The 63,278-nt window shown below is 38.3% G+C and overlaps 2 protein-coding genes across 3 annotated transcripts in view; both read left to right on the forward strand.

Moving 5' to 3' along the window:
* The window catches only part of htr1d (5-hydroxytryptamine (serotonin) receptor 1D, G protein-coupled), a 19,057-nt gene extending 6,386 nt beyond the window's left edge, over positions 1-12,671 (forward strand). Inside the window, exon 2 of the mRNA XM_088432970.1 lies at positions 9,103-12,671. Within this exon, the coding sequence (XP_088289096.1) occupies positions 9,600-10,751 (1,152 nt within the window). The 5' untranslated portion in view covers positions 9,103-9,599 and the 3' untranslated portion in view covers positions 10,752-12,671. The remainder of the gene's footprint in view (positions 1-9,102) is intronic.
* Positions 12,672-30,786: 18,115 nt separating this feature from the next.
* ppp2r5ca (protein phosphatase 2, regulatory subunit B', gamma a) lies at positions 30,787-60,366 on the forward strand. 2 transcript variants are annotated; one of them, XM_088433175.1, is made up of 16 exons: positions 30,787-30,894; positions 30,977-31,039; positions 33,392-33,542; positions 47,965-48,164; positions 50,763-50,873; positions 51,017-51,109; positions 51,218-51,348; positions 52,233-52,292; positions 52,602-52,710; positions 52,839-52,892; positions 53,639-53,809; positions 53,891-54,018; positions 55,481-55,582; positions 55,675-55,747; positions 56,673-56,789; positions 58,451-60,366. In XM_088433175.1, the coding sequence occupies exons 1-16, from the start codon at positions 30,868-30,870 to the stop codon at positions 58,583-58,585; spliced, it is 1,725 nt and encodes a 574-aa protein (XP_088289301.1). In that variant the 5' UTR covers positions 30,787-30,867; the 3' UTR covers positions 58,586-60,366. The 2 variants fall into 2 exon arrangements, with proteins under 2 accessions (XP_088289301.1, XP_088289302.1); XM_088433176.1 differs by lacking the exons at positions 30,787-30,894; positions 30,977-31,039; positions 33,392-33,542 and adding an exon at positions 41,105-41,281.
* The last annotated feature ends 2,912 nt before the right edge of the window (positions 60,367-63,278 follow it).

Consider the following 63,278-nt stretch of genomic DNA (forward strand, 5'->3'; position numbering starts at 1 on the left):
CCACATTCAGAAAACAAGCTTAGGTTCATTGAAAACTCCAACATTTGCTGAGGTGTGGCTGCGAATGGGAATGGTTGTTTGTCGATATGTGCCTTGTGATTGGCTGGCGACCAGTCGTGGCCTCTTAGTCAAGTCAGACTCGAGAGAGAATAAGCGGTAAACCAGGGGCGGAGCTAAATTGGGGGGGTAAGTCCACCCCTTGTCACTTTCTGGCCACACCTACACAAGGGGACAGTTTTGATTGGTTGTCATTTTTCTGCCATGCAGTTTTCATGGACACCTTTATCTGTCTGTTTTTCTATGCAAAATTTCTATAATATAACAAAATGATCATTTTAGAATACCCAGACAATGCATGTGACCCCCTGGCCACGCCTTTCTACTGATTACTGGCCACGCCCTTGCCTGTAACATGGAAAACATCAAATACTATAAAATGGACCCTTAAAGCAAAAGAAAACCATAGATTCTATATTCAAATGCAAAAACGGTCAATCAAATGATATAATTTGGACTGGCAAACATCTGCTAGCCGAATGCTAACATGTAGTGCAAAACAGCATATCCATGCTAACAGAAATGAGCAAAGGGGACTTACAGTTGTTCCAAACCTTGAAACAATGCTACTTCTCTATAACTCAATAGTAATGCATTACTTAATACCGTCAAAGTAATCAGATTATATTTACTTTTCTATTGGCGCCATCAATTGTTTTTGTATGCGTGTTAGCTTTAAAATGTAAGTAACTTGACAATACAGGGAGTAGCACAAAGTATTACTTAGCACAGTGTTTTAATAAACAACAAACAGGAAGGAAGACAAGTGCCTTTTACTCAAGAGGAGAATGGACAGGAACCCGCACCTTCTCAGAGCTCCTTCCAGTTTGGTTATACTTTCTGTCCGCCCCTCTTTTATTTGTGATGGTTGACCCTACTTACAAAATCACTTGCTGTCATGAAAACATTATTGCAGCAAGGTAAAAATCACTTTCTGGTAGTGGGGGATGTAGGTGGGAGTCCATATACACTATCAGTCCATGCAATCACTGCTATCTTCTTTCCCAGGAACATGGCGAAAGACCCCATCCTGTTCCGTCCCGTGATTAGGTCCTTAGGTCATCATGCCTGTGATTCATTACAGCTACAGGAGACATGACAATCCCGACAGAGAATATCCATGTCTACCAATATTACATGTTGCAAAGGCCTATATTATAAATTGCATGAAGAGCGTGCTCATGAAAAAAAAAAAAAATCGGGAAGAAAAAAATCTTTCACTTGCATTTGCATGAGTGCGTAGGCGGATGGTTGGGGGGGTGGTGCAGATGGTGCATGTGCGTGTGCGCCTACGCCTCTGGGAAGAACACCTACTCTAAGTGCTCTAGGGCATCTGCAAACACCACGGATGTACCCCCACCGTTGCCCGTACAAAAATAAGAATATATCATTTTTCATCTCTTTCCTAAAAGGTTGTTGGCGAATAATTTTCTGGGGGCTTCGTGGAAAATTGACTTGAAGGGCTCGTCTGTTTATAATGCAAATACCGTAATTCCCCAAATATAGGACGCACCTGTGTATAGAACGCACCCTTAATTAAGGGTCAAATTCTGGTATTTTCTATGTTACCGTGTACAGGACGCCCCAAGAGTTTGGCAACAATGTAAAAACTATAGTAAAACAGAATAAATATAATCTTTTGTAAACTCGTTTAGCGTGTTCCAGATTTACGACGTTGTGAGCAGTCAGTGAACACCTCACCAGTGTAATATTGAGCAGTGGAGATCGTTTTGCCATATAAATACGTAAAGCATCCATGTTCCTGCGAGTTTGGGCTCCGTTATAGCTGCTAGCTAGCAAGTGTGTAGCTAAGCACAATTTTCTCACCAAAATTGATCAAAAACGGATTAACGTCGGGCATTCCTAAACAAATAGAAACTAGTTATTTGGTTTTTTGTGTTTATAATTGTTTTCACCACGAAAAAAATAAATAAATACATGATGAGAATTTCAAATTTTCTGTAGATTATCCAAATACCAAAAATAATCGATAATTGCAGCCCTGGTTCAAATGTATTTGGTAGCATTGGCTACCAACATAGATAAATATAACCTGTTAGAGTTGACTGCGCTTTAATCTTGAAGACTACACTTTACCATGCCAATAATCTTGAGGGCTCCAACACTTCTACTTATCTATATTTTATATGTCCATTCTGCTCCACACGCTATCAATTATTCATCTTTTGAATGTTTGCTGGAAAAACAAAACCCTACTACTGTTGTTTTATATTTTAGCCTCAAACAACACGGGAGTGGAAGGTAAGCATGTTTGTTAAGGGGACACTTGGCCCGGATAAAATGTTTAATAAAAGTGGACATCTGGCTCATAACGAGACGCTCTAATGCTCAGCTGGCATCTAAAAGTCTGACTTTGTGTAACCTTTGTTCCAGCGGTGACGTGACTCACATAGACGCTAAACCAAACCAACGAACCAAATTTGTATTACAATAGTTTTAAGGGATGTTTTTTAAAATGCATTGATTTTTTTTTTTTTGCCACTACCACTACTAAACCACGGGTGTAAAAACTATGGCCCGGGGGCCATTCGTGGACCCGTTGTCCATTTTAAATGTCCCGTGCCATTGAATACATTTTTAGGGGCGAGTCTAGTTGTGAAAAAGAGTAGATGCCACTACTGCTAATATACTCATTTACATACTGCAGAGCTTTTGCAAATACTGTACACAAGGGTATATTTATGAAATAATTGTTTCTACCACTTTTTCGCCCTGTGTCAAGGTCCGATTTACCACAATAATGCTTCTCGAGTAACGATATATATAATAGGGATGTTCCAATCACAACAATCACAATTTTTTGCACCTGGATCTGAGAAGCTGATTTTGAGGATCTGTCGATACTGAATCCTGATTCGATATTTTGGCAATACAGTAAAAAAAAAAATAAAAAAAAAAAAACGTTTCCAAATTGTCTTCTGGAATGATTTTTTTAAGTGTTATTTTTGTTTTATTAGGAAAAATATACAAAACCTTTGAAGAAGCAGTAAAAATCAAGTAGCCTAAAACATTTAAATGTTTAAATGTTGGCTGTATTTAATTTAACTGTTTACAGCTGTGTTTCTATGTTGTTTATAGTAGGGTAAATGTTTTTGTTTTCATTTGGAAATACTTTTAGACCTTTAAATGAAAAAAAAAGAGACAAATAAGTCCCCCCACCCAATTCCAATCATCTAAAAATGATGTGATCAGGCCCAATTTCAGATTAGCTGATCGGGATCTGTGCATAAATAATAAGTAATAAATAATAAATAATATAGAATTTCAAATAATTGAAAGATGGCCCCTGTGCATTTCTATTTTTATTTTGTGTGGCCCTCAAACAAAAACGTTCGCACACTCCTGCAGTGCTTCAAACCCATTTTTTGAATAATTGCTGAGTTAAATAAATCAAATTAGTGACTTAAGTATTTAGTCGGTGGAATAAAACCTAATCACCCCCTGGGGGGGGGTTGCCGTTTTTGTTGTCGTCTGAAATTGATGTCAAAGTGCCTCTCCGGCCTCGCGTTGTTAACATCGCAGCTCATCTGTTTTCCGTCTTGGGTTATCCAACATAGCGGTCCAATTTTGCTTAATTGTTAAAGAGTCTCCAGGCTCCCATGAAGTTATCACTCATTCTCCTCAGTCTAATCTTTTTTTCTCCTTCGTCATATTCTTCCACACACATGCAGACACACACTCCCGAGATTCTCGGCCGGCTCCTCTTTAGCGTACGCTCGAATCAACAGCAGACAGGAGCTGACAGACGAACGGCGATGGCTCTACCTCCGCTGAGTTAAATCAATTAGCCCCCCCCCCCCCCCCCCCTCCCCCTCCGGCGGGGAACATGCGGCATTAGCAAGTCCGCCGGGTTCACGGGGCGCTTCACCCGGTGCTGCCGACGAATTACTGCGCGGCATCTGGTGGGACTCGGGCCAAGTCTGCAAGCGCGAGTGAATTGGATTTTCTCATGAATGGGGCTATGATGTTTTGTACAGTACGGTGGATGCGTTCCGCTTAGAAGTTGTTAGAGCTTCCTGCTTTTGGCTCTGCCCTCGTGTCATTTCATTTCAAAACCAGATGGAGGAACTAATGCCTTTTCACGCAAGCCCAATTTCGCCGGGGCCTGTTCTTGATTGGAAATCTTTTCCTCTCATCCATTCATTACCCGTCTCATTATCTCATTGTCCCGTAAACCAGAGCGCAAGGAGATAAGCCTCGTGTTTGACTTGACTGATATGTAAACAGATAGGCCATTAAAGCATCTATCACACGTGATGAAAGTAACGCCGGAATACAATGGAAGCTCCGAGGTCCAACGCAATCTATTTTGGGAAACAACAGGTCGATCTACCGTTTGTTCGAGTTTAGGGATCGTTTTTGCCTCTATGGCAGAAAACTATTGGGCCCCCGTGTTACGAGATTAATTGGGCTCGCAAGGCGAATTCACCGATCCAAACCTATGTTAAATAGCTGATGCCTTTCGAACCCCGAGTAAAAACATCCAAACTGTACATATTAGAAATCGGTACTAGAATAGTATCGTAAGTGCTACGTCTATATAATATACATGTACAGAAAACATCATAAATAAAAAACTATAGAAAGGATTTATTTACCTTTGAGTGGCGCTAGTTATGCCCTAATAAGAGTTATCTCCAGCATGGTTTCCATAAAAATCATCTTCTTACTTCTCTCTTAAACATCACTAGCAATCTTGGGACCCATGGCTAACCCTTTCAACTTTGAACTAAGCAGTAAAATTCACTATAAATACGCTTCTGTAACCACTCACAACTTCACCGTTCCGCCATTTTGAAACAAGTGAGGCCGACCAATTGCGGACCAGCATCTCCCTGACGAGACGCCGACAAATAGCAGACCAGAATTGTAGTGACGCGTTGCAGGGACGACAACTGAAAATTTGTGTGATTACCTAAAAACGCTTGCGGATGGAGACGAAACAACACAAATACAGCCAAGCCCCTAGGGTCATGACAGTTGTTTTTGTCGCAAAACTGGGAAAATACCATAAAGAGGGGATGAAAAAACTCAGTATTCCACGTCGCAACATTAAAATAACGTAAGACGGACGCTGTAACACGGTAGTCTACTGTATTCTTAGGCTGCAGGTTTCATTACACACATGCGCTAATTAATAATGCAATAACACAGAGGCGAATAATACAAAGCCCCTCTGATGCCAGGTATGAGGAAAAAGATATATCTGCTCCCTCAATTTACTAATCTGTACTCTCAATCTACTAATCTGTACCCTCATTTTACTCATCGGCACCCTCCATTTAATAAATTTTAACTTCAGTTTACTAATCTGCTCCCTTAATTTGCTAATCTGTATCCTCGGTCATAAAAATCCAAGTCCAAGTCAAGTATGAGCCCAAAAAGTAAGAATTATAAATCCAGGTCCAGATTAGATCAAACGTAAACCCAAAAACAATATACCAAAATGTACAATTTTCACGACAACAAAATGAAACAAATTACATCATGCTAAACACTAAAAGAACGTTTTTTAACCCCGGTCGTGAAGTGCGAGCCGGTTAAGAATATTTTGGGAGTCAATTACAATCAGTTACAAGTTTTAGTCAAATGCCAAGGAGTCCAGGTCAAGTTTTAGACAAAAACAAAAAAATAACTGTTGAGTCTGAATTTGAGTCAGAGTCCACATCCAACTACTACAGCTTTGCTTCCTATACAACAAAAGCAAAGTATGTTTTATTTTTCATTTCAACTTTTTATAGCTGCACAAAGGCTGCAGGATTCAGATGAAAGAACGTTCACACAGAGAGCAGACAGCGAAAAGATGAAACAGATCAGCAAGAGTCTCGTAATCCAGGCTTTGCATTTGAGTCTCTGCAGATGTCCCGCGTCAGACTGACTACATGGAACACATTTGGCTCCATGAGGGTCTCCAACTATTCTTAAATTCACTTTTCAGGATTTTCCGTGTATGTACTTTTTTTGAATCTGTACCAAACACACCGGTTTTGTCTGCTAGCTGATGATGTGACCGTTAAGTCTTTAAAAATAAATAAATAAACAAACCGTTCAGCTCTGGCTCTGTTGTTGTCATGGGTTAAAGTTAATGTTAAAATTAATTGTGAAAAGTCTTCCTGCTATAATATTTAAGACAATTATTACTGCAGTACATACATATACTTGAATCTTAAATTACTAAACCTTATACAGTAACTGTACTGTTATCCCTTCCCATCCAGCAAAATCAATCTTAAGTGGCTGTAGTCTCACTGATGAGCTCATATTAGCGGCGCCCAGAAGTCTAATTAAAGCAAAGCCTGTAGCTGAACAAACATGATAACAATCACAGTTTACACTTGAAATCCCAACTTAGTACAAAAAACATCTAGCTAAGAGATTTACAACGCTCCGGTGAAGCCTCTATCCTCTACCTAACAGTGTGTGATTTTTATAATTGAGACTGGCACTGCTCTCTTGGTCTACCTAACAGCGGGAGTTGGTGCGGGCGAAGATTGCAACTCCTGCCTTCATTGGTAGATGATCACGCCTGGAGCAAACCACGTGTCTTGTAGGAGTACCCAAGCATGAAAAATAGTGGAGCATAAACAGTACGTTTGGACCGGGAATTTACGTCAACAACCCCGCCCCCCCGGCCCCAAACCACACACACCCCAATCCCCACTTGGACATTAGTTTCCGAGAGCGAGTATAGATCAGAACCGCCCCTGTCAACGATTGGCTGGCGGTCTGTGAAAAATCTGTACTCTCATGTCTGGTCCCGGGCGGACAAAAGGTTGGGGCCCACTGCTCTAAATCATCAGTAGATGTGAATGTGAGGATGAATAGTTTGTCTATATGTGCCCTGGACACAGCTTGTCCCCTCAGGCAAGAGGCTACAGTCTATTTGGACCACAATCTCACACTACGCCAGCAACTTCTTCCCCAAGGCGATCGGCTCGATTCATGAGTACACACGCAAAAAAAAAACAAACGGTGTCACCTCCACTTTACACCTACGCAAAAGTGAATTTTGCACGTTTCAGGTTGGCCCGTATTTTTTTCGGCTTCCTTTGCTGTCTTGTCCATTGTTTAATTTTTAGAATTTATGTTTCACGTTGCACGAAAATTCCCAAACATGAATGTTTATGGAATACTGTATATCATCATTTCTACAACAAAGGAGGGTCAAAACAAGCCCAAAAGATATAGTTAAAAAAAAAAATACTCAACTGAATTGGAGTTGATCAAAAATCCATCATCAAAAAGCCAACGCTGCTTGATGTGAAACTTGCGAAAATAAATACCAAATAATTCAAATTCAATAACATATTAAAGCCACGTTCTGACAAGCCAATCTTCTCTTTTTTTCTCTCCGTTTCATCCTTTCACGAGCGGGCCCAAATCATTTGTGGTTTACTGGTTAGCATGGAGATGGTTTTGGACGTCATCTAGCTTGTCTTGAAAATACATTGGCGCGCAATCCTACAGCCTACATTTCGCCACCTGTCGTCCTTATTGTGGATCCGAAATTAACAATAGATTTGGACAAGACTCTCATGCGATTGCGTTCCCTTGGGAATGAAAGATGATGTCGTCGAGATGGAATGCCGGAGAAACAAAGCAATGTTTGATAAATACGCTGGTTAATATTTAAAGGGGCGAAATATTATAGTGTTGTTTCAACACATTTGAGGAGATTTAAAAAAAAAAAAGATATACAAGGGACTAAAAAGTCACACACTAAAAATAGTTGGGTCAAAAATAACCCAAATATGGGTCACAAAAGGACTGACCCAATGTTTGGGTCAATTGGACCCAACTTTCCGGGTTGTTTTGTGCTCATTTGGGGAAATTTGTATCAAACTATCCAGAAGTTTGGGTCAAATTGACCCAAATAATTGTATATGATTATTTATTTATATTTATCTATTGTTGTGTCCATTTATGTCAATATTTTTGGACCCGTCATGTTTTTTTTTTATCCATAATGGGTTCTTTTTAATCCAACTGGTACTCCATTTGTATACAAGCAAAAAGACCTTCCTTTTTAAAAATGTCTATTTTATTTAACCTTTTAACAACCAGAATTTTTTTTTTTGATTATACATACAGTATAACACAAATCAATAATTTTTCAAAATGTGTACCTCTAGCAAATTGGTAATCCGTCATCAAAATAGGTAGGCAAGTTTGCATAGTTTTAATTGAATAATTAATTATTTATTTAAAATCTTAGTCAAATCAATGACCCGCAAAACCCCAAAATCTTGATTTTTTGTGATTTGTTCTTTGATTCAAATTCCTCCAGCATTTGTACTAACTAAATAACACACATTCTTGAAACCGTTCTTTTTTTTTTAAAACAACAATACCCAATTTAGGGTCAATTCAAATGAATTTTGTTTTTTCAAAACAGCAACATTTTAGACACTGTAGTTTCCCAGAATTACAATGTTAATTACAGTACAAAAAAATAAAATAAAAAATCTGTTTGCTGTTTATCCAAACTTCGGCTCGGGGGCCATTTTCGGCCCACCATCCACATATTTGCGGCCCAGGGCATATACTAAAAATATACTTTGAAATGGCCCGCAGTAGAATTTTTTTAGTCAATGCATGCTTGTTTAATTGATTTACACTGTGTTCAATAAATTAAAGTACATTTTTTCTCTATTCGGCCCTCAGAGGAAAAAACTGAACACCTCTGCTTTAATCTGATTATCAGGCTTTCATTATGTACTCTAATGATTGCTTGAGGCAAAGGGTAAAAACGTCAAGTCATAAACCGAAGATTGCTGCGATTAATTCAATTTTACACTAAAGTTAGCCAATCTTAACCTCGCAAGGAGATTCGATCGTCACGCTCGACTGGAGAGTAAATAAATAAAAGCCGGCTGCGGATGATCGTGCGTGAAATCCATTTATAAGTCGAGGTTGGTCATCATTCTTGTGGGTGTTTGTTTGTTTGTATATAAACGGAGGAAGAGATTATGGAAGAGGTACCGAACGCAAACTAACTTTTTCCCTTTTTTGCCTCGCACGCAGAGAACCGCCGAGGAACATGCTCGGCGCGAGTCTCGACTCGGATCACGTAACGGTCGATCTGCCCCACGAGGACTCCGCCGGCGATAACGACGAGCCCGCCCGCGTATCTGTCGTCATCATCGTAGCGCACGTCGCGCGCCGCCTCGCCTTATTGAAACGGAGGAGCCCATTAAAGCGGTTGATAGATACGAAGGTTGGGCGTTGAGGTGTTGTCGCCGGCCGGCCGCCTCTTGGAGATGTGATAAGAGGAGAGGGACAAAAGTGGCTACCTGACAGAAGCTGAATACAAATGAGGATCCGTCGCTCATGTAAGCGGGGCCCAATCGATGTTCCCAAACTGAAATGGACAAATAAGTCGGCTCGGGTTACAGGACCATTAGCTCGCAAAACGATGGGATCGGACGTCGGCTCCGGGTGGATATGAAAAACGAGGCGCGGGGGGATTTAAGCAGGCACTCGAGTTTGGCGATGAGGCTCTTCTGAAGCTCCTATACAAGATGGAGATGTTCAACGGCTCCTTGGACTACATCGCCGGGAACTTCACGGAGATTCCGGATCCGACGACGTCGGTTCCCCACTGGAGCGAGGCGGCGGTTTGGGGCTTCCAGATCTCCCTGTCGGTCCTCTTGGGCGTGGTGACGTTCGCCACGGTGCTGTCCAACGCCTTCGTCATCGCCACCATCTTCCTGACCAGGAAGCTGCACACGCCGGCTAACTTTCTGATCGGCTCCCTGGCCGTCACGGATCTCCTCGTGTCCATCCTGGTGATGCCCATCAGTATAGTGTACACGGTGAGCAAGACCTGGTCGCTGGGGCAGATCGTATGCGACATCTGGCTGTCGTCCGACATCACCTTCTGCACGGCGTCCATCCTCCACCTGTGCGTCATCGCCCTGGACCGCTACTGGGCCATCACGGATGCGCTGGAGTACTCCAAGCGCCGCACCATGCGCCGAGCCGGGATCATGGTCGGGGTGGTGTGGGTGATCTCCATATCGATCTCCATGCCTCCGCTCTTCTGGCGGCAGGCCAAAGCCCACGAGGAGCTGACGGAGTGCTTGGTGAACACGGATCAGATCTCGTACACCCTCTACTCCACCTTCGGGGCCTTCTACGTCCCCACCGTGCTCCTGGTCATCCTCTACGGACGGATTTATGTGGCGGCCCGCTCCCGCATCTTCAAGATGCCCACGTCGTCCGGGAAGCGCTTCACCACGGCGCAGCTCATCCAGACCTCGGCGGGCTCGTCCTTGTGCTCCCTCAATTCTTCATCCAACCAGGAAGGGCATCTCCAGGAAGGGCACGTCCACTCAGGAACGGGGAGCTCGCCTCTCTTTACGAACAGCGTGAAGGTGAAGTTGGCCGACAGCGTGCTGGAAAGGAAGCGGCTGTGCGCGGCCCGCGAGAGGAAAGCCACCAAGACGCTGGGCATCATCCTGGGAGCTTTCATCGTGTGCTGGCTGCCCTTCTTCGTGGGCACGCTGGTGACGGCCATTTGCAAGGAGTGCTGGTTCCACCCGCTGCTCTTTGACGTCTTCACCTGGCTGGGCTATCTCAACTCGCTCATCAACCCGGTCATCTACACCGTCTTCAACGACGAGTTCAAGCAGGCCTTCCAGAAACTCATTAAGTTCAGGCGCTTCTCCTGAAGACCAAACGGGACAAACGCTCTAAGATCAGATGGGTCGAAAATTGGGCCAAAAAACGGACCGACGCAACTTTTGGGGGTTTTCTTTAGACCATAAATTGTTGGGTCAAACGAATCATAAATGTAGTAGGGAATTTATTAGCAAAACAACAAAAATCTTTTACTTTTAAAGTTATTTATTTAACCCAGCTTCAATAAATCACTTCTCGAGTTTTTTATTCGACCCATTTTTTTGGGTCAAAATACAACAAGAAAATTAAGTAAAATGATTCATCACAATAACAAAATAAAAATCAAGCTGTTTTGCATGAAATCACCTAAAATTGTCTTACATAAGTAACTTTTTAGGTTATTTATTTTAGCCTTTTTGGGTTGAATAATTCAAAAAGTAGGGTCCAAAGAATAATCTACCAAACAACCAATAAATTGGGCTGTTTGTCGGCCAAAAATTATTATTATTTTTTTTTTTTAAGAAAACATTTAGGTCATTTATTTAACACAACTTTTTGGCATAAAAACATAGTTTAAAAAGTGATTTATTTGACCTTTTTTTCTTGTGAAATTAAAAACACGATAAATCGAGTCACAGAATAATCTACTTAATGGAAAACAATATTTGTTTTGAACAACACAACCAAAATTGTTTTGTTTTATATAAAACAGTTGGAATGGATATCACACCCAAATTTTGGCTTAAATAAATAATTTTTGAGTAATTTATTTAACCCATTTTGGGGGTTCAAAAACAAAGTTGGGTCAAATGAATAATCCCCCAAATTTTGCACAAATCCACCAAAAATTGAAATAAATTTGGTTTACTTATTTAACCCAATTTTGCTCTTGAATAAATAACCTTTTGTGTGTTTTTTTTTTGACCCATTATAGGATTAAATAAACAACAAATATGGTCAAATATGCCACAAAACGAGCCCAAAATTTAGTTGTTTTGCAAAAAAAACACCCAAATTTGGTTTTGCGGGTAATTAATATGACCCAACGAAACATTGTCAACATTTTTGGGGGTATTCAATCAGCTCAAAAAGTTGGGTCCTCCATTTTTGACCCATATGTTTTTAGAGTAAAAATAGAATCAATAAGTATAGTCCATCTGATGTAAATTTTCCATCTTGTGAAGATATGTGCATATAGTAGATGTATTTATTTTTTACAAGCAATTACTCAGTGCCATACCACGCCAGCTTTCAAGAAAAAGACTTGCATGCGGAAACGTACGGACTCTAGCGTTCATCTAGAAAACATGAGGAAGAATGATGAATCTTTTAGCAGGGATGTGCACTCACTGGCCACAAAATTAGGTACACCTGACCGATTGCAGCACATTTCAAAGTGCGAGGGATAGCGGCTTAAAAAAACGAAAAACCGCCAAGAATTACTCCAAATTTAGTTAATGTTTGAGATTATTTGTAAAGTTTCCAGTTATAGACCCTTTCAAGTTTGCTGGAGCATTTCCTTCACGTACCTGACATTTTTGCTCCCCGCTAACACCCATAATTCCAAAAAATAGATTAGAAAAACAATCACAACAATGGTCATAAATTATTTCTTTTACTGTTGACATAATAATTCTGCACCTAAATCTAAAACTTAATATATTGTAATTCCCCAAATATAAGACGCACCTATGTATAAGACACACCCTTAAATTTGTGGTCAAATTCTGACATTTCCTACGTTACCACGTCTAAGACGCACCAACACTTGTAACAATGTAAAAAACAATAGCAAACCAGAATAAATCTCATCTTTCTTCATATTTTTTTCTGTTTATATCAGTAAGTTATACATTTGTTGCTAGTTAAGTGTGTTTCAGATTTCCCACGTTATGAGTGGTCAGTGAACGCAGCAACAGTAAAAGCGCTAACGCAGCTACTATGCTAATATATATATATATATATATATATATATATATATATATATATATATATATATATATATATATATATATATATATATATATATATATATATATATATATGTGTGTGTGTGTTATGAGTGGTCAGTGAACGCAGCAACAGTAAAAGCGCTAACGCAGCTACTATGCTAATATATATATATATATATATATATATATATATATATATATATATATATATATATATATATATGCATCTTTTTTCATGTTCGTCCACTAATAAAGTATTAATTTACCAATATGTTGGTATGCAATCGAACAATGCTCATTTTTTTCTTTTTTCCGATCTTGTAGCCTCGCAGGTAGGTGTACCTAATAAAGTGGCCAGCGAGGACCGAGCCTGGATGCGATCCAGCTTTAGGAAGCACTTAAAGCCATCAAATGTATCCGTCTCCATGTTGTACTGTATGCTGCTGCTCCCGTATGTTTTGTGTGGTACAGTAAAGTACTTAACCTAAAAGGTTCAGCAAATTGCTCTCCATGTATGCTCTTGAAAGTATTTGTGTGTGTCTGAGTGTGTAAGAGGCCACGGCTTGATTGAAATGTATGCGTTGTCGGCGCGGGGAGCAGCGGTGAGTGTTTGACATTTGTTTAAGCGCTGGCTTGCCTGCTTATTACGCCAACTGGAAGGGAAAAGGCATTACTCAATAAAAAAAAAGAAAAAAAAAACAATACTGTGCTGGAAAGAAGGAATACATTAAAAACACGCTCGCCATACAAAGTAGAGTGCGAGGTATGGACAAAACAATATGTCAACATGAAGGGAAATGATTATGTTTTCAATCATACTGAGATAAAATGGTCATATTTTAACCGTATATAAGTGCCATGGCCCCATTTTTCTTCGGGTAAGATATTTATTTATTATTATTCTCCCGAAACTCAGCCTTTATAGTTGTGTCCATTTTGTCTCAGCAAGACAGCAAATTGAATGGCATCCTAGCCAAGCACATGAGGTATCATTGAAAAGGCCAGATGTCCTCTAGTGAGGACGCTGGGACTTAGTTGGGTTGTGTAAAGCAGTCAAAGGTTATAGACCAAAAATAAATATAAAATGCCCACCAAAGTGGACACAAATGAATACAGAGGGTGTCAGGGTTAGATTGCAGTATTTGTTTATTAGTAGTAGTATTTTTTATTACTATTAACACAACATTATATATTTTGTATATATGAATTCTATATATTATATTATTATAGTATTAGTATTTTTATTAGTATTTATTATGACTATTTTTTGTTTGTTTTAGTTTGCGTTATACTAATTATGATATTAAGAGTTATTTTCATTTTTTCCCTCGTAAAAAAGAGTTTTTCTTAATTTAACAGGGTATTATATATAAATATTGATATTATGCAATGATCTGCCACAACCTTATCCTCCTCTGTTTGTTCGGGTCCACTGTAGTGGACATTTGTCTTTGGTCTATATCTCGTCTCATCCAAGCTACCCTACTAAGTCCTAGTGTCCTCAGTAGAGGACATCTTGGCCTTTCAGAAGATGTACCGTGTGTCTCCGTGGAATATACTGTAATGAACATTGTTATCTTGCTGAGACAAAATGTCCACTACAGTGGACATAAATGAATATATATGAAAATGTGTTTATTTAAGCTGTTTTTTAGTGGCTTACTTCTAGTTTTTTTTTATTAAAAATTGTGGGATAAGGGAAAAAAAAGTAAAATCAAATCGACCCTATTAACTCATTCGCTGCCATTGACGACTATAGACGTCAAAGATGCATTTGTAACTGGCAGTCAGTCTTTCACTGCCATTGACAGCAGTGTTAAATTAAAAATCCAATTGGACAAAGCTGGCAGTGAATGTACGAACTTGTATTTTCCTGAAGCAATTACATAATTCAAGGATTTTTGCATGTTTGCTTGTTTTATTTAAAATCCGGAGTACCCCCTGGAGTTTCTTCAGGTACCCCCAGAGGTACCCGCACCTCCATTTGAGAACCGAAGTGCTAGGGTACAGTAAAGGTTTGAGTTGGGTTAGGCAAACATTTCCGAAGCTAGGAAATACGTTGTGTCAATAGATGTCCTCACAAGTATAGCAGTCCAAACGTGTGTGGAGAGTGTGAAAATATATGAAAATCCATGTCAAGAAGCAAAACATTTCTTGACACCTTCCTTCACTCTGTGAGGCTCAGACAAAAAGGCAGTGATGCATTGAGTAGATTTATGAGAGCATGACCCCTAAAAAAAAAAAAAACGACTTTATCTGAGCACATGACCCGGAACAGTGTGAATCCAAATGACGCAAGGAGAAACTATTTTAGGGTTATTCTAAGATAAAGCAACTTTGAAGCAACATAACCCCTGTGACCCCATGGCCCTTCCTACCATCATTTCTTCTCAGGCAGTTCACAAAGTGCCCAAAAGTGCTGCTTTAGTCCTTTCTCCGACACTTAACTCCCTAATCGCCTGCAAATATGTTTTATTCATAATAATGAAAGTCACCCATTCTCATTCATCTTAGTTGAACTTATTGGGTGCTTTTTGTCATCATATCTGGGCGTTAAAGACCTCAAAATGCTGTTGCTAACGCACAATTTTGTCATAAGAAGAATCGGGCTGCTTGCTGCCATGGCAACAAGGCATCACTGACTTCTGTGGTCAAGGATAACAATTGGACCAGCCAGGATACCGCTGCTATGTTTTATATATATATATATATATATATATATATATATATATATATATATATATATATATATATATATATAATTAGGATTGTAAGGTGAAATCGTCGTATGGCAGGCAATAGAAACTAATGCTAATTAGCTAATGTGTGTAAAACCCCAGGTAGAAACATCAAAATTGTGTATGCATATTAAAAATTGGTAACAAAATAGTTCAGTAAGTACTACTTATTCATAATATATATGTATACAATTCAATAAAACCATAAATAAAAAATATATCAAGAAAATTGAGGTTTTATTTACCTTTGAGTGACGTTGCAGCGCAGGCAGTTTGACGAGAACAGAAAATAAGAGCAATTACATAAAAACGCCTGAAGAGGGAGGTAAAAGAATATAAACGTAGAAACACAGCCAACACCATAGATCGACACATTTGTTTAAACACATTTCCTTGATGCTGATTGGTTAGAACCGGGGGAATAATGAATCACTTGTGAAAAGACTCGTTTGCTCAGGTTCAAAAGATTTATTGTTTTGAACGAATCAATTACCACACTAATATCCTCCTAAAAATGTCCTCCACTTATTCGTAGCACATTAATTCACTGGCATGTCACACTACAAGGATTCAAAGGGTTAAAAAAAAAAAAAATCAATGGCACTTCAACACTAGAGGGAGCAAGGGAGCAAAAAGCCAATTATTGCAACCTGCGGCTCTCGCGCACGTCGTTAATTCACATTATCCTCTTAGGCAACCCCTACTTGTATAAATAAATCATCAACTGTAATCCAGGCTAATGATGATCAACCTCCACAGCATCTGCGTACAAAATAACTTTGCATATTTTATCTCAGATGCGAGAAGTCACGTTATCACCTTGTAACGTACAATATATAATGAGGTATGATTAAACGCTGACGGACAAATAAAAAGGTAATTAACCGGGCGAGAGAATTTAACATGGTCCAAATGGTTTATCCCTATGGGAGCACTTAATGCAAACAAACGTTGCATCATCCACCGATAATGCTAATAAATAGCTTCATAAATCCTGAAGAAGGGAAATTAATTAAGCCAATGGTCATATTTTACGGCAAGCAAAAGTCACAAGAGTACTACCGATTTCATGATGAAGGTCTTGTTTTAATTTACTCATAAATGTGCTTCGTCTGTTTGTGAAATCTGATCCTGTTTAGTCAAAGGTGAAGCTTTTATTCATTTTAATTTATAATTAGAAACGTTTGTACAAAAGTTAATTGCACCTTCTGTAATAGCCTTGTGTAAAACCGTTTGTTCCGCTTGTCATTATATGTCACTGCCACAGATAGATAGATAGATAGATAGATAGATAGATAGATAGATAGATAGATAGATAGATAGATAGATAGATAGATAGATAGATAGATAGACCAAGCTAGCTAGCTAGATAGCTTTAGCTAGCTTGGCCCATCTATCTATCTATTTATTTATCTCCTGCTAGCTCACTAGCCGACTAGATCTAGCTAGCTTGTTTCTGTATACTATCTAGCCAGCTATCATCCAAGTAGCTAGAGTATCCAGCTAGCTAGATAGTGTCCCATTTTTGTTGGTTTGTTTTTTTTTTTTTGTTCCTTCAATTTTGAGCAAACTAAACAAAATAGATTGGATAAAGGTGGGTGCAATGGAGGGTTTAGTGCTGTTGAATTGTCATCCAAGGTAGCAATTAGCATTAACTAATGTAACAAGACAGCCCCCAGCTAGCTAGATAGATAGATAGATAGATAGATAGATAGATAGATAGATAGATAGATAGATAGATAGATAGATAGATATTACAACACGATTTTGCGATAAATTGCGTCATGTTCCAATCAATTTGCTCTTAACTTGAAAGGGAAAAAAAAACTCCTGTTCCTGTCACAGCATTAAAAGGGATTTAATTTTATTTCTTGATACCCACAGTTCAACCCTTTTATATGCCTTTTATAAGGCATTTTACATCAAAGGAAAATAAGTTGAAAGAAGACTCTAGGGAGCTGAAATTTCACCCAGACGGTGACAACATGGCAAAGTTCAATGTGGCACCACCACTTATTTATCACACTAGCAGGAGTGTGCTATTAACTGTCAAAAGTACTGTGAGAAGGATGTGGAAGAAAATGATCCAAAAATGGTCAAAACAACACATAAGGGTTCAATCTTAAATCCTCTACTTTAGGACAATGGTGGAAGGCATCAAACAATTCTCTGAAGAGGCAGATGAATGAGAGCGAGCAGGAAGTAGCTCCGTCCATCTACATTAGTGTGCGAAAGAAGTGGCCCGGCTAACGTTAGGCCGTCTTGAGCCGTGTAGCCGGAAAAGGTCGGCATGCACTTAACCTCGCGGGATGAGGACTGTCAGTCGCAGACGGCCGTGAAGGGCTGAAAGCGAGCCGCGGCGCACACCAAAACAGCTGGATGATGGGAATAGAAAGGCGATGTCGGGATTGCAAACAAGACAAATTAGCCTCCTGAGATTCAACCTTCCAGTCGGAACTTTGCAACGATTTTGTGTAGAGCTGATTGTTACAGCTCAGTTATCGCACTTGAATATATGTTGTTTTCTTTTTTGTTTTTTGTCGTCAGATGAAATATTCACGCTAGGCGTGTAAGTGATGTCGTGTTTGCGATTTACGACGCTCTCAACATACACACGTTTGACGCAATGATAGCATAATAATTTTAAAAGTTGTAAGAACGTGAGACATACGAAGGCTTATTGATCTCATGCAAATTCTGATTTTTCACGTCAGTCCATCAGTGAAAACTTCGGGAGGAAAAAAACATTACTGGCCAATCTGCTGACGTGGTCTTGGTTTATATTTTATAAGCTTGATCATTTTATACGCTCCAACAAATAATTAAACATATTAACGTATTTTTCAGCCTATAAACTATATAAAGTTTTTTCTTATGATTTGAGACCTGCGGCTTATAGTCCACTGCGGCTTATCTGCCGTTTTTTTACTAGCCACCAGGGGGCAATCCACTGGATGTGTGTATCTGCTCAAAGTGTCAATTTATGGAATAACTATGAAATAGAATTGAATTGAATTGTGATTCAATAGCTATGCGCAAAAAGAGTTTTAAAAATATAGTAATACAAGTATAAAAATTATGTAGAAATGTATTAAATTCTTGTGCAATCAATTGTGACGTCCAAATTTTATATATATATATATATATATATATATATATATATATATATATATATATATATATATATATATATATATATATATATATATATACTGTGCAAGGTGACAGTAAACATTAAAATAAATGATTTTAAATGAAAAATGAAAACCTTTCCATGGAATAACATTAGCTTGTTGGCCATGGTCAGTACACTAGGATTTTGCTTCCAAAAAGTGAATATTATGACTTGCACTTTAGACAACATATGGTGTGATAAAGTGCACCCCATTTATCATGATGTTCAAATTGTGTTTTTCATTTGTTGGAATATGAGGTGTTTTTGAGTAAAGTACTCCGATTTGAACGGACTGCCGATCTGGGACTGTAAAACGCTACGCCTTCAGGATCGTTGTTTTAATCATATGGCTTCAACCATAGCTTGAATACATCAACGTGCAATTTCCGTAGCATATCGAAAAGATATCAGCTTTTATTTCGCAAGACTAACGATCGCAGATCTGTATGAGTTTCATCGGCGGCATGAGAAAAATGTGTTGTTGTGTGTGTTTCTTAAAGGAAGATCTAAATTATGCAAATGATCCCGAGGGAAATGAGGGTCTGCGAGCAGCAGGCTCACGCTGTGATTAACAAGCATGTATAGCATCTGACGTGCTGCCTTACCAGCGCGGCCACTTGGACTGCTCTCTGTCCATGCCTATAGAAACGCATGCATATTTAGAGGTGTGGAGCGCGGCCCCGGGAGAGCTCAACTGTGCATTGTGGGTAGTAGCTTTCACTAAACTAAACCCATGGAGACTAGAAAGCTTCCCTGAACATTGTATACTTCATTGCGCGTCATATTTTCATTCAATATCGTATTTGATTTTCCTTCAAGTTTATCTATCTATCTTTCTATCTTTCTATCTATCTATCTATCTATCTATCTATCTATCTATCTATCTATCTATCTATCTATCTATCTATCCATCCATCCATCCATCCATCCATCCATCCATCCATCCATCCATCCATCCATCCATCCACCCACCCACCCACCATTGGTTTAATACAGTTGTTCTCAAATGAGGGTGTCAGCAAATCTAATTTAATGCTTTTGAATGCTCTGTTTTCAAATTAAGAGCAAATGAAATGGAACATAAAGCAAGATTGTCATTCCAAAGAAGCCTTTTAATTGTTAAGTTTTATACAGATGCGCATTGTCACTACTGAGGCAATTTGGTTGGGGGGGGGGGGGGTATTTCATATATATATATATATATATATATATATATATATATATAATTCTTTTTTTTTTTTTGACCCATGTTTTCACTATTCAAAATAAAGACATAGTTTGACCGCCCCTCAACGGAATGCTGCCAAAAAACGCAGGAAAATCAATGCCATCTGCCATCTCAAAATGTATAACTTTGATGGTTTTATATGGTCCAAAATTTGGACAAGGAATATTTATTGTACACAAAATCTCACACGTCAAGCTGCAATTATATAAAAAGGTCAGAATCGTTCCATTTGAAAATTTTACGTTTTAATCATCTGCTGGAAATTTCAGCTCCCTAGTGTTCCCAATGATTCTTTTATGATATCACAAAAAATCACAGGAATTTCCCTAATTTGTAACGTAATGCCACAAGGGTTAAACAATTAACTCATTTACTCCCAGCCCAGTCCAAAGAAATCTTTGACGTCTATATCCGTCATTGGCAGTGAATGAGTTAATTCCCTGGTAGATACGTTATTACATTTTAATCTTATACAACATTTTTTAACCTCCAAATCAATATTCAGCCTGCCTTGGAGAAAGTTATCCCTGCCAAATGTCACAAATTCAGACAAGCTATGCGCTCCGCCAGGTTTTACTCACAAAGATAAATTCCACAGCAACATTTCAAAACGTTTTCCAGCGCAAAGTTGGCTGGGATTCAGCTGGCATTTGATGACAAAATTAGCTTTTGGTCGCGTTCTTTGGCACGATTGGCCGTACAGAATGCAAAAAAGGTCAGATTTTAAATGCTTTAAATGCTTTCACGATTTTAGCAGAGCGCAGCATGTGAAAAACCTTTAGGGAAAAAAAATCTTCATGCGGTGAATATTGAGAAAAGCAAAATTGAATTTCTTGCATTCCAGCCTGCAGGTGGGATGGAGGCATTTGAAATTTATGTTCGAATTCATATCAGGAGAAACAGGTTGTCTCCTCAACCCCTTGAGCGTTGACACACATCTATAAGTGCTGCTGTTTTGGCTAGCAGCAAGGTTTGAAAGCTCAGTACGTGCGTGAACTATATTGTCCATGAACTGACGTCTTCAGTGGACGATGTAGTCGACAAAAGTCCATCTATTGATCCGCGAGAGCAAAAATTGTTGCCGTGTCAACTTGAGAGCAACCATGTGAGATCCAATGCAATGTTAATCATGTGGACAAGATCTTAGAAGTGGCTGAATACTGCGATACTCATTAATGGTCTATACACGCCCTGCATGGTGAGCAATCCGGGTTACTCTGCAAATTTTTTCACAATGGATCTTTTTGTGTGATAGTGAGCTCCAAACATTAATCCTGTGACCAATTATTGTCAACTCACTGCTCATTATCTTATACAAAAAGACTTCATATTTTTCTGTGATCCATGTTTTCAATAAATTCAATAAATCATATTGAATAAATTACAAAACCCACACAGGCTTGGGGAGAACATGCAAACCCCACACAGGAAGGCCGGAGCGAGGTGGATTTGAACTCGCGTCAACTCAGGGATAACAGTACAGTTAGTGTAATGTTTTAAGAATGTAAGAATTAATTAAATGTATGTTCTGCAGTAATATTTGTGTTAATCATGTATCGCATAAAGACTTTCCACATTTAAATAAATTCAGGTGCTCAACTCATGCGCAAAAATTGCTTCGGTGGGGGGACTACTTCCACCTTTTCACTTATCGCGGGGGGGATTTCGGACCCCATCAACCACTAAAAATGAGGAACTTTCCACATTTAAATAAATTCAGGTACTCAACTCATGCGCAAAAATTGCTTCGGTGGGGGACTACTTCCACCTTTTCGCTTATCGCGGGGGGGATTTCGGACCCCATCAACCACTAAAAATGAGGAATCACTATATACATACACACAGATGCACATAATGCAGGTGTACGTAACACCACTCGCTTCACTTCATGCATTTGCATACCCTACCTAACTTTAACCCATGACAACAACCGAGCTTGAGCTGAAAAGTTTTTTTTTTTTTTTTCTGAAACATGGCTCCAACATGTGCCATGGCTTGAAGCACACTTAAATCTGGTGCAAGACCTAACGTTTTTTGAGAAAAATGAGAACCCACTATATTTATATACATATAAGTGTGTATGTGGAGTCCATTTTTCATCTTCCCGCTTTTTTGAACTATGCTGAGAGCTACTTCTGTTACAATTAAGATCCAGGGCAGAATACGTCTTAAGTCAGTGCTTTGAGGCGAGCTGGCATCTGCCGAATGCCTGACTGCAGCTTTCGCTTGCGGCTCCCGCAATAAATACTGCATGGTCTACTTCCACAGGGACCGGCAGTTTGAGGAATCATTTGGGCTCTACAGCGTAACCCAAGTTACGCAGCATGTCTTCAGCGAGGACGCTTAGAGCCAAAGTTCGATCTCGTCAAATATTTTCGGGTTCTCCGCGGCTGAGCGTTCGCATTTTTTTTTTTCAATCGGAATTCAATAGCAAGTCCGACGCTTTGTTGTCATCTCTCAGATGTCCGCGCGTCAAAGATAAAATTGCAATCCCATCTCGCCGGCCACACATTTATAGGTCAAGTTGGACGCTATCTGATTGGAGATGCCAGCAAACGTAGCCTTTTATCAAGACAAAAAAGGCTGGCCTTTTCTGTCTCCAGTGGCCTGTACTCCCATGATTATCCCAGGCAGTTGGTTCCTTTTATGACCTGCGTAACTCAGCGCTTGAAAGGAGCTCAGCGGAGACGCAGGAAAGAACAAGAAGAAAAAGAGGAGAAAAAAAAAACAGACGAAGATGAGAGAGGACGAAGCAGGGATGATGAAATGCGATTAAGACGGAGGAAAGACGTTTGGAGATAAAGGAAGTGGCGAGATTGACGGAAACTTTCATTTGAACCGTTTCAATCAGTTTCCTGTGCCAAAAAATAACGTCAATAATCATCAAAGCTGGCCTTACCTTATATTCTATATTATATTATTATATTCTATTTTTATTATATTCCATTATATTCCATGTCCTGATCATCCATATAGTGTTTATTTTGTCTATATTTGGAGCTGTTTTATTTTCTTAAGTGTAATCTTATGTTTAATTGTGAAAATCAACACCGTTGTTTTGTTGTTTCACTTCCTGTTTAGCATCTTACCCCAAATCCATTAAACAATTCAAAATAAGAACTGTAGTCTTAGTCTGTGCCCATTTGATCATTTACATTAATAAATCTAACACAATAAATAAAGAATATTAGGAGGCATTTCCTTTAAAAAAAAATGTAGTCTTTAGCAAAAATAGACTTTAATGAAATTATGGCATTTAGTCTGCCAGCTCAAGATATATATATATATATATATATATATATATATATATATATATATATATATATATATATATATGAGACTGTAGGCTAGAGATCTGAGAAAGTCGGGTTACCATATCCCACAATATTGTCCATTATTTGCACTTCCCGTACTAAAGTAACAAGAGGAGCAATAAAAAGTTTGTTCTGCTTGGGGAATTGTATACAGTGAAGACATTAGTGAAAATAGAATTGCATTTGCTCAAAGTCTAGAGGGAAATGAGCTAGAGCTACTAACTCTATAGATGATAGCTCTGGGCGGCCAGATGTCCTTTTTTCCTTTATGGTACACGTCAACAGTTTTGGCCCTCCAAAAGCACCTGTCCAGGATTTAATTTTCCTTTGGTAGCATTTATTCAAAAGCTGTGTTTTTTTTTAATGGATTCTAGTGGTGAGTAGTAAGGTACAAATAATTAGAGTGCTTTTTTTTTTGTTTTTTTGAGTTTTTTTGTTGTTGTTGTTATAAGACGGTGGTATACCAAAGTTTATTGTCTATATATATATATATATATATATATATATATATATATATATATATATATATATATTTTTTTTTTTTTTTTTTTTTTTTTTTCCATATATGTATCATCTAAACCAGGGATGTCAAACTCATTTTAACTCAAGGACCACATAGAGAAAAATCGCAAGTGGACTACCCAAGTAAAATCATGCAGTATGTAACATAAAAACAATTGGTGTCAATTATATGTAGATTTTTGCATATGTGCACCGGCCTGGTCCCAATTCCCCACAAATAGATCCAGTCAACTATAAATATATTGTTTAAAAATAAATAAATAAAGCAAAATCATTTCCTTTTGGGTCCTTTATTTTGTCCTAATTTCACTTTTTTTTTCCTGACATTGCACAAAAAAGAATAGAATATGTTTTTACTTTTGTTCAAAAAAATACATACTTTGTACAGAACAGACAATAATCTAAACTTAGAACAAATAAGCAGAAATATCAAGAAAGAAAAATGCCCTAATCAAAATATGAGATTGTTCCACTTTTCAAGGAGTACAGTGAAGTGCAAAGAAAATTACACAGAATTAAACGGTGCTGCAGTGTCTCATTTTAACTCTTTTGGTGCCATGGATGAGATATGGATGAGTCTTTTGTAATAGATAATATTTTTTTGGCTACATTAACTGCCATAATCCACATATGTTTTGTGAATGATAATCTGCCAAAGCGCATATGCTTGAATCACAAATTCGCCTCACATCACTCGTTTCTGATGGACCAATTTGACTGAAACACCCCTTTCAGAATTTATTAACAAGACGAGTTTTAACCGTCTGCAAAGCGAAACGTTTGAATTCACTCTGAAAAAAGTGCAAATATTTTCCTTTGAATCCAGTCATTAGCTGCGCTATGGTGAGTGATGCCTCGAGGCAAATGAAAAACCAGACCGAATCCATGTTAGCATCCCTTATGAAAACGCCTTTTATGTTATCCTGTCAGTCGTCATTACGTTTGCTTCCTCATCGATTACTCCAATAATTCTTCATAGGTGATATTTCGAAGCCCGGATTGAACATTGATCATTTTCTCTCCTTCGCTTTTCGGGGGAGGAAAAATGAGTTCTTCGCCGGTCGGCGGCAGAACATGCGAAGGAAAGGCGGAGCGTTTGAGAATTCTTTTTGGAGGCCTTTAAGACTCCTGGGAAGGCGAAAGGAGATCACGGCGTCTCTTGGCTGCGGAGCAGGTGAGCTTCAGTGGAAGTGGCATGGAATGCTAAGGTCACGGTGCAGAGAGGCTGACTGGAAGGTTAGCCAAAGTGGAAAGTTGAATCCCCGGGGATGAAAGGCTTCCTGAAGCGGGCGCTATATAATGTTCTTTCATGCCCATCAAACAAGTCATCGGCTGGGGCGCAGCCAGTACGCGCCATGCTGTTCACATTCTTCTTCTTCTTTTGCAATCTGTGTGGAAGCATCGCGCTGGATATCAAATGTCATAGTTGATTCAGAGTAGCAGGCCAGCAGGATTTTGTTTTGTGCAATTTTTTGCAGTTAGGAGTGCTTTATGATCGTGTGGTTTTCAAAAACCTTTTTTTTTCACGGAACACTATTTTTTTTAAAGCGAATGATATGTGTAGCATGTTTAGCATCGATGTAATCAATGAATAAATATATTAACATTCACCCTTTTTATTGTTAATTAATGATAAAGTTGAATTAATATCTAATCTAATCCAATTGAGCACTGTAGTGTTCACTCTGACCATTGGATGGCAGTGTTTTCACACTTACAACACAGATATTACCTACATGCAATTCAAAGTAATGAATGGAAGTCAATCTTTCATATGATAGCACCCATGTTTACATAGACATAGCACACAATGTTCTGCATTGAAAGGTGAGTGAAAATGCGAAATTTTCTTTCCAGATACCGCTTGGCCCTAAAAGAGTAAAAAAAAAAAAAATTTTTAATTCAATGCCATTTGACTATTTTCAAATGGGTGGGTTGTTGAGTCAACTCTGCAAGCACTAGTGATACCGTATCACTCATCTTATCATTGTCTATCTGCACCACCTTTCCAAAAAATGGTCACGGTGAGGCACATGAGATTTTGATAAAAATCCTTGCAAGAAATGATATATTTTAACTTTAATTTTGATTATTATCTCTTGAAAACATTTCAATTATACCTAAACTTCATTTGACTAGCATTAGCATAAATATGTACTATTTATGTTTAAAAAATAAGAATGTAACATTTCCCTCTTTGAGGTTTTGAGGGATTTGAGAGCCATCTTGTAAGATCCAAAAAAAAAGGCGTGATAATTATGGTCATTAATTTGTAAATTACAAGAATTCTTAGGTCATTGTTTTTTTTTCATAGGAATATACAAATTCCCACAAAAAGCACAGGATTTCACAAATTAAGACAAAAAAAAATTCTACAAATCAATTTGGAGCAAACTGCCAAAAAATACGTTTAAAAAAAATATTTCTTAAAATGTGAATAAAATGCAGTTGTCAAGAAAAAGTGGAATACTGTATTACGAAAATGAAATCATGCATTGAAATTTTGATTACGCGAATACGTTATTGTTAACAAACTTCAAAATCTCCACACAAACTGACTGAAATTTGCACTTTACAAGTGCAAGGCATTTTTTTTTCATCTAAGATTGTCCATTTTTGTTTGTTGTGATGCAAGAATAAAGTCAGAATCATATGTTTGTCAAGTGAAAACCTAAAATAAATTAAAAAAAATATGGAAATTGGATTTCAAATTGAAAACGGATTATTCCATTAAAACCAAAAAGAAAATTCGCTCCTGCAGCCAGGATGTAGAAAATTTCATTAAAAAAAATACTCAAAAGTCATTGAAATTTCAATACATCCAAGTCATTTCTGTTTCAATCTTTAAAATTCATGTATCTTAACAAGATGTTTTCCACATCATCGCAAACAGCATGCACCCTTTTGAAGTGTCCCCAAATCACCCCTTTCAACAATTTAAGGACTTTGGGGGGGGGTGTGGAGTAAAGCTAAGCCCTCCTGAAGCCAGAATGCACCTTTTTTTTTTTTTTTTTTAAGGCCTCTTCAGCTCAAAAAGACAACTTTGTGATCAGCTTACGTAATCATTTGAAAGTCTTGTGAAAGTCGTTCCTTTAACTTTGGGCTACGTTTGAGGCATATTATAGCATTTTTTTTTTCCTTTTTTTCGACTTCGCTTGTTCTCATTCGGACCACAGGTGAGCTGAAGTCTATCTGAGCTGACTTGGGGCAAGATGAAGAGCTTCAACTTGTGATTATTTAGGAGAGACCTTCACGAACCCTCTTATTTTATCATTATTACATTTGGATGATTGCTATGAAGGGGCTGTTTAAAAAGCACTTATGAGACAGCTGTCAATTATATGGACGTTTTTAATTGCCATTTCTGCTCTCTCGTCACTCCAAAGTAAATTTATTTCCCCTTCGTGACAGCTCGTGTTCTCTCATTTTCATGCACTTGCGTTCGAGTCGGCGATCGTGCGTGAATGATAGCCGTCCGCCCGAGCCCAGATGAGTTTCGACTTGTTTGTGGGAGGAAGTGTTTGTCAAAGATCATTGCATTAATGCAAATTTACTCTCATGGAGGGGAAGCATGAATTAAACATGAAGCGGCTCCAACGTGTCATGGGAGTTTCGGCGGGTTATACGCTTTCTCACACACGCTGTACGCCGATTGCATTCGTGCGCACCGTTATGTGAGGGGCCACCGGGGATGTCATTCATGTTCACCTCTCATACACACTACTGAAACACTTTCTACTCATATACAGATATTCATATTTTCATGTCATCTTCACATAATATATTTGAAAATATGAAAATTTGTAGTGTTCATGAGAGTGTTTCTGGTTTGGTGTGTGAGAGCATTTCAGTAGTGTGTATGAAAGTGTTTGTGTGGTGTGTGAGTAAAAAAAAATGGTGGTGGTGCTTGTAAGCTTTTCAATGCTGCGTTTGAGTGTTTCAGCCATGCAGGAGTGTTTGAGAGCATTTCAGTAGTGTGTGTGGTACGGTGATGTTTGTGTGTGAGTGAAATAAGGTTGGGAGAGATTGTGGGAATGCATCACTGGTGTGTGTTTCAATCGTGTTTGTGACTGTTTAACACGGTGTTAGGCTCTCAAAAAATTTTTGAAAAGATGGTCAGTAGTGTGTGAATGAACGCATTTCAGTAGTGCATGAGGCGTTTTAGTATTCTGTGAGGACTAGTTCAGTAGTGTGTGTGTGATGTCATCAGTTGTGTGTTTGGGTGTTTAAATCATGTTTGGACTGTTTAACACAGGGTGTTAGAAAATCTGTCAGTAGAGTGCCTGTGAGAGCATTTCAGCAGTGGTAGAGGGTGTTTTAGTATTCTGTAAGTGTTTCACTAGTGTGTGTTCGTAGATTTCATTAATTCAAGTGTTTTAGTAGTGCGTGTACGTGTGATTTTCAGTGGTGTGGATAAGAACATTTCTGTAGTGTGTGTTTCATTTGATTGTTTGAGGACATTTCAGTAGTTTGTGGGCAAGTATTTCAGTTGTGTGTTTATTGTGTTTTTAATAGTGTGTGTATTTTGCAGTAGTGTGGGTTTCATTAGTGTGGATGAGAGAGTGAATGAGTGATGTTTGTCAGTGGAAGAAATGGTCATTTGCAAGTCACTGAGAAGGTTCAGTGTTTCAGACACGTGTAAGAGCATTTTATTAGATTTCGGAAAATGTTTCAGTTGTGTGATGGAGAGTTTTTCTGTAGTGTGTGAATGTTTTAATAGTGTGAGTTTTTCAGAGATGTATGTTATCTTTGAAAGCTTTCCAGTGGTGTGTTTGGGAGAGTGTGACTGAGGAGTGTTTTTGTTTTAGACTTCTGAGAGAGAATTTCAGTAGTGCGTGTGAATGTTTTAGTAGAAATAAAATTTCAATAGTGTATGTTTGTTTTAGTAAAGTGTCAACAGTTCAGCAGTTGTTTGAGAGCATCTTAGTTGTAAATGTAAAAGGTAATCTTGACATACTGTATGCCCTCGATGGCCTCTCATATAAAAAGTCAACTAACCCCCCCCCCCCCCCCCCCCCCCACCTCCTCCGCTCCCTCTTTGTTCTTCCTGGCCCTCTTTTTACATCCACAGTAACAAGCTGCCCATTTATCACCTCTTGTTTTGTCCTTTTCTTCCCTCATTCCAAGAAAAAAAATAAGCACGCTCTTGTAATGCAAGTCTAGTCATTAGCCTCATTGGCTGGACTGCCTTCTCGTGAAAAAAAAAAAAAGAAAAAAAAAAGCTTGTTGAGATGTCTCGTTATGGAGACTCACACTAACAACTGTGGGAGGGAAAAAAACAACACGGTGGGGTATCAAAGGTTGGACCACTGCAGCAGAATGCACCCGAGCTACTGTAAAAACTGCCATTAATGAATAAATAAACAAATAAAACAGAAGGTAAATATATACCTGCAAAATGCTGTTTTGCATATATAAAAGCAAACCACGTGAAGCAATACCGGCCTCATTTATTGGCGGTGTGCAAATCTGACTTCACATCACTGATACGCGCCATTACAACAACTCCATATGCAATGCTACTTCATTTATTGTCCTTTTATTGGAAGACAGCACATATTGTATCGCCCAGGCTTCCCTTCAGCCAGTCATGTGCATACACATTCACACACACATGCTTATACACACACTGGAGGGAAGAAAAACTAGTGCTGCTTTCACTGATGTTGGTGGGTCAGGAAATGAAAGGCAGCGTATCGCCGAGTAATAACGTTGTGTTGATGATGAACTGGCGGTGAAGCGAGATAAAGATGGATTCCGAGAACAGCACATCAAGCATAACAGAGAAGCGTCCCGCTCTGTATAATAACCACATGGGGTGTTTATTGCTCAAATCAGTGTGGTAAGTCCAAACAGGCATTTATATTTATTTGTGTACTATTTATTCATCCTACTCTTTGACTACTCTACAGTACTTGGATAAGACTTTTTTCCCAAAGGATTGCAGATTATTTCTCTAGTTTGTCAAGAGAGAAATGTCTCAACACTGCCCCCCTACGGATGTACGCGTGTAATGCAAGCGGATGATGGAAATTTCACAACACGAAAAAAAAACTTTTAATTTTGACATTTCTGTGCTGACCTATTTGAGCACAGGGGAATCATTTAAATCAGTATTTTCCAAACTTTAATCGGGAGGTAAAGTCCACGTTTTCTTTACAAGAAAATCTTCGGAGGCCCCACTTGCCTAAGAATGGTATTCTGGTTAATATTGCGTTTTTGAAATATGAATTACGCAACAAAATGCATTTTTATCCACCGGAGGCGGCCGCTGTTTTGCCATTATCTGTCGCCTGAAAATGACATCACAATTGCTCACGGATCACCTGTTTTATTTATGTGGTCATGTTACATTCACAAGGTGAGCCGTGATTGGCTATTACCTGAGCCCTTAACAATTGTGATGTCATTTTCAATCGACGGCAAGTGGCATAAAAACAATGGATAAAAACAGGTGGATTTTGTTGTTTGTTTCATTTAAGTATAGCAGCAAATTTGCTGAACTTTTTTTTCAACTTTCACTTTCGCTTTTGGTTGAGAAATGTATAAACTTTTTTTTAAATAATGATAGAAGTTATCTAGTGCTCTTTGGCTTTACGGTTATGATTTTTTGAACGTTTGAAAACCCTAAATCCGAGTTATGCTTCATGAAATTCATATTCACTTTCACAACTAGGCGGCGCAACTGCTTTATACTAAACTACTGAATGAAATTATGCTTTTGGACGTTTTATTTTTGGTGGTGAAATAAATATGAAAAATCCAGATGATGTCTATTGAGATGTACTTTTATTATATTGTGGTCGTTTAGAAATAAAGAACTAAATTCGAGTTCGTTGATTTGCATGAATGTACAAAAAAGCTTCAATTATTCCTGATGCAACACTGCCCTCTAGAGGTAGTATAGAGCTGCAATAACCCGTTTTGAAAGGCTTTAAAATCGCTACTTAATTTGCACGATCGCTTCCCATGTTTTTGTTTTCTTTTGGTTTCCTTTCTTTAGGCCTTTTTTTTTTCTTTTTAACTTGAAATTCAACCACAATCACCCCCGCCAACTGTTGTTTGCGAGCAGCCTCCACGGAAGTCGCCAGCTCGAGATCAGTCACATGGTGCTGAAATATTCACTCGTGGAACTACCACACACACACACACGGACACACACCAGTGCGTGCTGGTGCGTCAAGTGCGTGTGTCCATAGGAAAATTTCGACTTGCTGACGCGCCACAAGCCTCCGTTATGCCTCAGAAGAGCAAAAGAGACAAGGTAATGCCTACTTTCCACCATCTCGTTTTGCATTTGTCAACTTACTGAGCCGGTGTTTCTTTTGTGTGTGTGTTTAATTTAGGACGCCACAAAGTCTGGAAAGACTAAAAAATCTGGAAATGAAAACGGGCCTGCAGGTGATGATGTAAGTGTGTTTCTTGTGTTTCTGGTTTTCTGAGAATTAACGTTAGAAAACAAAAATATCACATTACCACTAAATCATTAAAGCGCATTACATAGAAAAGGAGCGCTGTGGTTGTGGCGGGTCAACCACGGTCTACAGATATTATTTTTATTATCATCATTATTATGCTCTTCTACAGGATTGGTTGCATTGTTTCTCTGGGTGTTTACTTTTTATCTTACGGGATCTCAAAGTTAGTTTTACACAAGTTGTTCACACCCACAAATTTCTGTGGATTAATCCTTTTATTGTTTTGAATTTGACAAGAACAATCATTGCATTAAATCTTTGCTTGCAATTCATTATTCACAGCTCTCTTTGTTCAATGAAATATTGTCATTGAGAAAGTTTCTCATGTGACATCACAGCATGATCTTATGACTTTATACTTCAATCATGTCCACCAGACCGTAATGCAGCACGAGTGAGGTTTGCATGTTCTCCTGGTGCTCATGTGGCTATTTGGGCCCTCCAATAAACAATGTTGAGACACTAAAACTCTATTGTCCACAAAGTTATTTCCAATTATAAATTGTCATATCTTTATTTCAAAACGAACATACCTACATGTGGACCCATCTGCTAATAAACTACCCCCTACCACATTGCTCTTATGAAAACGTTTGATATGAATGGGACATACTGTGTATGTTTTTATTAATTCAGTTATGGCCCTTGAAACATCAGCCAAAATTATTCTGCCAAATAACAGACATTTACCTATTATTTTACCCTTTTACTTGTATATACTCTAACCATATATAATATACGAGTAACACTGGTGTCTTTATTACAAATTAATCCGTACCATAACCTTGTATCCTTGAATATATATCATAAAATTTGTTCATGAAGTCTTTCTCTAGACCTATCATTCAAAACAAACCAAATCAAGCAATCTAAAGGCACATTTTTTTAAAAAGAAAAAAAAGGATAACATAGATAACACAATATAAAATAAGCATAAGTGTGTTAAATATGACATCCTTTAAACTATTAGTAACACAAACATATAGAACAATGTCCTTATAACTTCATTAATTGTGCCACGCTATGCATACTACGAAATGTTAAGGAAAGTTTTTGTTTGTTTGTTTTTAAAGCAATATATTTAATATATATTTATATAATATATATTTAATGTTCCCAGGCCACCCTGGGAATAGTGAAAATTCACATATGACTGACGCCTATTAAAATGCATTGGGAGGATAATTTATTACAATTTAAAAATTGATTGGCTGGTTAATCAATACTTTTTTCTGACCTACAAAAATCTATATCATTCGGGCCCTAATATGTATCACACAAATGACAGCCCTGCATTAATCATGTTTGTTGTTACAAAATTTGTCAAATTTCTTTTGACAAGCAATATGTTTTTTATTTCAAAAGTGTAGTCTCCATTTTACAACTCAAAGATGTGTTTTGCTGAATAAAAGTCTTGGTAATTTCATTTGCTTGTCAAAATATAACTTTTACCCTGTTATTAAAGTAGATATCCATCAAATAATATGTTCAACGTCAAGGGGTCGACAACCCAAAATTTTGAAATATTGACGGCAAAAAAAAAAAAAAATCTGTCTGGAGCTGCAAAAAAATTGCAAGCCTTCTGTAAGCCGTTTAATGAAGGTGCTGTAAGTTATTAGCATCAATCAAAATGACCACATGACTACTCTGCTGCTTATCATGTTTGTAAAACCATATTAAAACAAAATATATATTACAAGCATCTTTTTTCACTTTTGTGCATTTTTTGAAAAAGTTCCAGTGGGCCACCAGGGCGGCGCTAAAGAGCCATGGGTTGCTGACTCCTGTTCTATGTTCTGTACACAGTATTCTGGTTGATTTTGCATTTGTGGAATTTGCATTCAGCAGCAAAATTTGCCACTTGCTGTCAAACGAAAATGACATCACACTTGCTCAAGGCTACCAATCACAACTGGCCTGTTTTCTGAATTTGATCATGGGACATTCGCAAGCTGAGCCTTTAGGCGCTGTGATGCCATATTTTGAGTTGATAGCAAATAGCAAAATGTCCGCCCCCTGAAATGGATAAAAACAACCGAAATTTAGACAAGTTGTGTCGAAAATATGTGCCAGCTTTTTCCTCGAGGTTGTTGCAAACTCTGCCCAGGGTTACAACGCTAAACAATACACCACAACTTGCGATCGGATTCCCCCCTGCTGAAAAAAACCCCATCTGACCGGGAGCGGAACTTGACCCTTAAGCACATCGCCTCGCCTTCTCCCTTCTTCCTGGCAACATTGAATTACCTTGTGCCCTTTCTCTCTGATTGCTTATTTCCACAGGCCTCCAATAAAAAAGTACCTCCCACCACTCAGCTGATGAGAATAAAACCGTCGGGGTCGCACTCAAATTCCAGGAGGGAGAAGAGGTTTAGTTCTTCGTGCTTTGTCCTCTGCGCCAACAGAGAGCTGCACAAACTGGATGCGCTCGCAGGTAAGGTGGTCGTAAAATCGGGGGCTTTATCAGGGACACCTGTGCGCAGGGGCGTAGCCAGAAATTTTTCTATAGGGCGGTCGGGGTGCGACAACACCTCAGTGAGGGGTGGCGATCGCATTAACAATTTATAGAGCAGGTGGATTCTCATGACCACTTTTTTAACCTTGAGGTCGCGCTACATAATTGATAGCTAGCTGCCCCCTAGCTTTATTTGTCATGCAAATGTTGTGCAATCAGCCGCTTGTCAAGACGTACCCGGAGAACGCGACGGGGGTTTCCATTACAAGGGTCACAAGATTATAAAATAAGATCAAATAAAATAGAATAAAATAATGTTATCGTATTATCTAGATTAGATAAGGCAAACTAAGGTAGGCCAAGAAAAGACAAGACAAGACAGGACTTGAGATAACATAAGATAAGATAGTCAGGTCAAGTACAGTGGACAAGACAAGACTTAAAACAGAACAAGACAAGACAAGACATAAAATAACATTAGATAAAGTAAGGTAGGACAGGACAAGATTTAAGATAAGAATAGATAAGATAAGGTTCAGTGGATAAGACAGGACAAGGCAAGATATGATTGAAGATAAGATTAGATAAGGTAAAGTACAGTCGGGCAGGACAGAGCAAGGCAAGATTTAAGATTAGGTAAATTAAATTAAGTAGGACAGGACAAGACTAGATTATATCAGATTACGATAGGACAGAACATGAAAGGGTAGGAAACACAGGATTTAAGATAAGATTAGATAAAGTAAAGTAAGGTACATTAAACAAGACAAGACAGCATTTAAGACAGGACAAGACATGACAGGACATAAAATAAGATCAGATAAGGTAACGTACGGTACGGTAGAACAGGACAAGAAAAGAAAAAACAGGATTTAGGATAAGATTAGATAAGGTAAAGTAGGGTGGACAAGACAATACTTAAGACAGGACAAGACATGGCAGGACATACAATAAAATAAGATTAGAATATATTAGGCATGGGACGTATGGCAGGACAGGACAAGATTAGATTCAGTAAAGTTGGGTGGACAAGGTAAAACAAGATTTAAGATAATATTAGATCAGGTAAAGTCCTGGAGGATAGGACAAGGCAATATGGGATTTAAGATTAGATAAGGTAAGGAACATAGGACAAAACAAGACTAGATTAGGTAAATTACGGTGGGACAGGAGAGGACCAAACAAGACAAGACAAAAGCTGACTCCTGCCCAATGAAAGTGGAGGATCCAAATGGTCGTCCGTCCAAGTTCCAACCACGACTTCGCCCAAGCACTTTGTGATCTACATAACAATACGAGTCAGCATGCACGCCGGCGTTTTAATTGGGGCTATCCATTCCCTCCACTTGTGCTTATCGTATCCGTGCCTTCTGAAAGGCGAGACGGTCAGGTTGAGGTTTGACAATTTACATTTATTTTTCATGGCTTCTTTGTTTACACACGGTATTACACGCAGGATGTGGTCTAAGTGGTTTCCTGTAAACTTAGACGCCTTTTTTTTATAACCGTATGAGGTTAGGGAGGGATACATGTTATGTCATCCAAAGAATTTAGGATGATGTCCTAATGCCGTGGCTTTGAGTCTCTTGTGTCCTGAATGTTTTAAGTCCGTTTGTCTCATCGAGATCAGGGTTTTTTTCAAGTTTAGTTTTAGTCCAGAAAAATCTATTCTCACTGGTTAAATCGCGGTATAGAACTTGAAAACAGTGTCAGTTACAAGTAGATTTTTGTACAAAATTACAAGTTTTTGAACAAACGAATAAAATAAACGAATGCAACCAACCACAAATCTCCAGTGGAAAGAAAATGCCCCGATCAAACCATGCGGCTGTAAAACTTTTTTTCAAGGAGTATGGTGAAGTGCAAAGGGAAAAAAAAAACGAATAAAATAGTGCTGTAGTGTCTCGTTTCAGACACTGGGTGGCACTAACGTAAAGACGTACTTGACAGAAGAAATGTCACAAAGAATAAGTCATGCAAATAACTCCATTTTTTTTTCTAAAATCATGCTCGGTGTCTGTGAAAAAGAGAGATGCAAGCTAGCAGTTCCCCTGGCCTGTAAATCTACGGTATGAAAATATAACAACGACGTATTCATAAGAGGAAAAGCCTTCAATGTGGTTACAAATAACACTCGTGACCACACAACAACTGCTTGGGCTCTGCAGTCAATAAAAAAAGAAAAGTTTTCTGCTGGTATGCTTGAGACATAAATTGTTATTCAAGCCCTTATATAATAAGAGAAAAAAAAAATGATAATTGTGGTTGTGACGGGATCTGTTTCTATTTACCGTCAACATGGCAGTAATTTCCCCATAGTCTTCAGTCTAAATGTTATTAGACTCACAAGTTTCTTGTTAGTCGCTCATCACGATTACGTGCGTTGGTTTCATTTTCTAATTAGGCTGGTTAGATGTTTATTACCCAGGGGTTAAGAAACGGTAATAAGGTAAATCTCCTGATCACAAACTGGGCCGGAAAACATCATTTTCAGCCGACCAGAATCGTGGAGAAAGATCCTTTTTTTTAAAGCGCTATAAAGCAACTAAATAATATTTTAATCGTATTAATAATATATTTAATCTGTTTTCCGGCTTTTTTAAGCCCACCAGAGGGCAACAGTTTGAAGTCATGATGAGTTGTCTCTGAAAATAAAGAAGCCAAATTTATACCCCCTTGGTGTTATTTCAGCCCAATTTGGGCCATTGACACATCTAACAAAAACCATTAAAAAAATACTCGGAGGCTAAAAACTACTATAAATTGTCAACTTTAGTCTTTTTTTTTTTTTGCACTATTTATGGTAGTTCCAAGGCGTCTTAACCCTTTACTGGACACTTTCGTCCCATAATCTAAACGGGCAAAACGTCCAAAAGCGTCCTCAACAGCCATTGCTTAAATTCTAACGTACACCTACATTTCTCTAAAATCCTGAAAGTTCTTGCCTCTTTCGGACTTAAAAATAGAAAAACGTGTGCAAAATAAAAGGCATTTTTGCCTGTTTGGACTATCGGCCAAAAGCGACTGCTGTGCCCAGTAAAGGGTTAAACAGCAAAAGGTACCAAAAAATTTTCGGGCTCACAAACTATCACATACTTATCTAAATAACAATTACATCCAAATGCTGGGTATGACATTTTGTGATGACCGAGGATAGAGCTAAGACAAAGCGAGCAACTACTTAGCGTAGCATTGCTGCTATATTTAGCTACTTTTTTTCAGCAACAAAATAGCAAATTTTTGGGTTGTATTAAAAAACTCAGAAAAGTCCTAGACTTCTTTCAGAGCTGCAAATTATTTGCGAGGCCTCCGCTGAATCATTTGACCACAGTACTCAAAAATAAATAAATAAATATAGTGAATACTCATTTGCATTTACACTCAACTAGGCAACATTTCACACTAGCAATTTACCACTTTAGCATAGTGTCTCATACAGCCTAAAGTCAAAAACTTTCCTCCATTTTAACTTTAATTTCACACTTGGTGGGTGGGTAGGCAGCAATTAAAAAGTCAATTGACCGTTATAGCCTCCCTCCAGGGGACACTCACTAAAGTGAAAAGATCTTTTTTTCAGGTTATCGCACAGCATTACACTGCATTGCGTGGTTCAATGTAACGTTATGTCATGATAGACTCTACTGCCACACTCTGTTTCAAATGGAGAAGTGCAAGTGGCAGGAATTCTTTTTCAAATGATTCTGCAGGCACATCCAGTATGACGTAAATAAAGTCTTCTCTTAGCTGTACGTGGTATCTTTCTACGTGAAGCAATGATGTAATTAAACATAAATGAATGAAATACATCTAATTAATTAATGAAAATAAAATAGTAGTAAGACCAACCATTAGTATACAATAATCAACCAATGGCAAGGAAATGTAATAAGAAATGATACGCAAATATGCAAGTACAACTACAGTTCAGTTGTATTTCCCTTTTTTTAAGTGCAATGCATGAACATTTTTCAATCATTTATTTTGATGCATTTTTTTTAATTTATATACAATGTCAATGAAATAAATGGACAGTTTTCCCTTTTTCTTGAATTTAGGTGCATACTGTTCAAACTGCATAATATTAGAGTGGCTTACAATACTATTAAATACCTGTTTAGTTTTATGGGATAAAAATGTGTTTTTGGTCAACTATTGGGCTCAACAAGCTTGTGTATTTTGTTGGTTATTAGGTGCCATATTTAGTTTTTTTAGGAGGGACTTTTTGATTTACTGTTTGGCTCATTTTAAGATTATTTAGGATAATCAGCATGGTGTTAGTTTTGGGGAGTTTGACTGGATTTGTTGTAGAGACGGAATGTTTTCCTTGAACTTGGCTGGGGGTTGGGAGTCATCCAACCAGTGCACAATGTCAAGTTTAAAATTTGTTGGTGCTTTCTACTCTGAGCTGCTCCTCTCAGACAGTAAGTGGCAGCTTTCAAAACACCGTTGCCTGTTGTCATGGCTGTGGAATGTACTCGTAGCTTTTTGAGGAGCTTTGGAGTATGGGCAAGAGGACAAAACGGCATAGTGATGCACTTTCATTCCCCTTTTACACTTTCCACTACAGTGAATCTTCCAAAGTCAAATCTTGTCTGAAGTGCTACAATGTAGAGTTTAAAATATGTGTTTTCTAGGGCATATAATTCAAAAATCAAAGTGAAATGCATTTGGGACAATTTGGTGGCAGAAAGTAGACAAATCTTTAGAACAGCTAAAAGGAGTCGCAAGTTGTGGTGTTGCAAGTCGCAGGTGTTATAATCTGTTTATTATTATTAGTCCTCATATTAGCACTTTCTATATTTCTGCAGATTTTATTCCACTAACACATTACTGCCAAAATTTGCACACAAAAAATCCAGCAGTCTCAGTCATCAATCACATTTCATTGTCTTCTATCCAACTCAGCAATATGACCCAAAATAGTCAAAATACCGCACAAGGGTTAATTTGCCTCATATTAGAATTTTTTTTTACACTAACACATTACTGCCAAAATTTGCACCAAAAAAAAAAACAGTCTCAGTCATCAACCACGTTCATCATCTTCTATAGAAATCAGCAAATATCCGAGTTATTTTTGCTACGTATTTAAAAGACCGGTAAACGTCTACGCAATGACTTTTAGATGATATGGGGAGCTAGTCTTGTGTTTTAAATGTGACTGCACTGTGTACTTGCTGCATCATGTGAAATTTCTTCCCCAACTATAAATAAATGGAGCATATGTATTCATCATACAAAAGCAGCCTTTTCAAAATATGCGGGCTCGCCAATCAAAGTGACCTATTTTTTTTTTATCTTTAATTTTTTGTATTTAAAACTTTTATTGTGTATGTCTTGGTAAATATTTAAAATATTATAATATAATAAAATATAAAATATAAAAAAATAAAATAAAATAAAATAAAATAAAAATATATATATAATAAAATAAAATATTATAATATAATAAATATATATATTATATATATAAATATATTATATAAATAATAAATATTTAAAATGAACCATTTTGAGGTTCTGGGTTTAAATAGCGTTTTTTGCCTTGCTGTGCATGTTTACGTCACAAAATGCAGCAGTTTTGTGCTGCAGTTTTTGTCAGTCCTCGTAGACGGAGAGTGACTCACACTTAAATATTTATTTATTATTTTCTTTTGCAGAACAGCAATGCAATGTTGCATTGCAGTGAGTGGGACAACTACCAATTTGCTTTCCCTCTTTAGCACAAAACGGCACTTTAAGATAACAGTCAATCACGTCAACTTGTATTCAATGTGAATTGTCACGTCGAAAATCCTTTATGTGAGTGGCCTTAAGTGCTATCCTCATCCCTTTTCAAGCACTTTCTTCTTGTCTTCTTTTATTAGTCATTGATGGCATATGACCCCTATTCTCATCTTCACAGCATCCTTGATGGAAAACCGTTCAGGGCCTTCATGCGACTTTGCTGGCTTTAACAATATCACTGACCTACATTTACAACATGCATTTTCATGTTTGTTCCAGGAATTGTATTAGTTTATTGCCAACCATGCATTCTGTTCAGGTTTTAAAATTGATCTTGGCTGCCTTGCATCCAGGCCTATATGCGCGAGATTTTTTTTTTTTTTGGCCAATCAGATTCCAGCATCTATGTGTTGCCATGTGAAAGTAATCTGCCCATTTTTGTAGTAGAAGTAATGTAAATAGACCATACAATCATTTTGCTCACATTTTTAAGCAAGGTAATGTATATCAGTTCAATACTGTGTTGTTTTTATCCTCATCTGAAAGAAATTTTTGGCATATACTCTTTGTTACTGGCTCTATGTCAGCCCTTTTGTCATTCGGAGGTTTTGTAATTGTTTTGCTAAAAAACAATACGCAACTAGTCATTGTCTCTCCTTTTGTATTTTAGCAAGCAACAATCATTATTATTATGGTGATGTTGAGAATTAGGGAGTTTTAACATGACTTTTTTTGTCAAAATATCGTTTTTCATTGATACAGAGTAAAAAAATAAATAAAACAATGACAGATAAGTTTAAATAAATCCTCTATTCCAGTCGTATTTTAGTTCGAACTTCATGAAATTAATTTGTTTTCTTCTCATTTTTATTTTCTAGTTCATGATGGGGAAAACTGCTCAAAGTGTGACTGATGGTAGTGTCGGCTTTCAACGCGAGTAACGATACCTTGAACCGAAGCCATCCTGAACTCTTCTTCTTCTCCCCTACTTTCCTTCTTTCTTTTTCTTCTTCTTCTTGTTCTTCCTTTTTCTTCTTCTTCTGTGAGATGCAAAATGTACATTCGCTGTCTCAAATTTTAGGAGCAAAATGCCATCATTTAGGGGTAGTCTAGAGCCTTGTGATACACACTAATGTTGAACTACTCCAAAATAAGGTATTTTAATGTGTAAGGTATTTTAATATTTTAATGTTGAACTACTCCAAATGATGTATTTGGAACATTTACCTCCATCATATAGGTACGGGCCAATGAAATGAGACCAGGATGTGCGGACAAAAATGGTGACAAATGCAAAACTTTCAGCAAGGATCATTCACTTTCATTCGATACTTCACGTTTCATAATTATAATTTCGAGGGAAATAGCTTGAAAAATGATCCAGCATCGCTTCACTGCTTTACTTAAGGAGAAATGACGGTAGAAAAACAGTGTTTGCATTTTTAAAGACTCTCTTTGCACAGGCGAACAGTTGGTAATTCGCAGTTCTAAATCTTCCAGCAGATGATACAGACATCCATTCAAATTAAACAAATGTGTGGAATACACTCAAATCGATTGTGCTCTATGTGTGCAAGGGCCCTTGCAGCTTGGCCCAAGCAGCGTCACCGGAGACAAGCAACTGGAAGGCGGTGCCAAGGAAAAAAAAAAAAATCCAGCCCAAATCCCGCCTATTTAGCCCCTCTCAGCCAATCACCTTCCCCTCCTTTCGGGAGCCCTCTTCGCTATTGCGTCGAAGCGATCTGATACCAGCCAATGGGCGTTCTCCTTCTGACGTGACGTCATAAAGTAGCCTGTTCCCTCCAGCGGCAGAGAGCTTCATTTTCTGATCTGCTTTGTGCTAAAATGGAGGCTGGCCTCTCGCCCTGAGTCGATCGCCTTCCTGGTTGAGGTTTACATGTTGACATGCAATAAATCTGTAGACAGAATGGTCGTGGATGCGCCTAATTCCAACGGGCCTTTTCAGCCGGTGGCCCTTATGCACTTCAGAGGTATGTACGGACATATTATTCTTCCTGTATTGTCGCGGGGAATTAAGGGGAGAAAGGTGTGTGTATGTGTGTGTGTGTGCGTGGTGCTCCGGTTTTCTTCTTCCACCTCAACCGCGTTTGTTTGCGTTAAATGAGGTCAAATATTAAGCCCGGTGTACTCAACTGCGAACGTTTGCGTTTTTGGGGCGACGCGGTTATGTCAAACGCTCATTTTTACTCGCTAGCTAGCTAGCTAGCTAGCTAGCAACACTCATTGCCCATCCCCCAGCGACGACCAGTGACGCTAACGGAAGTGACGTAGGGAAGCATTCAGGGCTCCACTTGAATTTTGGTGACAATAAATTGGAATTATGAATTCTCAGGAGTGAAGATTTAATGACAGATTTAATAAAAACAGCAAAATTAAAAGGAACCAACAGATTACATCGCTGCTTGATATCAAGTGATTATTAATTAAATGAAACCCTTAATTATCCATCGATTATGAGTAACTTCAAATAGAAAACAAGTTATTTAACTTTTAATTCATTTTTTTGTTGTGTGATTACATTTTTGGGGCACTTTTTACACATGTAGAATGTTCATTCATACAGTATTTTGTTTAGGTGTTGATTCCTTTTTCTATTCTAAGCTAACTTATGAAATGGTTAATTATAGAGTCTCTTAATAATAATGCATGAAATCTGTTGCGTCACTTTGAGTAAATGTGATGGTAGTTTTCATAATTTGAGCTTGATATTAGAAAGATATTGGGCAAAAAAAAAATTACAATACAAAATTAGTTTGTTAGCGTTTTCTTGAAAGTGCCGCATTTCTCGTACTTTGACCTGGTTTTTTTTGTTTTGTTTTTTTTTTGCTCAGGAAGCTTGTATGTTTATTTGAGATGCATTTCACAAATTCAGGCCGAGATTAGTTTTCATGAAAATAAGTCTTTACTTTTATTTCCCAGCTGCTAAAATGTTGAAATTGCAATTGAACTTTATGAAAACGAGTTAGTAGTAAACCAATCCCCAACGTTTAAATGTGTTTTTCCTCAAAACTACAGATTTCACATTGGCAGCGTTCAAATTTCAAAAGAGCTTACTTAAACGTTTTTTTTCCTCTTTTATCTGCCCCTCTCATTGGTTCTTCCCACGCTCATGAACACAACATCTGCACCATTCATTTCAGATTTGCTAGCACCTAATAAACTCATTAATATTTTGGCAAATCAGAATTTATAATTTGTGCCTTCGAGGTGGCTGATTCGTGTCTGTATTTTTGAAAGTCATTCGCGGACACACCTGTAGTCAAGGCAACAGGAGAGCATGCCTGGATCCAAATCACGGGACTGATTATTTGGGCACACCGGTACCCAATTAATAATTGCGTTTGTGAGTCGGTCATACATGAATTGATCATTTATCTAATATTTCAGTATTCTGCATTTTAAGTCCACTGTTTGTTATTCTTAGGATTTAGATTTTGTTTAAAAAAATACATAGTTGATTCAGGAGGCTTTATAATAACAGGAGCATTTAAAATTTTTTTTATCTGAAAATATATTATTCCCAACAATCCTAACACTGTGCATGGATACATTGATTACATTAACATTCTTGTGGACTTGAGATTCAGATGAATAACTTGGGAGATCACCTTTCAAAATTAGGCGTAATGCTACAAAACATCAAGCTAGAACTGTGTAATCATGCGCCTTTGTTGTCAAAGAAAATTTTTTTCACTGTACTTTTTTTTGGGAGGGTGAAACGAAATCGCACATGCCTGCTGCGTCACACCAAAAACAAGGAATGAATTTGGCAGTGTAACGTTAATGTTTGCACATGGGTCTGCTATGATTGGTGTAATCCACAGAAAGCTCAGTTGATTGGTCCAAGTTGCGTAAGAGTTGCCGTAATTGGATGAACAAGCAAGTTTGTGCATAGTTTACAGATACTGCTGGAATTTTTTTTGAAATGTCCCAATGGTGACATCGCAAATTCTTGAATTTGCCGATAAACTAGAGGTGCTAGTAGTGAAAAATATAGTTAATTTAGTACCTTCTTTTTTATAAATTTATATCTTATAAACTGACGGGTTGCAACTTTGATTCCCGCTGGAGATTTTTTTTTTTTTAATTCCTTCTTGAAAGCCTTCTTCCAGTCCCGCTCCCTTGTGCAAGAATCTTGTTCTTTGGGCGCAGCAATGCCAGACTTGCCCTCTCACACTTTGTACAAAGGCCTCAGTGGAGTTTGAAAGGAATCACTGTACTCAGCAGCGCGCCCTTAGCTGCAACCCTGGGCAATTATTGATTACATTCTGTTGAGCCACACAAGCCTCTGTCTTTTGTCGGTCTCTATCCTTCTGACTCTTGCACACAAGAAAGGTTTTTGACTTCATGTTTGTTGGGATTTCGTCTGTAAAAATGACTACCTGTGAATGTAAGCGAGCCAATGTTTCTTCCGTTTGGCTGCTTTTGTCGCTCGCCGATTCGGGCTGGATTCACAATCATGGTCCAACTGCCAAATTTCGATGTGTTGCCTCCAATCCGATTGTACCTTTCTAGATGCTCATTTTCAAATGACAAAGCTGCTCTGGGCAGTGACGACACGGATGTAAATTTATACGTTCATCTCACTGGTTATTCTTTTCTAATGTCGCTGTCAATTCTGAAACTAAATGAATTTCTGTTGCTGGATGCCGAGCAATGCCGAAGCTGCACTGTCCATCCTCACAACAAAATGTAATATCAACAGCGGCCAGAGGCGGCGCCAAAAACATCAAATCAAACAAAGCACAAATGAATGAACTGTTAAAGGATAAACTAAATCGGTTCCAAAACTTAATTATTTTGGTGTACCAGTTGATCCACGGACCGGACCATAGACTGGTGGTTTGACGATCTTTGCTGTCTTATATCTTTTGGACTATACGCCACAACTTTTTTTTCGTCCAGTGCGTCTTATCTATAGGTTTTTTTTGGGGGGGGGGAACAACTATGAAATAGAACTGAAAAGATGTGAATCTGTGGCCTTGGGAGAGTTCTAAAAATAGTTTTAAAAATATAGTATTAAAAATATAAAAAATGTATGAATGGAATAAGATTTTGGATACATTCGACATGTAAATTTGATGTATACAATTCTATATATGTATGATTGTATAGATGTAGAATTGTTTAAATTATGTGCAATGCATTTATGTGTTCACTAGAATAATGAATTCAACTAAACAAAGGGAGAAAGGAAGAAGCAATCAAAGTATTGATTTTGAGTTTGAACGGCTATTTAACACCTTAAGTATTCTTTTAGGTGTAATGTTGAAAATATACATCCATTCTAAAACATCGCAAAAACAATCTTTTTGTAAAAGAAAGCACAATTTTTATCAAATAAATCCAGAAATTGTTTTTAAATCAACAAAACAATAAATGTTGAGGTTTTTGGCTGCAGTTTTTTTTAAAGTAATATTTAATTAAATTATTATATTCTTTTAAACGCTTGATTCTCCTTGACATTGATCTCAACACTTTTAATGTAATCAAGATGTATTTTCTTCCTCATTCTTCAGGTAATACTTTCCATACACCACCTTTATTCTGAATTTCTGATTGAAAAGTTTGACTTATCTGATTGATTTGTTGCCATTCCCTTTAGCGTGGCTCCATCTAGTGGATGCATAATGCAACCTCGGTCACTACTGCAGCTTTTATTCGATGCACCATATAATGCGTTGCGCTTTTATATATGAAAACAATTTTAAAATAGGTCATTCATTGAAGGTGTGCCTCATAGTGCGAAACATACGTTAATCGGTGCCACAACCCTGTTGAGGCTTGTCTTTCGTTTGCAATAATTCACACGCATAGTTTGTCCCTTTTAGTTCCTGAATTGGAGTCCAGCAATTCCGCATAAAAACAACTGATGCATTTTTGAATAGTCAAACTTTTTTGTGCTGTTCTATTTGTGTTGCTTACAAGAAAGTCTTCCCCCTTGCAGCAGGCTGCCTGTCCTTGCAAACTTTTGACTGCTCGGAATCCAATCGCATGTCGCTGGCTTTCTTATTGCTGCCAACCTGTAACATTCCGTCCCCTTACTTAAACGCTATCCGTTGTTTGTTTACGTTGACCATAACATAAATGACTGGCGCTTGAGGGTTCTCTTTTGTACAAGCAAAAGCGCTTCCAGTGTGACTGGTTATTTATGACCGTCTTTTGTTTGGAGCAGACGGCGGTTAGCTTAATACTGCTCTGTTCTCCGTGATGACGCTAGTCTGTGTGCGTTGGTTCGCACATGTCCTCCCCCACAGCGCTTCAGTTGGTTACATTAATAGAAGTCACATTGTGGTTCCTGTCAATTTCGCGATCACAATGCAGAGTCTCTGCGCGTTACACAACAAGCTGATAAGTATTTTTGGGACCGCATCGAAAGTTTGTATTACTCAGTCAGACGGGGCTTATGTAACAGGAACGAAACTGGACCCGGGTGCGCGACCTGGCCTGGCCTATCACCTTTCAACTTTAGACATCCATTTTTGACATACAGCGGTGACTCAATGCGAGTGACCTTTCTGTTAAACTAAATAAATAGGAGAATTACTGCGTGTTTCAACTGGCGCAGCATTTGGCAAAAGCTGGTTAGTTTATTTAATTGTATTAATCAATAAACAAAAATCAGCAAAAGCTTAATTAAAAAAAACTGTTCAAAAGACTCAACTGATTTAAAATCATTTTTTATAGAAATAGTTAATCATAGATTGTGCATGACTCGCTTGAATACCATAATTTAATTAATTAATAATGGCTGCAAACTACCTATTCAGTATTCTGCCAGGAATTTCATAATTTAGTTAATTTCCTAACATTTTTAATGACACATTGTGAGCCTGCTCACTGAATGAATTAATCTTGTAAATGAAGGCACCACTCCAAGAGTTTGACGTTCTTCTGTAACGTATATTGCAATATTGTATTTCAACCTAGTTTATCAGGCATTGCGCAATGCGTTGTAATGTCATTGTTGGCAAAATAATACTACTCTGCAGCTTGCAGAAATGTTTTGCATGAAAAAGTTTGCTCACTCACACAGACTTTAAAAACAATAATGGCGCTGTGCCAGGCCTTTCGTTCGCCATGTCACACACTGCGTGCATTCCGCAATGTGTGTGTTTTACATTACAATTTACAGTATGTTAGAAATGCAACTCAGCTGGTTGGCATAGTGGTGAAGCAATTTCGCCGCCGAAGCCTATGTAAAGATTTTGTCGTTGGTTGTGATATTCGTGTTCACGAGTGCATTTGCTGTGTTTTTCAGAAGAATGGCGTATTTTCTAAAGTTGGTATTTTCAGGCTGCAAAATGCAATCGTTGGGAGAAAACGGCTTTCTCTTTATTCAGCTAAAAACCCCCCCTGAGTTTTTTTTTTTTTTTCATTACATAATTACCTAGCTTAATGCCTTGCCAAGAAATGTATTTTTAGGCCTGCTGTTGTCTTGAATGAATGAATGATTCAGTGTTTGGTGTCTTGTCCTCATGCAAGCATAACCTTTCACTGACGCGCCGTCCAAAGTGTCCTCGTTTGCACACCTCTGGAAATCACAAGATCTCACTGCTTGGTTTTACAACCGGCCAATTTGGCAAGCTCCTGTTATTCCTAAAAGAGGCATGCAACAAGTTGGCTTCCTTCCACGCAACTGCCTTAGCACTGTTGTGGAAACAAGTCTTTTGGATTGCACTCAACTTGAATTCATTTGCTGTTTCGATACTTTTGTCCAAATCCGCGTTTGTGAAGTACATTTCGAGGCTGCGATTGGGGACTTGAAGACAGCTTGCGTTGTGTGTAATCCGAGCAATGGTGTTCTTTTTTGCCTTTGTTGTAATTGTACAGCATATATACAACAAAATCGGGAGTGCGGTTCCAATTGGGGACATATTAAATAACCAGGAAATATAAATATAACATAAACATCAGTTACACAGGAGCACAATTGTTATTTCCAATGTGTACTGATTTTTAATCAGTTTTAATGTCAACCTATTTACACCACCCATTCAGCTTTCTACCACAAATTTTACAATGACAAACTGAAATACTATGCCCCCCCCCCTTCCTGTTTCCATCCTTAGAGCATTTAAATGCCGTTCTTTAAGCTGTCAATGTATCCATGTGGATAAAGTATTAAACATTATTTTGAATTGAATGTGAAAAAGTCAGGAATTAGATGAACACTCCGCATTTCTTTTAATGACCGCGTCCCTAAACGCGTTTGTTTACACATGGAAATGAAGTGAAACGGGAAGTTCTGCAACAGCCGCGTACCAATAATAGTGGCCACTATTTTTTTTTTTTTTTAACTTTCCAGTGTGCTACAAATATCTGGGCCGCGACCATTCACCCACTTCCCTAATCCGTCGTCCACTCCATAATGCGAACTGGCCTCCTCTTCTACATCGTCTTTTTCTACCCCCCGGGTTTCGAATAGTCCCATCATTTGAATCTTCATGACTCATGTGCCAGCTTCCATCTCTCGCATTCAGCCGCGGCGTTCATTCTCGACAGCTACGCCCACGCCATCAAGCCCTTGAGCTCGCCCTCTCGTTAAAACGTGCCCGATACTCAAAACCGCTTCATTTATCAGGTGTGGCTCCAGATAACACTGTCAGTCGGCCATGTGTGACCCCGTTCCCCCCGCCTGACTATTCCGCAGACGTGGCCCCCGCCGAGCAGGAGAAGCTCTTCATCCAGAAGCTGCGGCAGTGCTGCGTCCTATTCGATTTCCTGTCGGACCCGCTGAGCGACCTGAAATGGAAGGAGGTGAAGAGGGCGGCGCTGAGCGAGATGGTGGAGTACATCACCCACAACAGGAATGTCATCACGGAGCCCATCTACCCGGAGGTGGTTCACATGGTCAGTGGAGCTGGTGGCTGATTGGGCAGGGCGGGGAAGGGGCTGTTTTGCTCCAAAGGTGATGATGTGGGTGGAACTCGGTCAGGGAATAAGGGCGACCTGGCCTGCTGTGACTGGGTTTTAGTTTTTACGGCTACCGCTTGTAATAGCAATGTGCGCAAATTCTCACTGGCGTGGGCAAATCTACAGGAAGTGGAATTTGGGGAGGGGCTATATATAAATATTGATTTTTTTTTTAGTCATAATTACACTTATTTAAAGACAATTTTTAACAATTTAAGGCTTATGCAAAATGTTCAGACATTAGGGGCTGTAAACAAATGGGCTGTAAATAGCCCCAATTTTTTTTTTTTTTTTGGTCATAATTTTTTTGCCATACTGAACGATTACGTTTGCGAATCAATGTAATAACTACACATATTTAAAGACAGTTTTGTTTATTAAAAAAATGAGGGTTATGCAGGGGTTGTAAACAAAATGTGCAGTAAGTAGCCCAAAAATAATTAAAACATTTTTGTCATACTGAACGATTAAAAAAAAAAATCAAATTAATAATTTCATTTAAAGACAGTCTTATTTATTAAAAAATAAAATGTTTAGGCAACAGGGGCTGTAAACAAATGGGCTATAAAAAGCCTCAAAATAAAAAAAACATTTTTTATCATACTGCACGATTATTTTTGAATCAATGTAATAATTGTATTTAAAGACATTTATTTGTTCAAAAATTGGACTTGGGGAAAAAATGTTCAGACAACAGGGGCTGAAAACAAATGGGCTATAAGTTATGTCCTATGAATAGCCCAAAAATAACATAAATGTTCAAACAGGCTGTAAACAAAGACTACAAATATATAAAAATAAATACTATAAATAAATAAAGACTATAAATAAATAAAAAGACTGTAAATCGCCCCAAAATAAAATAAGGTTGTTATTTATTTATTTTTTTGGGTCATACTGAACCATTACATTTTTAATGTCAACTTAACGTTCATAGTTTGTGCAATAAAATAGCTAATCATAGCATTTAAAAAAATCTTACCAATTGATTGGCACATCAATTTATTAATAACGTAATCATTAGCTGCAGGACCAGATTTTATTTCTAAACAGCGTATGTGATATACTCGGTACAATGCTGACGTTCTAGTCATGTGTATGACCTTTTCTTCCCGTTTCCATTTTCACGCCATTGCCGGTCTGACGTCGAGCGCCGTGCGGCGCGGACACAACAAGCTTATCTACCTTGCAGTCCTTGTTAAACAAGGCTGGCAGTGTCTCAATGGGCCACCTTTACCGTCTCATGATCGTCCGGTCGGGTACAGCAGCCCACAGGGGAGTCAGTTGACATTGGGAGACACACACACACTCACACACACATGGAGTATTGTCGGGCAAACCCTTGCAGCGCGTAGTTACAGGGGCCTAAAAATAAAATCCACTTTAGACTGATGGATGAGGAGATATAGGCTGGCTACTTTTGCGCTTTCAACGGGCTAATTGTATCCTGCTTTTGTTTTTAATAGGCAGAAGGTAGGTTTTATTTGCTTGAATTTTAAAAGCCAACATGGGAGCTTCAGTTTTAACATTCTTCGAACGGTTCACCTCAAAAATGACAAAAGGTCAGTCAATTATTTGATTTACGCACAATCGGTTCAGCCTCTTGTTATAAATATGAATGCTGTGGTGCTTTGGGGACACATTTTACACCCTCATAGGCTGAATTAACACGATGCGTCTGAGCGTCCACTGAAATTTTGCTGCATCGAAATTTTGCACATTAATTATAGTAAAAAAGGAGTTCAAAATTAATACTTCCATAGTCGTCTTCTGTTTTCCTTTGTTTCATTATTTCATTGAACATAAAAACACTGCACATAATTCAAATATACAAATCGATCAAATGTACACATGACATAGAGCGCCATTGTAACGTTGAATGCACTCGAAGCAGTTGTTTTTCCTCAAGTTCAGCTCAAGTTAATTTTGCCATAAACACCCGTTGCGCACCATCCGTGATCCGCCAAGATTATGATTAATAAACGAGTCAAGTGCAATACCTTTCCGTGTTCTCTAACCATAGCACTTGGCTACATACCTTGCCTTTCTTAATTGAATCAGCTGGAGACATCATACGTAAGCCTTTTCGTTTTAGAAATATTCCTGTGTGTTAACAAGGATGGACTCGGACGTTGGTTCAGTCTGTTTGCTTCTTTTATTGAAAATATTGTTGTAACAACCTCAGCTACACGTGCTGCTTTTAGCTAGCCAGATGTTTTTACTAGTCTTTCATGACTAGTATAAAAATTTGGGGTAACATCTACACCACAGAGATAAAAAAAAAAAAAAAAAAACTTTTAAAGGACCTCACAGAACAGTTTGAATCCGATTAAAGTTTTATCCAGATCCTCACTGAAAATAGTTACTGATACAACTTTAGAATTTAATCTCATTAATGCCGCTGCTTCAGTGGCGCCGATCAATTTGCGATGAAGCAGCCACACGATTTGTAACAATGGAGTAAATAGTTTTCCAGCAGCCCGCTTCCTCGTCTAATCCCAAATTTCTGCTCTCTTCCTCGTTTGCCGCCTCTAGTTTGCCGTGAACATGTTTCGAACACTCCCTCCTTCGTCCAATCCCACGGGAGCCGAATTTGACCCCGAGGAGGACGAGCCCACACTTGAAGCGGCGTGGCCACACCTCCAGGTTGGTACTCGCTTCGTTATTTATTCAGTTGAATATAAATGTCACGGCTTGGCATATTTAAGATTATTTTAATCGTGCCCGCGCAGACAGAGTTATCATACATATTTTACTCCGAATCCCGCCCCCCTCTGCTTCCTTTGCAGCTCGTCTATGAATTTTTCCTTAGGTTTTTAGAATCGCCCGACTTTCAGCCCAACATAGCAAAGAAATACATCGACCAGAAATTTGTTATGCAGGTAAGGAAACGCGAGAGCCGCTCATCGAGCGCTTGCTTATCCGCGCAGCCCAAAACGGCCTCGTCGGATTCGGATGCTTAATATGTGTCTTCTCCCGCACGGTTGAAGCTTCTAGAACTGTTTGACAGCGAAGATCCCAGAGAACGAGACTTCCTCAAAACGACCCTTCACAGGATCTACGGGAAGTTCCTCGGCCTGAGAGCGTACATCAGAAAACAGATCAATAACATTTTCTATAGGTCAGTGCGGATTCTTGACTTTTGGGCTGCACGTTGCGAGTTTACTCTGCCGGCAAATGGATGCTGTGCAGTATTTCCTCAAATAGCGGCATCCGTTTTTCAAAGCCGTATCAAATTGAAGCTAGTGTACATCAACTCTGAAATGGGGAAAGGCAGGTGGTATCACGGTGTGTGAAGGTACTCCAACATGCGTCACCTGCAGAGCAGCTGTTTGAAGTCTGGAAAGCTAAAAGCTTGGATATGGAGCCTTATGGAACAAAAGCTGACACTTAATCAATTTTGCATTTTCAAAAATGAAGGTCAGCTCCAGAGCCGCGTGCTTTTCATTCTTCCGTCTTGGTTATGTAAAATAACGTGCGCTCAATATAATCTACGTTTTTTTTCTTGCGAAAATATGAAGATTGTGGATCTCTTCTATCATTTAAAACGAAATGTTTTTCGAGGTCGGTTGTCAGTACAAGTCAATAGTCTGGAAACACCTTTTTTGCATATCTTAGTATTTTCTCAGTCGATTTTATGATGTGGCATTTCCTTTACCAACTGGGAAAGCTTTCAGTTAGCTGTGTATTTTCACGGTTTTGACTTCTTGATGTGTTTGGGACCACCTGAGGTGTTTCCAAAATTTTTACCTGTTTGGTGAATTTTAAGTGGCTCTTAGTTTTGTAAATATTAATTTTCTATGAAATAATTGTTCTGAATTCTGTTTGGACAGATTGCACTATTCACATATGATAATGACAGCTGCATAGTTTAATTTCAGGCAATTTTATATGCAGTGTTATCGCCACTTTAAATGATAAATGCTCAGGCTCAGCCATAGACAACAAAAAGAAATAAACTGTACCATCTTGTTATAACTAATAAAATATTTCCTGTTCTTTTAGGTTTATCTATGAGACGGAGCATCATAATGGTATCGCTGAACTACTGGAAATACTTGGAAGGTTTGCGTCATTATTGTCACTTTATCTAAACGTTAAGCACACACAGAGTGAAGCACTCGGAATTTATTTATTTATTCAGTTTTTCAGATGGCTCTCCGGTTCAAAGAGGCAGGGTAAATTTAATGCATTCCAACTGCATAAGAAATTGCTTGTAAATAAATAGCACCATCTAGAGGAGTGTATAAAATATTTCAAGTGCTTCACGAAGCTTCGTTCTGTGTGCTTGTGCTTAATGTTGCGCGAGTGGCAAATTTCAGGACTATTTTTGCATCATCAACAGCCACTCATCATGATTTGTTTTTTTGACAGCATTATCAATGGATTTGCCTTACCTCTAAAAGAAGAGCACAAGATTTTCCTGTTGAAGGTTTTATTACCCCTACACAAAGTGAAATCACTCAGTGTCTACCATCCACAGGTACGGTGTGTGTCTGTTATGTAACACTTTAGAGGTTTATTCTTTATTGTTGGTAGTGCTCGAAATGAGAGAAGCTGCACTACAGGTGTAAAAAATAGTCAAATGCTCTCAACTTTTCTCTTTTGCAGTTGGCTTACTGCGTGGTGCAGTTTTTGGAAAAGGACAGCACTCTAACCGAGCCGGTATGTTTAGTTAATGCGCCTTATTTGATGCACTAATACATATACTTTTTTTTTCAGATTCAGATTAAGATATACCCTGTACAAACACTGTAAAAAGTTAAGCTTATGGTTGTTAAATGGCTTTTTTTCTTTTTTTAATGTTACAAAGAATAGCATTTGCTTGGCGGGAGGGTTTGCAAAAAATAATTGAAGCATTTGTTTAATAAAAACCATTGAGTTACAAATTATGGAAATTCCTTTGATATATTTATGATATCATTAAAGAATCAATGGGGGGAAAAAAAACACTAAGGAGATGAAATTTCCAGCAGATGATTAAAATGTAAAATTTTAAAAATTCGTAAAATTTGTGTACAAAAATAATTGTCCAAATTTCACCATATAAAACCATTATAATTACAATTTTTGAGATGCATTTTAAAGAATTTGTGACATTGATTTTCCTGCAATTTTTGCAACATTCCGTAGCGTGCTGGTCAAACTGTCAGCAAACCGAACATTTTTTGATGACTTGTTTCACCTTAAGACAGTAGGTGGCGGTAGAGACCACTTAATACATGTAACCTACATGAACTGATGCAACTGAACAATTTGAGTGGTTGAAGGAAAAAAAGATATTCATAAATAACTTAATCACATCTTTAAAAGCATTTACAAAATTAGGGAAAAAAACGCAATGCGTATAGTTGCAAAGTGTGTGCACAACTGCTGGTTCTTAGCATTGTTTTCTTTTTTTTTCCCCACAGGTGGTCATGGCTCTCCTCAAATACTGGCCAAAGACTCACAGTCCCAAGGAGGTGATGTTCCTCAACGAACTCGAGGAGATCCTGGACGTCATCGAGCCGTCCGAGTTCGTCAAGGTCCAGGAGCCTCTCTTCCGACAGCTGGCCAAATGCGTTTCCAGCCCGCATTTCCAGGTAACGCGCGCGAAGAGAATCCCTGGAAGTCCTTTTGTTACTCTAGCACCCCTCCGAGATATGACGTATCGCTATCCGTAGGTGGCGGAGCGAGCGCTGTACTACTGGAACAACGAGTACATCATGAGCCTGATCAGCGACAACGCGGCCAAAATTCTCCCCATCATGTTTCCGGCTTTGTACCGCAACTCCAAGACCCACTGGAACAAGTGAGAGGCGTGACTTTTGACACCCGGGTGCTGCTTTAGCACTCTGTCAGCGCTAGCGGTCCTCCCGCGTAACACCCGCGTGAAACAATGCCTGGTCAAATGTCACATGGTGAGCGCGAGTGTGACCATGCGAGGCTGTAACCGTCCCCCGGGGGATTTGGACCGAAATATCGCAAGGGGCCCGCAGTAAAAATGGAATATAGTGGAACCTGGAGATATGAGATTAATTCATTCCGGGTTGGCTTTTGTATAGTGATTTTTTTTTTTTTTTCTCCTTTTCTTGAGTCCATTTCCTCGTGTAAGTTATCTGATTCGTGCAAAGCGTAAAATAAATACAAAAATTTGAAACTTTACCTCTCAAGTGAGGCTACATCCAAAATAATTAGAGGAGGAGAGCAAACGGCAGAAAACTATACAGTACAAACTAAACGGCAGAAAACGTGACTCAAGTTGAAAATCGCTTGCTGGTCCATGGGCTGGAGGAGTGACGGGAAGGTAGAGAACCTTGAGTATTTTTTTTAGGAGTTCATCAGGACGCTAAACAGCATGCTAATTCTTCAAAATTTTGCATTTCAAGTTTTTTTTTTTTTTTTTTTTTGTATTGCAAGTAAAAAAAAAATGGGGGGGGGGGCCTTGTTTTGTGTATTGAGTCTTTCTTAAGAAGACTCATATCCCATGGTGCCACTGTAGAATTCCTTCATTGTCATTGTTGAAGCTGGTATACTATGACAATGGAAGCACTGTGACAATTCTGTTGAGCCCATCATAGTTTAGTAATTTCATTCATTTCTTTCTACATCTGACAACGTTACTCTTTAAAAATAAATACACTTGGAAAGACGTTTTAAAAACAGCACCAAAGGCAGTATAGCATGCGTCTTCTGTTTCCAACCTGTAAAACGGGGATTTGACACCATCTAGTGGCATTTTAGGGTATTTTTCAAACATGAAACAGCTTTTCGATGATTTTTATTTTTTATTTTTTTTTGTCATAGCAAGACAGCCAGGTGTATTTCACCCAATCGAAAACATATGAGACATCATTGGAAAGGCCAGGATGTCCTCTGCTGAGCACACTAGGACTTGGTAGAGTAGTTTCAATTAGTCAAATGATAAATGCTAAGAAAAATGTCTACTAGACTTACACAAATGAATAGTTTGGGTCTAAGGAGGATATAAATTCATGAGGATAAGGTTTGACCCTGCCACTAGTGAAAATCTGGATATTTTCAACCCCCTATGTATTTTCAACCCCCCCCAAAAAATGGCGCCCAATCCTCCAAATTGATGAATGCAAGTTTTGTGATTGCTGGGTAAACTACTTGAAAGACATCGATCAACTTTTGGGCTCTTTTAAAACTGCTTTGCTAAACAAAACAGAAGCTAAATACACTTAGTTGACTTATAAAAGCGAGCCAAGCTGATGTCAGTCACATGACGCCATTAATTGTTGCGTGTGCAGGACCATCCACGGCCTCATCTATAACGCTCTGAAGCTCTTCATGGAGATGAATCAGAAGCTCTTCGACGACTGCACGCAGCAATTCCGAGCCGAGAAAAACAAGTAGGCGTCGCAGACGGCGGCGTTTTCTTTTGAATCGTCTTCTTCAAGGTCCTCCGAGTGATATAACTTTTTTTTTTTTTCCGATCCAAAAGAGAGAAGGCCAAGTCGAAGGAGCGCGAGGAAGCTTGGATCAAGATTGAGAACCTCGCCAAGTCCAATCCACAGGTGAGCAAACTGCAGTTAATCAAATTTTAATCGCCATCACGATATCGGTTGCCACGATTAATTAATCTCATCCTCTGCGATTATTAACCTTTAAATAGGCAAGCGCTTTTTTTGATTACAAGTCACTTTTTCATCCTACCACCAGGGGGAAATCTTTCCCCCTGTTTACATGACAAAAGCATCTGCTTTTCTCACCTGTTATTTACCAGTCTTTTTACCTATTATTTACCAGAAATGGCATTGTTTCTCAGCTGATTCCTAATCTGTACCGTGCTAGCTGGCAATTTTTACCCATTTTGAAAAAAATCGGCAAAAAAATTGGGATAAATTCGGTTTGAAATGACCAAAAATGACATTTTGACTGCTAATTGATTCAAATTTGCTTAAAAGTAAAATGTAAATACGCTTGCTTTATATATATATATATATATATATATATATATATATATATAATTTTTTTTTTTTTTGCACGCAGCAAGTAAGTTCGCCGTGTGTGTCAAATTTTTGCCATGTCTAGGGGGGTGAATTTGAATTATTTACTCTATTTCAGTTTATTTTTATGTTTTGTATGTATCATACCTTGAAGCCTTGTTTACATACTGCTTGTTTTTTTTTTTTTTTTTTTTTTTTTAATGTAATAAATAGACGCGTTTGACCAACCGTGATGAATAATCGTGACTTCAATGTTGACCAAAATAATCGTGCAGCCCAAAAAGACTTTTTTTTTTTAAACGTGCACTTTTGTGGTAAGTTGTTGGTATATTGTGCTTATTTGTAAAAGTTATACAATTCCAATAACGGGTAAGAAGCTGGTAATTTGTGCAGAACTTCTTGATTGGTTCTTCTCTGCATGCCATTTACCTTCTTTTCTCCACCCCCCCTCCTTTTTTTTTCCTCCCCCTCCTTCCCCTTTTTTTGGACTCAGTTCTCTGTGCTTGTTGATCCTTCTGACTTCAATAGTCCGGTAGCAATGGAGACGGATGTTCCTTTGATAGAAGATGTTCAGAGGTTAAAAAAGACAGTTGAGGAAGGCGCAACGCAGGTAAATCTGCCTTTCACTCTGTCTCCGTTCTCCTGTTCCTCTTTTGAATTCTGGACTTTTTTTTTTTTTTTTTTTGGGTCACATCACAAGACTTGCGCTCTGTACAAATTACAGTTCTTTATCTCGAATTGAGTTTGGTTTTAAAGACAATGCACTGGTGCAGTATTATTTACCAGTGTGAAATGGCCTTTTTCAGCTGATTTCTAATCTAATGTTTGAAATGACCGAAAATGAGACTAATTGATTCAAACTTGCTTAAAAGTAAATAATGTGCTTGGTTCTATGTAGGCTTCATTTTTTTTTTTTTTTTATTGCTTTGCACTCAGCAAATGAGTTAATTATTTACCGTATTTTCCGCATTATAAGGCGCACCGGATTAGAAGGCGCACCCTCAACTAATGCGTATTTTAAAACCTTTTCCATATATAAGGCGCACCGGATTATAAGGCGCACCCTCAATTGCTGACATTTTAAAACTTTTTCAATCACAATATAGTAATACTCAAATTATTAACAACGATAACTCAAATAATAACTCTAAACTCTCAATAGCATAATAACACAATGTTAATATGACCAACTTTGTTCAACTGTAAACAGGCAAAGCTTACTTTATCACTTCATTCCCCATCTACGAATCCCAATCTCAATATTGATCCATATATAAGGCGCACCTGATTATAAGGCGCACCATCAGTTTTTTCAAACAAATAAGGCTTTTAGGTGCGCCTTATAGTGCGGAAAATACGGTACTTTATTCTAGTTTATTATTATTATTTGTAAGTATCGGGGGGGAGGGGGGGGGGGGGCTATAGATAGAATTTTGACCATACACGATGAACGATCGCGATTTCAATATTGACCAAAATAATCACGATTGTTATTTTGGCCATAAGCGTGCAGTTATCACTTCATTCCCCATCTACGAATCCCAATCTCAATATTGATCCATATATAAGGCGCACCTGATTATAAGGCGCACCATCAGCTTTTTCAAACAAATAAGGCTTTTGGGTGCGCCTTATAGTGCGCAAAATACGGTACTTTATTCTAGTTTATAATTATTATTTGTAAGTATCGGGGGGGGGCTATATATAGAATTTTGACCATACACGATGAACGATCGCGATTTCAATATTGACCAAAATAATCGCGATTATTTTGGCCATAAGCGTGCAGTTATCACTTCATTCCCCATCTACGAATCCCAATCTCAATATTGATCCATATATAAGGCGCACCTGATTATAAGGCGCGCCATCAGCTTTTTCAAACAAATAAGGCTTTTAGGTGCGCCTTATAGTGCGGAAAATACAGTACTTTATTCTAGTTTATTATTATTATTTGTAAGTATGGGGGGGGTCAAAATTGCACTTTTTTGCAATGACTACATCCAACCACTAGAGAGCGCCATTGATTCGTGGATTGATTCGCGTCAAAAGCGTCTTGGCGTTTCTCGATGAACAATCGCAATTTCAATATTGACCAAAATAATCGCGATTGTTATTTTGGCCATAAGCGTGCAGTGATAGTCCAGATCGTTAGCTCAATTATGGCTTTGCAGGGACCTCACCTGCTGCAGGCTTTTTTTTTTTTTTCTTAAGTTTGAGTTGCTCAGGGCGAGGACAAGGAAGCGTCACTCACTCCGACCTGTCTCTCAGCTGCAGCACGGCCAGTGGAAGGATCGGCCCATGCTGCGGCGCAAATCGGAGTTGTCTCAGGACATCTACACCACAAAAGCCTTGGAGACCCACCGCAGAGCTGAAGACATGTTGGCCGCCCGCGACGGACTCTAGACTCTAGGTCCCGACTCCCTCCGCCACTTCCATCCTTTTTGTTTTTCAACCTCCCGTCGTTCCGAGTTCTCGTCCATTCCGGCTGCCCGCTTTTGAGCGCGGCGCACCTGGACCCGCGACCAGTACACCAAGTCCCGCGTTGACCTTTGTAAGATTTCTGCTTTCTCAGGTTCTTTTTGGTTTTTCTTTGGAGAAGGACGTCCCCGCGTGTCTCGTCATCCCGTCACGTCATCCGCCCGCCGCCTGTCGTCCGCTCACAAACGCGGAGAGAGAGAGAAAAAAAAAGGACACGGCACCGGGTCGGGATTTTTGTTCCCCGTGGCAAGGAAGGACGACAAGAAGGTGCCGAGTTTTCTTTATTGTCTTTAACGGACATCTTGTCAGTGCCAAGACTGAGTGTTTGTTTTTTTTTTTGTTTTTTTAAATCTCCAATTCAAACGGGCACTTGCCTTTGCTTTTGGTCATTAGTGTTTTTTTTTTTTTTTTTTTTTTTAGCGTAGCACACTTAACGACCAAACTCAGGCCTGTCAGTCGCCTTGCAATGTCCAGGTAGGCAGCGAGGAAAGACGACCTTGTCCTGTGGACATCGGTCGCTTTCCAATTTTTTATTTTTTTTTTCCCCACGTGCCATTTGACGCCGTTCCGTTCGTTCGTTCGCTCGCTTGGCAAAAAAGTTTGAAAACAAGACACTCAGTTCAAACAATGGTACTGCTGAATGTGACTTCAGAGCCCTATAAGCTTGGGAGGGGGGGCGGGGTTAGAAATCTCCATAATCGACTGATTAAAGTTACTAATTTATGACTAAAATTAAACTCTAGATAGATGCACTTAATACTCAAATAGTAATACCAAAAATCCCCTCTCACACGTTTTGCTTTGCCGTTATTCGTCCATCTGCGAATCAGTGCTGTTGTTCGGACTTAACGCGTCAAAAGCGTCTTGGCGTTTCTTTCTATTCGATGTGCTAGTTGTCTCGTCCCTGGAGGTGAAGTAGTTTGGCCGTCCCGGGCCCAAAAAAAAAAGAAAAATAAAAGCTGGGCCGGCGTCACACATGCTGAACAGTGAACTGATATTGTGATGACTCTGGCTCGTTTAATTGTATTAATACTGTATTTGCTTGAATGCAAAAAGTTGTACATTCAAAAGTACCATGTTAAACATGTACCTTTTACTCCGGAGGAATGCCATTCAACCAAACTTGATTTCTTTGTTTCTACAAAAACTAAAAAAAAACAACAAAAAAACAAAACGGAAAAAAAAAAACAAAAAAAAAACACATGCTTGCTGGGAAAAAAATCTTTTATGGGTTTTAAGAGTTATTTTTAGTGCATACAAAAAGGTCCTTTCGATAAAGAGGCAAATAAAAATTTATTTGGTGGCTTGTCTTTTTTGCAGATCTTTTCATTTTAACGTTTTATTTCCAAAACATAACTTAAGTGTCCTTTTGTATGTGACCTGTACTATATGATTCATTTAATATTGTATATATGATTTACCTTGTTTCATGTAGTGTTATATATCTAGATGAATTTTGTACAAATTGTCTTTCTTGTACAGAATAAAACCTCCATAGCAAGTGAAACGTCAATCTGGCACATACATCTTATTTTATTTAAAAAAAAAAAAATGCCCCCTTCCATTTGCTCAGCAACATGATGGTTTTTGAAAAGTGCACATATTTTTACTGTTAAATCCATGTTTATGTGTTCCAATCACTGTCTAGTGGTGTACAACGATATAGAATAAAGAGCTTATTTGAATATATTATATTTTCAACCATGCATCCATCTTGGCTTTAATTGACTGGAATTTATATTATTTCAAATCTGATAATGAAGAGGACACTTTTTTTGCAATGACTACATCCAACCGCTAGAGAGCGCCATTGATTCGTGGATTGAGCAAAAACCGGTCCCGAATACTGGTCGGCAATGAATGAATGAGAAAGTATGAAGATATGGTCAAATGAGGAAAAAAAATGCATTTTATTCAAAAACGTTTATATGTAACATCACAAGACAACTGTAAACTTTTTAATGAAATAAGAAAAAAAAATCCACCTGATTTGACGCAGTTCATGGGGCGGCCATTTTGTTGCGTTTTGTTTACATTGATGACATTGCTGTTCGATAGGGCTCATTTAACCAATCGTTGCTCGCTTTTTTTTTTTTTTTTTAAATTAGGTGGTCACGTGATCCCCAGTCCTTCACCATTGGTCAATTTTATTGTGAGTTTTCCATTTCCAAATTTAAAAACAATTGCTACCAAGTTTCAAGTGAGAACTGATTACTTCAGGTTCCCAACAGTGAATTGCACAATGCTTTCATTCGGAATTTCATATTTGCATTCTGATAGCTCCTTTTTTTCTATTTTTTTATCTTTTTAAGCAGACTACATTTTTATTTTTATTTTTTATTCCCCCCCACCACTGATGTCGAGCACTTGTGTAACAGTTGGACGCACTAGCTTATCTCCCACTGCTGTGACCGTATTAAAATCTTCACAGGGGGAACGTCGAAGCCGATTGCAGATCGGATGGCGGGGGCGTGATTTCAGGGAAATTGGACATTTGGTGTTTCCCAAAAAAAAAAAAAAAAAAAGTTTTTGTCCTGAGCTGACACGGCTGTGACAGACGGAAGACGAGACGTAGCTTTAAAGCGACTTGTTTCACCTCAAAAAACTCGGCCCTGTAAGAGGGAACGTGTCCTCACATCACCTTTCGCCGTTGATCCACATGATTCTTTTTTTACATCTGAGAATTTTGCAGAGCGTTTGTTTTCTTCATGCCTGGCAGGAACAGTACTTTTCAAATTAAGAGCAAATTAAATGGAACATGAGGCGACAGTGTTAAAATTGTCCCCTGGAGACCTTATCCAGCCAAGGGATGGCACGTTCCTGGTAGTTTGATATCTAAGTGGTCGTGGCGTGATAAACGTTGACATGCTGTCACCATCTGGGTGAAATTTCAGCTCCCTGTTGTCTTCCGCTGCTTTCCCATTGATGTAAAACGTCTTTGACGTATAGATCAAAAGAGAGTTAAATCAATGGAAAAAGAAGTTATTACTTCGAAAGTGAGGAATAGCGAAGATCAGGCCGTTTTGACAAAAAAATACGCTGTAAAAGGTGACCACGCGAGATCAACATTTAATGAGATTGCAAAGCCTCACCTGTCATGGCCGACGTAAAGGTGGCACCGAGCCATGAGTAACAGACCTCGCGCGCGCCTTGGCGCAGCATCTTACCTTTCTTTCCATTATGTAAATGTATTCCTCCTCCCGCCATTGTGGACCTGATGCCCGTCTGGGAATGGAGGACAGAAAAAGTCATTCATAGACTAATAAAGTACAGTACAAGCAGGAAAATTACAAAATTACATTTCTTTTCATCCACAAATATTGCTTTTAATTCATTCAATGCAAAATATGTATATTTACGTTTGTTTTTTTATTTTAAAAAGTCAAGGCATTCAAACGCAGTTCCTTTTTTTTTTTTCAAAAATTTTCAAGTGTTTGGCCTCTCAATGAAGTCATTGAAAGGCTTGCAAATGTCATAAATTGGCCGCTAGCGCCACACGGTGGTTTTGGGGTGTCAGCACAAAGATCTACTGCACTATTCTAGACAAGAAATGAGCACATAATGATAACGAACTGATATATGATTCCCTTCACAGTTACTTTGGAACTCAATTATCTAAAATGATCAATTTCTTTAATACTTAACTATTTAAAATAATGGATTACCTTAATACTTGATTACCATAAATTATTGATTACTTAAATCAATTTGTATCAGCTTTTAGAACTTTCGACAAATGTTGAAAAAAAACAAATACATAGAATTTTTTGTACATATATATATATATATATATATATATATATATATATAATTAAAAAATCTAGCTTGCCATTTGCTGTCGACTGAAGATGACATCACATATATTAAAGGCTCACCTAACAACCAATCACAGCTAAGCTTGCAAAGTCACATGACCAAAGCCAAAAACAGGTGAAGTGTGATTGGTCACTATCCCAGCTCTGCGCAGGGATATAATTTTCAGTAGATGAGAATTTGCAAAATGTGTTTTAAAAAAAATTATTACACATTTCTAACCATTTTCATGCTGTATAAAACTAATTTGATCATAATTTTTTCACGCACAACTAATCCTTTAAAAAACAGTGGAAATTAATTTAAAAACTTTGTATATGAAAAATAATATCAAAAAATACTCTAAAACCAGTGAAAAATATGTTTTTAAAAGTATTATTGGATGTAAAAAATAATGATCAAATTAATTTTAGACATTTTAACTTGTTACTGCCTAATATAGCTAAATATCACTAGTATCTCTTTGAAAACACGTTTTGCAACTTGCTATCAACAAAAAATGACAACCAATCACCGCTTACGTGTTCCCTATGTTTGGTCATGTGACGTTCGCATGCTGAGCCGTGATTGGTCCTTACCTGAGCCTGGAGCACAAGTGATGGATGCCATTCGGCAATCTTTCTTAAATCAATATGAAACCTTGTCAAAAAAATGCTCTCTGATTTTTCAACCTATATTTGAGTAAAGAAAATATTTTTTTAAAATTCTGCAATGACGTTTCGGGCCCTACAATTACAAATGTAATCAATGAGAGCGCGTATTTGAAGAAAATGAAAAACGCTACTGGAGTCGTGCGCGTCACCTC

This window comes from Hippichthys cyanospilos, chromosome 14 (assembly GCF_059441005.1).
Source record: "Hippichthys cyanospilos isolate Australia breed blue-spotted pipefish chromosome 14, RoL_Hcya_1.0, whole genome shotgun sequence".
Taxonomy (NCBI): Eukaryota; Metazoa; Chordata; class Actinopteri; order Syngnathiformes; family Syngnathidae; genus Hippichthys; species Hippichthys cyanospilos.

Excerpts from the sequence above, each read along its gene's own strand:
- ppp2r5ca (XM_088433175.1), top strand. The coding sequence starts at position 30,868 with ATGCCTCAGAAGAGCAAAAGAGACAAG. Across the intron at positions 52,711-52,838 it reads TCAGTGTCTACCATCCACAG|TTGGCTTACTGCGTGGTGCA; the intron begins GTACGGTGTGTG and ends TCTCTTTTGCAG. Across the intron at positions 56,790-58,450 it reads TTGAGGAAGGCGCAACGCAG|CTGCAGCACGGCCAGTGGAA; the intron begins GTAAATCTGCCT and ends CCTGTCTCTCAG.